A 72,089-nucleotide genomic window follows, 5' to 3' on the forward strand; every position below is an offset into this window, starting at 1 on the left:
CCAACATTGCGACCAGTCAAGCAGCGGAGAAAAATACCAAATAAGAAATTCCAAATACTTGGAAGTCCAGACTTCTTGAAATCACTGATCTTGGTGAGTGGGGGTTGATGACCCATCTCATTGAACATATATATGACTTGAGCAAACGAAAGATCAGTGTACGGTGAAGAATTAGGAATTTCAAGAATCTGACAGAATAACTTCTTGGATAATCGAACCTTCTTATCGTTTACCAGATTAAACGTAACGACATCCAGAGCTTTGATTTATGATGCAGTAGATCCTGCTATGGATAGCCAGGATAGAGGAAGAGCAAACGAGTTGAACATGGTAGTAGAAAGAACAAAGCTTTTCAATGCGACAATCAACATCTTCAACTCTTCTGGATACAGTGAAACATCCCCCCCGACTTGATAATTAGTGCTTTGAATCTTCATAATTAGTTGGGAAGTGATATTTTCAGTTGTTTGGGATGCAGAATCAACACCAGCAGGACAACCATGATTAGGGTTTTGAAGCGTTGAAGAACAGAGACAATTTGGGAATTTTTCCTTTTGTGAGCGTAAACTGATAAAGAAGCCTTGAATCCCATTTTATATGTAACCCTAGAATTTGAATTTAACGCGGGATAAACATTAAATGAGATCTGACGTGGCACCTTGAAACTCGCACTACTCTGCCGATAAAGTAGCCATGCGTCAAAAAGTAACTGTCACATCACCTTGAAACCCGGACGGAATACACAACGTCTTGTCAAACAGTCTGTTTGTTTCTCCCAATAGAAGAATAACCGTCGAAAACCTTCGGATGGAGGTAAAGCTCTTTTGTCTTTGGGTTTAGAAATGAATTCATTTGCTAGACTGTCGAAATCATCAGCCTGAGTTGGTAGTACTCAGAACCTCAAGGATTTCGTGAGTGCAGTATGCCAAAGATAAAATAAGAAACAAATTAACGAAAATTTTGGAACTGTGATGTCGAAAAACAAATTTTCGACACAAAAGCAGATAAACCCCGGGCAAAGGTTGCTTCGTTAATTATCAAGAGAGATAATCAACTGCTTGTGTATGTTCTCGTGAATTTCAATCGAACACTTATAGAGAAGTATCGAAGGGCTTCTTTTGCGAGGCTTCGTGGATGGTTTAAAATTTTGTTACATATCAACCTAAACATAAGGTGAGTAATTGTAACCGAAATTACCTGTTTGACCAGTGTAGTCAGTGACAAGTATGCTTTGAATTATTTTGTATGTGACTTAGAAAGCAAATGAAACTCACACAGAAATCACATTCAAGAAAATAAAATTTGTGTGCTGGATCTTGTTGTGTAACAAATATCGTGGGATTCGAATATTTGATCAAGAGCACTCAAATGAATTGAATATGATTTGGAGTTTCGAAAATTGGTACAGAAACCACTGTTTCATTAAAACTGGAACATAGTTCCCCGTCAATTCTTGAAATGAGTTTGTAAGGTTGGGTTTCACTTTCATCACGGTCTCATGATGTTAGATCATTAACACAGAAGTTGTATATGCCTAAATCATGATTGGTTTGATCAATGACCTCTCGGACATATGTCATTGTGTGTGAAATGTGTTAGAATTTTGAGATGAAAAAGATTGGTTCACGAAATCAATTGTACCTCAGGAGACTAATGTGAATGCAAGCCTGATTGGGAAGAAATTTTCGTACGAAAAATTTCATTAAGGCTTCGAAATCACACATTCAGTCAATAGAGGCTTGGGTCGACATGCTGCATCATGCTTCTAGGGACAGTCTAACTAGTACAAAGTTGTCGAAATTTTTACCTTCCCATAGAAATGCAAGCATGACCTTTGTAAACCTTTCGTGAAAGTTGTACAAAGGAAAGACAAATAACAAAATAACAAAAATCTTTTTGATATTTTTGATTTTTCGAAAAGAAAGAAAATATTTTTGTGTTTTTGTATGTTTTTCGAAAAAGAAAACAATTAACAAAAGAAAATCTTCTTGGAATTTTTGATTTTTCGAAAATAAAATGACAAAACAAAAATAAAATCTTTTTGAAGTTTTTGATTTTTCGAAAAAAAAAACTATTTTACTAACTAACGAAAATTTTTACAAACTAACGAAAATTTGGAAAACAAACGAAAATTTGAAAAACTAACGAAAATATTTTTGGTTTTTCCAAATTTTCAAAATTAACGAAAATTTAAGAAAAATGTCCAAACTAACGAAAATTTTAAAATTGACGAAAAGGTAAGAAAGCATAACCAAACTAACTAAATTTGACTTCCCCAATTGTCAAAAACGAAGCGTGTCGAAACGTTGACTATAAATAGTAACCTCTGAATGGTTAATATTGTCAGCCTCTGAATGAAACATTATTGCCTCTGAATCGACACATTTGTATAACACTTCTTTGTTTACATTCGAAATCATCCCTGGAACTGAACTTGCTTCGATCATTCCCAATCCTGTCAAAATTCGAACAAATGATTTTTCATCTAAAGCTTTTGTAAAAATATCAGCAGGCTGATCAGTTGCTTTTTACAAAATGAACTTCAATGTTGCCATCTTCCACATGATCTTTGATAAAATGATAACGATGAGCAATATGTTCTGTTTTCGAATGTTGTACTGGATTATGACAAATGCGTATAGCACTTTGTGAATCAGAATCTTTTTCATATTAATGGCATAATCTCGCAACTGACTCTGAATCCAAATAATTTGTGAAGTACAAGCAGTGGCTGCAACATATTCAACTTCAGCAGTAGAAATCGAAACACAAGTTTGCTTCTTCGACTGCTAACTAACCAACTTTCCATCCAGAAATTGACATCCACCACTTGTGCTTTTTCGATCCAAAGTACATCCTCCTAGATCTGCTCTGAAAATGCCTGAATAAAAAATCCTGATTTCGAAGGATACCACAATCCTGACGAAATTGTTCCCTTGAGATAACGAAAGATATTTTTCACAGCAGTTAAGTGTGGTTCTCATGGATTTGCTTGATACCATGCTCTTGGTGCTTGTTTTAAACCATAAACTGCTTTATCTAAAATATACACATGATCTGGATATTCTTCGTTAATGAAACCTGGAGGTTGTTCAACGTAAACTGTTTCTTTGAGTTCACCATTGAGAAAAGCACATTTCACATCCATTTGATAAACATCGAAATCTTTGTGAGCTACATAAGCCAAAAATATTCGAACAACCTCGAGTCTTGCGACAAGGGCAAAGGTTTCTTCATAATCGATACCTTCTTGTTGTGAATATCCTTTTACAAATAATCGTGCTTTATTTCGTACAATATTTCCCTCTTTGTCGGTTTTGTTTTTGAAAATCCATTTTAATCCGACAATCGAAACATTTTCAGGCTTAGGAATTAATCTCCAAACCTTGTTTCTATCAAACTCAGCTAGTTCGGATTGCATTGCAACAACCCAGTCTGAGTGTTCCATTGCAACCTTAACTGTCTTTGGTTCAATTTTTGAGATGAAAACATTAAACATGCAAAATTGTTGATGAGTATTTAATACCTCATTCTTTGCATGAATTTAAGCTCTTGTCAAAACTCCATCTTGTGGATTTCCAATGACTTGCTCTTTCGGATGATTGCTTGTCCACTTTTCCAGTGGTGGATATGCTGGATCAAAGTATAAAGGTGCATCTTCGTACATCTCTCCATTTTCTGATCCTGCAACAGAAATATTATCATTTAGATCATGAAATTCATCATTTTGATCAAGATTTATTGTTTCAGTCTCATCATGCTTCCCCTCGAAATGATTGTTATTATGATGCTCCCCCTCGACAACATCATTCAAACTGCTCTTCTCCCCCTCGAAAGGATGCTCCCCCTCAACATTTGAAGAAATATTCAAGTGCTCCCCCTCCACTTGAGCATCTAGCATACTTTCGCCATCAGCAGTTGTATCGGTTGTTATTGTCGAATCATCAGTATGTTTCGAAGATTCAGGAGTTTGATTATCAGTAGCATTTACTTCAGCATCAGCTGCCCTGTCTGGAACACCAAAAATTAAATCATAATCAAAATATGATGAATTAGAACTTTTAGACTCATCATTCGATTCAGTAAGAATTGGTTTTTGTTCAAATTGTTTTGCAACTTGTTTCACGAAGTAATCATCAAAAGTCAGATTAAACGTTTCCTCTACTTTACGAGTTCGTTTATTTAACACTCTGTATGCAACCAAATTTGTTGAATATCCCAAAAATATTCCTTCATCAGCCTTAGCTTAAAAGTTCGAAAGATTATCTTTGAGATTTATGATAAAACACCTGCAACCAAAAACATGAAAGAATTTGACATTAGGTTTTCGGTTATTGATGATTACATACGGAGTGATATTAAATCGACGATGAATAAAAGATCGATTCTGAGTAAAACATGTTGTCGAAACTGCTTCTGCCCAAAGATATTGAGGTAGGTTCGCATATGTCAACATAGTTCTTGCTGTTTCGCAAAGTGACCTATTCCTCCTTTCAACCACACCATTTTTTTGTGGTGTATATGGCGATGAGAAATTATGCGAGATTCCTTTCAGTTAAGAACGAATCAAGCATATTATTTTTAAACTCCGAACCATTATCACTTTTGATTTTTCGAACGTTCTTCTTTAGACTCAACTCAATTTTCTTTATAAATTCGATCATTGTTTGAGCGAATTCAGATTTTAACCTGAGAAAATACACCCATGTGAATCGTGAAAAATCATCAACTATAACCAAAATGTACCGTTTCTTGTTGAGGGTTTCAACAGTTGATGGTCCACAAAGGTCAATATGAAGAAGTTCCAATGGTTCAACAATTTTCGAATCTATGACAATTGGATGACCTTTGCGATGCTGTTTTCCTTGTGTCAGAAGCTGCACACAAAGTATCATTATCAAATTTTAGTACTGGTAAACCTCGAACAAGATCATCAACGACCAATTTATTTAAATTTCGAAAGTTTAAATGTGATAAACGTTGATGCCATAACCAGCTGACATCTGAGGAGGCTTTCGAAAGTAAACACACTGAGGTTTTACTTATGATTGGTTTTATATCAAGAGTAAACATGTCACCATGTCGTTTGGACTTGAGCAAAACTTTGTTAGTTTCAACATTCGAAATGATGCTGCCTGCTTCGTTAAACACCATTTGATTGCCAGTGCCCACAACAAGTTGTGAAACACTTATCAAGTTATGTTGAAGACCTTCTACATAGGCAACTCGATTAACAGTGAACATCCCATTTGTGACTTTGCCATATCCTTTCACTTGACATTTGTGATTGTTCCCGAACTTCACAACTCCAGCATTTTCCAAACTTCGATAATCTCTTAAATTTTCCTTTCGTCCAGTCATGTGATGAGAGCAACCACTGTCAATGTACCATTTCTCATCATATTGCTCGTCACATAAAACCTGCAATTAATGAAAGAATTTAGGTACCCAAGGTTGTTTGGGTCCTTGGTTATTAGCTTTGAAAACCGAATGAAATGAAGAACCTAAAACCCAATTACAATCTTTTGATTTGAAAGTATCAGTTAAGTCAACATCATTGGGTAAAGGAGCAAAAATATAAGTTTTCGAAGGTTTAGATTTGTCACTGACATTCGCCTTTTTGTTCTCAGTTTGATTTGCAACTGGTTTATCTTTCGAAACTGGTTTCCATGTTTTCACAAGAATATTTGAATCTTTGGAAGAGGAACTTCTGTTTGACGAATCATTCAAATATTGCTCATATGCATCGTGAATCTATTGTTGGGAATACTGACGAGATTGAAACATCTTCCCTTGGCCTTCAAGCCAATGATCAATATTCTTCACACTTGACGAACCCTTTGTGTATGACACTTTCGTATTCTGCTTCCCAGACGGATTTGGAAAATTCGGTTTTTGTGGAATGAAATCAACATTTGACTTAGGACGAAATGCCATAGCATATTGACTTCCAACATTATTTCTAACGCTTGTATTTTGAGAAAATCGATTGTGAAATTTTCGTTTTTGAGAAAATCTTTGTTGTTGATTAGAAGAAAATTGTTTTGTTGAGGGTTGATTTTGAAATCTCTTTGATGTGTTTTTGAAATTTGTGGAAAACATTGTATTTTGAACTTTCAAAGAATTTGTTTTTGAATAAAATTCAGATTTTGTGTTGTTTGATTGAGTGAGATTTTTCTTTTGGTCTGAATAAGATGCTGAATTTGAAGACTTGTTCATAACAGATTTAGTCTTTATGTTTTCAGACGTTTTCAATGTCAAACCGTTTTGTTTCTTTCGAGACTCAACAGTTTTCCAGAAATTTTTCTTTCGTGCTTGTCTTTTTGAAATTTCATTTTCTTTTGAAAACTTTTCTATTTGTTCTTTAAATTCTTTTGAATTTAATTTGAAAACACTTTCATTTTCCACAACAACTTGTTTTGAAACTTCTTTCTCAGCTTTTTGTTTTTCAACCCATTTTCGTTGAGGTTTTTGTCTTTGAAAAACATACGAATTCTTTGTTAGATTATTTTCGACAGTGCTTTGATTTGAAAAGAATCCTTCGTCTGTTGTTTTCTTGTTGTCATTTTCGACCATTTTGTTGAATTCTGGTTTAATGTTTTCAACATTTCCAGTAATGACAAACACTTGATTTGGAAAAACAACATCATCTGTACACTTGAAATTTGGATACACCACTTGATTTGTTTCGAAATAATTGGCTCCTTTTTCAGACAGAATTTGTCGAAATTTTCAGTGTCCCCAAACACTTGATCAACAACAACATGTGGAATGGTTGGTTCGTTTGAAACAGGTTTGTCAGGCTTAGATTCATTCAAAACTTGAGCTTCATCCTCATCATCACTACTATCTGTTTGACTATCTCTAACACTCACATTGTTGAAATCACAAACTTTCGAAGTTGAGGGTTTGTCATTGTCATTCTTAACCAACAAATCATTACATTTTTCTTTTCCTTTAGACGTAGATGTGACATTAATGACAGACAACTGTGAACAATCGACACTTTCCTCTTCCTCAATTTCACTGATTTCGCTGAAACTATCAGAATTATCATCGACATCAGCGAAATTGGATTGAGAGTCAAGTTTCGAATTCTCAGTTCTTTTCAAAATTTTGATTTTTTCATTCTTGGTTAAGGTATCATTCACAATTTCAACAAGTTCATCAACATTCAAATATCCATCTATCTTAACAATACCATAAGCAAATCGATTATCAGGCACTTTATCGAATTCTGCTATGGTTTTCTGACAATCATAAGACATGCTATCAATTTTCTCTCTTTCGAAAGCAAGAAAAGGTAATAGCTTCCTATGTTGTTCTTTGCTAATATCAGACGAATAATGTAAAGCATTCAATTTCGCATACAAACGCTTTGCAGAATTACATTATATATTTCTTTGAGCTAATAACATTTTAACATCACTACTTAAAGAATCCCTATCACACATGATGTTTGTAATTTGCAATTCTAAACTCTCAATTCTTATTTTCTTGGCATCTAACTGCTTCTGTACTTCTATCAACTAAGAAGTTGATTTCTTAGCCTCATTGGTAGCAGAGATAACCAAAGCATCGAAATAAGCAACAATATCATCAAAAGCAATTAATTCAAAATCATATGCACTTAAAGGGATATTGAAAGACTTAAGAATAGTACGTACCTTGGTAGTCATTGGAGATTTATCAGCACTTTTGGTCATGAAGCAATGACCAATCACCTCTTCGTCAGAATCTTCCTCCAGCTTCGCGTACATGGCTCCATGCGTTGGATTACGCATCTCTTCATCATCGGATCCGGAAGACCAGATCTCATATGTGCCCTCTTCCTCCTATTCACCTCTAGCCACCAATGATCAATTTTTCTCCTTCGAACGCACCTCTTCCAATCTCTCCACATAATACGCTTCATCCTTTATCCTATTCTTTTTCTCCTCCTTCTTACGAAGCATGCAATCATTTGCTAAATGATTTGCTCCATTGCAATAATGACAGTCAACACCCGAATCTCCTTTCAGTTTCTTCTTATTCTTAACCTCGGTCACCTTCTCAACATTCTTTTCAAACTTCTTCTTCTCTTCTCCTGCAGACTTGTTCACAAAACTTCCTTTTCCCTCACTCTGCTTCATCTTCGGATTAAACGGTTTCTTGAAAAACTTTTTAACTCTGTTTTTTGAGTAAAAAGCTACTGCCTCATCATCCGAATTCATTAAAAATCCCTCTTCATCAGAATTCTCTTCTTCAACCTGTTCCTTTTCTGAAACTTTCGAAACTAAAGCCAATGGTCCACCCAAGCTTAATTTCGATTCTTCAGCCAGTTCATTTACCTCGCCTTCGTGAATCTTTAGCAGATTATACAAATCATTCAATGATGATGTGTCGAAACTCTGTTGTGTTTTCACCATTAAAGTAACATTCCTCCATTCCTTTCGTAGACCCATGATGAATGCAAATTGAATTCCATTGTTTTCCTTGTAATGCCATGACGATGACATTTATAGATCAACTCATTTAGCCTATCATAGTAAACTTCAATTGACTCACCATCTTTTTGCTTGAAATCTTTTAATTCAATCAAACAGTGCTTAACTGAATTAATTTTCGTCATCTCGCTTTCTTGAAACTTTTCTTTGAGATTATTCTAGATTTTTTTTGCAGTTGTACAACTTCTGACATAGTTATACACAACTGGAGGCAATGCACCGCGTAACTCCCTTATGCATCGTTTTTAAAGTTTCTTCATACGATCAGATTGAGTATCAACACTCGTAGTACCAGATGAAGATCCAATTGGTTGAATATTTGTAGGAGTAATACTCCCTGAGATGCATGACCAAAGCTCTTCATCGATTCCATTCAAGTAGTCTTGCATACGATCAGACCACTGATCATAGTATTCCAGAATGAGCATAGGAATCTTAGTTGAAGATCCTAGCAGATGAGAGTATGAAGTCATTGAGTTTAAGTTGAAGTTCGCCATTGATGTACGAATTGAATTTTTATAATAAATCAAAGAGAATTTGAATGCAATTGCTGAATTGAACTGAAAAAACAAGTAGAACACTCGATTCAACAAATCAGTTGCAGAATCAAATCACAACTGGAGATCTAGAACACTTTTCATTTCAAAAGGTGCGGAAACTTTTTGAATCAGAATTTGATTCAAAAACCTTTTGAACCAGAGTGAAAATCAGATCGCAGATTATGATTCCTACTCTGATACCAATTGATGAAGTGATGAATCGAGTATGAATCAAATCAAAGTAAATCAAATGTAATTTAAACACGAGAAGTAAATATAATCTGGTTTCAGCTCTATTACTTCCGATGAACACAAGTATAGAACGATAGTAAAAAGGGTGAACTTATTACAATCACTCTCTGACTTTTACTATCTACTTAATGCTCAGCTCCTATTTATAGGAAACAGGAAGTACAAAAAATACTAAGGCTTAGACGTTAAGCTTCGTACAAAAGACACCTTAGTAAATACATAACAAAATATACGAAGTGAACAAAACATACGAAGAGTACAAATAAACAGACTTCGACTGTTTACAATATATTTCGACCCTACAAACCCTAGAATCAGCGGTCTTGGACCGCTTTGGCACCGGCTGTAACTGCACCGGGGCCTGCCTCTGCTCTCACAACTGTAAGTCAATCTCCAGCTCACACCGCCTAGCGGCCTCCTGTAAATCCAGCAACGTATCACATCACTTGGTAGCAACGAACTGCCTAATGTCAGTCTTGAGCATGTTCAGATATTGTGTCATCTGAGCCTCCTCGGAAGCAAACTCCAGGCAAAACATCGCCCTCTCAGTGAACAAACGGGTGATTTCTGTTACCGACTTCGAATCCTGCTTCAACTCCAATAATTCCTGAGCTAGCGGCTCACGCTCGACCCGTGGAATGTAGCGGGAGCGGAACATCTCACTAAACTAATCCCAAGAAACTGCAGCTCTCTGCTCATCTGAATAAGACCCTGTCATCAACCTCCACCAGTCCTTCGCCCCGGACCTCAACATGTTCGGAGCACACCTGACCTTCTGGTCAGTCGGGCAGGAACACGTGAAAAAGCATCCCTCGATGTCCGATAGCCACCTCATGGCTATGATAGGGTCCTAGATCCCATCGAAAGTCGGGGGCTTCGTATTGTTGAAGTCCCGATACTGGAAGCCCCGACCGGCTCCTCCCCCTGCCACTGTTGCAGCCGTTTCAGCTAGGGCTGCGTATCTATCATCAAAATACTCTATCATAGCGGTCTTGATAGACCCAAACAGCTCTGGAATCTTACTAGTGACTCCGGAAAATCCCGACCACCTCCTCGCGGATAATCTCACTGACTCGATCCTCTGCCAATGCTGGTCCATCCTGACTGATGACCTCGGGTGCTGCCGGGGTACCCTGATCGCGATGTCCTGATCCTGATCCGGATCCAGTCACGAATCGTCGTGTAACTACCATGCTGAAAACAAGCCGAAAGGATATCAGATACTCCTCATAACAATCCGGGAACCAACTCTCAATCAAAAACCCTAGGGGTTGTGACTTCCTTGATACGCGTATGGGTCCTATGCTTTCAGTAGTACGAGCCCATTCTACCTTCCACACCTACCCATATTTGTCTCAAGTATCACCACAACACCCTACAATATACATATACACAGCGAGCGCTAAATCCTCACTCCTAGAGGAATGCTAAATATCTCATAACTGGCCTCCCAGCCTCTCACTACCCACACATCCACCAACTGCCACACGACCCTCCATTGGTGCCAGTTAACTATTGCATGAATAGAATCACATACCGCGCGGCTTAAACAATCTTAGACTAAAATATTTAATCCCATAACGGTTGGACTCAGACAAGATCACTAACACAGCAACCATCCTATAACCAGGATACCGACCTAACCGGTCACTAACATAACGTCATCCTATATACCAGGATACCGACCTAAACCAGGTCACTAGCATAATACCATCCTAACTACCAGGATGCAGATCTAACAGATCAATAAACATATCAAGCAAATACCCGGATACAAATCCGATAAAGGGCCGGCCTTGGTGCCTTAGACCCTGTTGATATAGTAAGGATAACTCACCTCCCAAATGTCGCACTGAAGTGATAGGCTCAACTCTCGAATCACCAACACGAACTCCACCACCAATAGTTACCATAAAATCATTTTTCATAAATTTCCAAATTACCAAAATACCCCCAGAAGTCAAATGGTCAACCCTTGGTCAAAGCTAAAGCCAACAGTCAAGGTCAACTGTCCATGTTAACCCGACTCGTCGAGTGCAGTTTACCGACTCGTCAAGTCCTTCCTGAACTCGAGATGTCGTGAAATCCTTGGTTGACTCGTCGAGTTTCCCTGCAACTCGTCAAGTTCACGCGTATCCAAGGGTTAGGGAAAAACCCTAGCCGACTCGCCGAGTCATACGACTGACTCGCCGAGCCCAAGACAATCTTCATCGGACTCGCCGAGTTGTTCATCCAACTCGTCGAATACATGACTATCTTCATATGACTCGCCGAGTCGACCTTGCGAATCGCCGAGTCCCTTCAATCCTTCAACCACACTGATGATTTTTAAGTCATGCAAAGGCTCCATATTGCAGATCTAAGCTCCTAGGGCATGATTTGTTGGATTAATGTCTAAGTCCATAACTATATTTGGTATGTACTTGACCCGACCCGGCATGGTCCATTTGGGTTGCACTTCACCGGCACAATTTATATGGATAGTCTTTTGAGAATAGTATATTTATGATTTATATTAATATATTATAAGTTCTAATATATTAATATGGAATCATATTATTTAATTAGTATTGATCAAGAATTAATTTAGAATTAATTAAGTGATAAAAAAAACTAATTAAATATGGACTCTTATATATATGGAATGGGCCAAGTTCATTTAGGTTGGGCTAAGCTTTCATGGATGGTCCATGGAGCTTTTAACCCATGGATCCTATGTAAATGAAAGGTCATGGGTATTAGGGTTTACGTGGATGTAACCCTAATCCTCCATAATATATAAAGGGGTCATTGGCTCACAAAATTGGCACAAGTGTGTGAAAATAAGAGTGGGCCGATTTTAGTGTGCATACATATTCTCTCAAGTTCTTCCAAGGTGTTTTGGTGATTTGTGATTCCATTTGAGGCTTCCACACTATTGGGGCTAAGCTCTTAAAGCTTGAAGACATCAAGCTACATCAAAAGGTATGTCATCTAACTAGAACTTTGTAGTATAGGTGCTTCATAATATGCTAGTTAGGATGAAACCTTGGAATAGTTAATATTTCCATGTATAATAGAGAAAACATAGATCCAAGGTTTATAGGGCTGCATGTACACCATAGGAGTGTTAGAATGCTCAAAACCCAACAGTGGTATCAGAGCCATGGGTTGTTTTCTGTTATATTGATGCAAATGTTTTATTTTTCAAGTTGAAAAAAAAGGAAAAAAAAACATGACGTTTGTCAAATTTTAAGATAATTACTTGTTTTGTGAAAAACGAATTATTTGTAAAATTTGAATCATTTGTTATATGAGTTGAATTAGGTCAAATTTAGTAAAAGATAAAATGATATGATTATTTTATTAGTTTTAAAAGTTTGATCTAAATGTTTTAAGGAGTTACATATTTTGTCATAAAATTTAGGAGCTCAAAAGTTTTTTTTAAAGTTGTGATCTTAAGGGTTTTTGAAACTTCCATAAGTTATGGATATGAAAGTTTTTTTTTTTTAAAAAAAAAAATTTGATTCAAAGTTTTTATGGAGTTACAAAATTTGGTGTTAATGTTTTAAAAAATTCCATAACTTTTTCTTAAGTTATGGAACATGGAAAGTTTCATCATAAAACACCATTAATTCCATAAGTTATGGAATCCAAAGGTTTTCAAGAATTACAAAACTTGCCCTCAAGTTTTGGAATTTGAGAAAAGTTTTTTTATGGAAAAAAGAATTGAATTCTAAAACTCTTGGGTTCATAACTTAAACAATTAATTAAATGGTTTTAATTTTGAGTTTAATAATTGAAATTATGATGTTTTGTTGAATAGTTCAAATTAACTCTTATGGACTTTATTAATAGTTAATTAAAGCGTTTAATTAAAAGAGTATTATTAAATCCATAAATATATGGTTTGAGTTTAATTAAATTAAAAGTCTAGTTTAATTAATAGATTAAACCACCAAGTATTTTAAATGTCTAAAATACACCCTTATACTATTATAATATTAATTATGTATAAGATCAAGTCATCTTACCATTAGTAGGCCTCATTCACGAAGCCGGTCTATAAGGGGGTATAAGGTTACTGCCTATAAAATGGCAGTTTAATGGGTGTCCACTCTCACTCACCGCTTCCTTGACCGGTGGAGGGTCGTTAGTCGAACAGGTAGGACAAGGACTATAATTCTCCCTTCATTATAAGTATAATGATAAATACTAAGTAACTAAACACTTATAAATTCCCAATCTTAGTTACTTAGGAAAATGTGAATAAGGTGCTAATCCATGAAATTACACTTTGCACTTTGTTTAAGCTGTTAGTGGAGCGTGTGTGGTTAACCGGCAAACTAACCTGGACTTAACAAGGTAGGCAAAGGGTAACTTAATGTTTATCATAGTATCGTTGGTGCGTGTGTGGTTAACCGGCACATCGATTGAGGGGTAAATATTAAGGGTACCAAGTATATTTGCATGGTTACTTCACACCTTGTTTTGGGATCCTCGGCATCCCAGTCACAAAACCTGAAGGGCACACTCGAGATTGAAACATGCCATTGAAAAGTTCAATGAATCTCAAAAGAATCTAGGAGTTTCAAAACCAATTAAAACCTAATAATACATTTCGTTTATCTTGGTGGAAATTGGTGAATCGTCATTCACCTACCTTCAAATATTTTATAGCTTGGATTACGGCATCCCTCTTCCAAGTTATAAAATAGTTTGTTGGGTCCTAGCCTTAATATATCATATTGGGTGTTATATTAAGGACTTAAATCAACTTTACGTGAATTTCTCCCATTGTTGATGTCTGGTTTAGACAACAATGATCTTCCCAAACCAAGCTTTCCTAATGAATATGACTTCCCGAGTTTGGCTCATCGAAGTCATACTTCTCTTCCTCCACCTCCTCCAATTATTCTCCCTAACCCATAAGTTCAAGGTCACTCAAGCCCTAATGGCAAGCAAGGTCTATGTGTGATCACATCTTAGAGATGAAGTCACATATTGACAAGCCGGGAGAGTTGGGTGTCAAAGTCTTGAGAAAGTTGGATGTTCAATCACTTTCTAAGTCACATAGTGAGTTCCTTTGGGACTACTATGAAACAGACTATGACATGAACCTTAATGATCATATCTATTTGCTTGGTGCTGCTGAATCAGCAATGATTTGGAACGATAGTAAAGCAAATTTGATTAGAAGATCAACTTCCCAAAAACTTTATGGACAGTGACAATGGTGACACTGGAAATCCAGAAAAAGCATTCTCTTCCCAATGGAAAGGGATTGGCCATAGTCAACCCGGTTGACCAAATGGTAAAGAGAAAGGCTAAGTCTGAGATAGTCCCATTACCAAAGGGTCCATATGTTTATTTTGCCAAAGGAAGGGGCGTTGATTGCAAAGCTTCCAACTTTACCTAAGGATGTTAAAGTCAATAAGTTTGACTCTACATCAGGTAGAGCCCATTATTTAACTCTGTTAAGTTCTATTCTGAGATCCTCATTACATGATGTGACTGGGTCACATGTTGATGTTTTAAGAATCAAAGAATAGAGAGAAATCTTAAAGGAAGTATATGTTGATTCTGATCGCGAAGGTGGATTTCGATCGCAACAGAATTTTGAGTAGTTGCTTAAGAAGTTATAATATATTGCTAAGGAATAGATAACAACAATTTTCCATGTGGATTGTAAGGATAAGTTTTTCCGCAAAGTTTTAAAATAAAAAGAAAATTGTTTAATTTTATTTATTTGAAGTATCCTTACAATGGCATTTGTGGAAAATTGTTGCTTATATGATTCCACTGACAGCAATATTGGAAAATGGATTTGATTCTTTCATTTGTGGTAGTTTCTAAATTTACCAAATCAGGAAAGTTCCTCATCGCCCAAGTTTCAATTGGACCGAAACTTGGAATCATGCAATTTGAATAGTATGATGAATGAGAACTTTCAAGCATTGGAAAATCAAGACTAATTACTTGTTCACATGGATGTGTGAGTCAAGTGAAGGACTAAAGGGATCGAGTACACATTCTTGTGCACTGGTCATGTCCACCACAAAGCTCGTTAAGACTATTTGATTTACTAAAGTTTAGTAAATATGGTTATAGTTACAAGTTTAAGTATAATTCTGAAACATTGGAAAAGTCTCAATGTATGGCAAAACGAATGGGAAGAATCAAATTAGGCAGAAAGATAAAAGTTTCTCAAATCTGAAAAGATGGGAGAGTACTTTAGTATCATGTTTGTGATCATGTTAATGATTTAGAAATCATATCACAATTAGTCCTCTAAAGGTCATCTTAGTGCATTCTTATGACTAAGAAGAGGAGTCATGAATTGTTGAAATGGTTAGATCAGGAAGATGAGTCATACTTCGTTCCAAAACAATTCTTAGAGTCATACTCCAAGATTGTAACTTGAGTGACATATCTTAAAGAAAGGTTTAAAACACTTGTCAAATGTAAGAGTAAAAGTGTCCTACTCTTGTACATTTGAAATTGGTAAGTTGTGATGTTTTGGATAAAACAAAGACCAACTAAGGCCAATTGTGTGAAGTGTTTGTCTTGATAAAGAATCCGCACTATCTCTTGAATATTTGGCAAGATAGTCTTATATGTCAAGAGGATAGTGGGAGTCTTAAAGATCCTAAAAAGAATTTCAAGAACTAATCAAGAATAAAACCTGAGGTTCTTCACTAGCACACGACTTGAGGTTTATAACCTATCATGTTGACATATTCTGTGCCCATTCCAGTTAAAGTTGGCTTTGCATAGGAGTTCTGAAAGTTCTCAATTGGTTGCATAACAACTTGGAAGCAATGCCAGGCCTTATACTGCCAGGTGGCAAGAAGTTAAGATTGCATAAGTTCAGTCCATATGAGTTTGGATTTGTCATTATCCTTGTCTTGTGACTATGGTTTTGACGATTCACATGGATAAGAACACATACACCATAAAATCTAAGGGTCATAAGGTTTCTCTCCGATTCACGAAAATGATGGTGAGGAAACACTTCCACCAAGTAGATTTGAAGCAGATGGCAAAAGGTCTAAACAATTGAGACTATGATTACGGCATCCCTTTTCATAGTTCTGAAATTGTTTAGACTCACATGCATGCTATCTAAGGAAAGGTGTATGATTTTGATAAAGTTTTATCAATGCATCTCGTATCAGAAATCTGAACTTTGGTAAGAAAGTAAATAAAGTATTGATTTCTAGAAGTCCAGCTGATTTCTGAGTACATGTCAAAGCTAGTGGGAGCATAAGTGTTATGCTAATAATCATCATGTTAGTGGGAGCATGATAATTATTGTTAGTGTTGCAAGTTAGCAATGTTAATTATAGAAAACAAAAGTTTCAATTCATGAGGCTGCAGGGATTGAAAAAGTTGTTTTGCTATAATTAAGGGAGAGGATATACTTCATTTCAGTTCTAAAGGCTTAGATTGAGACCTTAATCATCTTTAGTCAAGAATATATATATGAATTTCATGTTGGATTGGTTCAACTTAAGGAAATTCTATATATTGCGTTCTCAAAATTCGATTATGATTTCGGCATCCCTCTTCATAGTCAAATTTTGAAAAACATGCCAAATAAAAATATTGTAGCAAAAGACTGGTCTATAATCATGTCTTTATGAATCGTGTACCATTTGCTTTGGGTACAGGATCCATTGCATGTGCTATAATATTTGTCATTTCTAAATTTTTCCAAATGCCCAGAGGCATTAAGAAGGGAAAAGGTCTAGAATTGGATATGACTAAAATGATTAAGCAATTGTCGAGGACAATCTGAGGTTTACCAAAGATTGGTTGCTCAGGGACAGTTGGAAGTATAGTGATAATTTTGGAAGGACCATATTGACATATTCTGAAAAGAGGCATCTCTTATTCAGAAGTGATAGTCAAAATGAGAATATAGAGTTGTCTCCATAGGTGGAAGTTATCTGTGTAAGATTAGAAAACTTAATGCAAGAAGCATGTCCAAAGCAATGTACTTTGAATATGAGACTTAGTTTCCATGGAGTTGATCTCCATTGGAATACCTTATAATGACTGTTGACAAGTCTTTGTGACTTTGTACATATTCATTACAGGAGGGTCAGTGCATATAAGTTTAAAATCTAAACAGATTTCGATAAATGATAGGAATTTGAAATTCTCACATTTTTCGATAAGGATTTGGGAGTGTGAAATTAGAATCATTGAAATTATGTTCAATTGGTTTATTTCACAAAGTAAGGATCATAGACAAACATAGAGTGCATACTTGGTGTATGGCAAAGCTATTGTTTAAGAAAAACATAGTGTACATGCTTGGAGCATGGGACAACTAGTGTTTTTAATTCAAGTATAAAGTTGATAAAACCGAAACAATTAATAATGAGTAATCAGTATGGTGATAAATAAAAGTGTTTATTTATATTCATAGGGTTTGATACCATATTTGATTCATTTATTCTTGTGTTTCACTTTGCATGTTTTGACTTCCAGAATAACTAAGTCGCTCTTCCTGAATGATTAAGTTATTCAAACCATCCACAGTCGGTCATATGTTGGAAGTAGATATGAATCAAGACTGTCATGGGTTGGTTTGTAGAGGTCCAAGTTGGTGGACAAAGTGGTGCTACAACACTCATGAGTGCTCATAAGTTCTGAGTATTGGATTCAACCCGCGCTCATTTGAATCACTTCATGGATTTTATCACGAGTGATCATGAGACGATAATATCTTATATTCTTCAAACCTAGAGATATGAGTTGTTACTATGAGTTGGTTATACATTGATTGCACGAAAACGCATTTGGTAACTCGATGTTATAAAACGTGCCTTTGTGTATGATTCAACAAGTAGTTGAACAAGCCATATGAGTCGAAGTTTATCCATTCCTTTTAACTTCAGGATAAAAGCGATATTTATGGGCCCCTCGATGATTTACCGATGACACATGTGAGTGCTTGGCCAAGCCAGGACTGATTTGATTTGTTCAATCAGTCAGTCATCATAAATCGAAAATCGGGAAACAACAAATGGACAGAGAGAATGATTATAATCCATGTCTCAGTCCATATGATATCTAAAATGGAGGAATATATGATCCCTTATCTAATGGACAAGTCATTGACAAGGTCAGAGTTCGACAGCGGCTTTAAGAGCTACGATTGCCAGTTAGGTTTTGAAGTCATACTCAATAATAGTTTTAGACTTATCCAAGTGGGAGACTGTTGGATTAATGTCTAAGTCCATAACTATATTTGGTATGTACTTGACCCGACCCGGCATGGTCCATTTGGGTTGCACTTCACCGGCACAATTTATATGGATAGTCTTTTGAGAATAGTATATTTATGATTTATATTAATATATTATAAGTTCTAATATATTAATATGGAATCATATTATTTAATTAGTGGGCCCATTGGTTCTACCTTCTTTTCTTTGTCGGCGACAAGGGATCTCTCAGCTTTATATAAAATAAGCTAGTTACAATTTATATAAAAGATAGTTTTATATAAAATAAGATATTTATATATGACTAGTTATATAAATATATATGTTGGGAATTCTTTATAAAAATGATTGGTTTTTATAAAGATAACATGTATGTGTATATAAACTAGCCATGAGACAAATTTTGTCTTCTTTTGTGCCTAGCTTTTTCGAAAATGAAGGGGAGACCAAGCATGGTCTTCTTTTGAATTGTTTAATCAATTCATGCCATGCTTGGAACAAAGTTGTCCATACTTTTTCTTTATTGTCTCCCTTTCACTTTTTGGTCATTATATAAGAAAGGGCATGGAAGGCACTTGAAATAAGTTCTTGCATAAGTTTTCTCTCTTATTTTGAAGGAAAAACTATGAGCATGAGGGGCTCCAAGGGGTTGCCAAATTTTGGAATTTGAAGGCTCTTCTTCTCCTCCCTTCTCTTTCATTTTGATGCTAGACAAAGTCCATTTGTTGCTTCACCTTTGAACATATATTTGGTATATATTTCAAAGGTTTATGAACAACAAATCGCAAGTGCATACTAGCATATTTTAATGGTTCTACTCTTGCTTGGTGGATACTTCTAGAGAACTCTTGTTTTAGAGTTTCATGTCACACTTCATCAACTTCCAACCTCCCATGAGGATCAAAGTCTTCAAAGGTTTTTATGCTTTCCCTTCTATGGTTGTTTTAATCTTTCTAACTCTTGCAAAATGATCGTTGGTGGGTAAAATAGTTTTAGTTTTATTCAACATTTTTAAAGCTTCCGTTGTCATTTTTATCGGTTGTGAAACTAGATTTTTGAATAAAAACCCAACAATTTTCGCTTAAATCTCGGTAACTTATATTTGTGTAACTTATATTTTTGAATAAAGCTTCCGTTGTCATTTAAAGCTTTCGTTGTCATTTTTCCCATTTTCAGTGTAACTTATATTTGTAGTCATACGTCGTTGTTATGGACCTATAAATAAGATCAATCAGTAATTCGAAGTCAAAATGTTGATTAATCTACTTACGGGAGAGGTTTCTAGAATGGTCACGTTGGCTTGGTTGTTGGATTTCAAAAAAGCTATATGCCGAAATGATCCTGCCTCCCAACTGTCCTGCCTGACTGACCCCATCTGATAGAACTATGAATATTCATTGGGATTAGTGATATATCTAGCCTTCTTTACCAGACTCCCTTAAAATCTAATAAGTTACGGTACTATAGATTAATACTTAATAGGTTTGTTTCCTGTTAGTAGGATCGTTCGGTTAGCTATCGATCTTCAAATTAACTGTCCAAATGAGTTCTACTCACTATATTGTATACTTCTGTATGTATCCTCTTTATGTTAGGATGTAAGTACCTTGTAGTATGCACTTAGGCAAATACACTAGGATAGTTAGTTGCCTGTTATATCGAATGTTGCTATATGTATGTTGATATGTGTGTGGAGTTGAGGGCGGACCAGCCCTGTGTTGAAGGCTAATAGACTCAGGCGGACTAACTTTATGCTAAAGGTAATAAGAAAGCGGACCAGCCACGTGCTGAAGGCTATATAGGGCAAACCAACTATATGTTGAAGGCCAAGGGTGGACCAGCTATAAGTTGAAGGCCACTATGTGTATGCATTGAATATGTGTTGAGGTGTGGAATATTTTGAGGGAATTCAGTAAGCTTCGTCTTACAGTTTTTGAATAACTGCTTTGCATGTTGTTCATCTCATCGTGGGAATGCTCACGCATGACTGTATTCGCATCAAAGCATCAATAAAGTTTTATAGACTTCCGCTGAGTCATTTTTATAACAATCTCAGTAATAACCAGATATAATGTTTTGTAAGACATTTATTTTAAATAAATAAAAATGAAAAAAAATTGCTTTGAAAAATTGGGACGTTACATTGTAACATCCCAAATTTTCCAATAAATTTGAACTTTTTAAATAACATAAATCATTCATTTAACATCTTTTATTAAGGATAAATTTAAAAACAAAACCCAATATCAATTTAATTACCAAAACCATTATCAGTTCTGATTCTATAATTTATGAAAAACACATTTATTCCAATATCAAAAATCCAACATGCCGCCTCGAGCCAATGTGTACAATCATGCTCGGCCATCTTGTGTACCTGAAATAGAGTTTTGAAGGGAAAAACGGGTAAGCACAAAGCTTAATGAATTCCACACATACACATTATCATATCATATACTCCTTATCGTTATACATAGATACAAAGAGTATCAAACACGTAACCATGTGTAACAGCCCAAAAACCAGGAGAAAAATTATTCATTTTTAATTAAGGTTTACAATCATAAGTTTGATTCCAAAATCCATTACATAATCATCATATCAAATCATCAGAGTGACAATATCAATAAATGCGGAAAATGGTGGGGAGTGAATGTTGCGCCATCAAGTCGGACCCTTCCCCTTAGTACCGAAAGTACCTATAACCACAATACAAACTGTAAGCAAAAGCTTAGTGAGTTTTCCCAAAGTACCACATACCAAACATACAACTGGGCCAAGCCTTAGGGTATATTCCAACCCAATAAGCAAGTATGGGCCCTGCCCTGGGGTATATTTCAACCTGATCATACGATAGTGGGCCCCGCCCTGGGGTATATTTCAACCCAACATGCCATATTGGGCCCCACCCTGGGATATATTTCGACCCAATCATGCAAACACAATATATATCACACAACAGCTAACATACTACATAACCGAATAATGGGTCGGCCTTGGTGCCTTCGACCCATGGATACAAGGAGGAGACTCACCTCAGTCTGCTGGTAAATACTAATTGCTTGGCTACTGATCAGGGAAATCCACACTGAACATACACAAATTACCTAATTAGGAATGGTTTAACCATCATGACTATGAGCCTAAATTCCAATCCAACTCCTAAGGTCAACCCCCACCCCCCCCCCCCTCTTTCACCTTACCCTTAATGGATTTAATCATTCCTGACCCAAAACACAATAATGGGCCCTAAGGCCCAAAGGCCCAACTCATAACACTTAAGGCCCACAACAAAAAATTGAGGCCCACCTACCCTAAACATGCAAAATCCCAAAAACTAGCTAAGGCCCAAAATCCACAAAAGTCCAATAATTGTCTAATGGCCCACTGGGGCGTACGCGCAACGTAATACCAGTATGCTTGTCGCACTCGAATCTGAAGCAGTACGCCCAGCGTACTAAGCTGTTAAGCACTTTCAGCCATTAAGTGCTTAATCCATGTAGTCTCTCACACCAACTTCCAGATCTCGGTCATTTAAGAAGTCCTAGGGCATAAAGTTGGCAACTTTATGCCTTTTCATGTTTTATGGGAGCCCAACATCCAATTTTGTCCATCAAGACTCACTTCTAGATCAATGCATGGTGTCATAACAACCATCAAGATAGCATTTTCATGCCTCTAACACACCAAAGGAACTAAGATCTAGCATTACAAGCTTTTGGAGTTACCCAAACTCACAAAAGAGAATCCATGGACCCAAAAGAACTCATAAGCAAACCCTAACTCTATCAAAGGAGACAACAAGGTATGAGCTTTTTACCTTCAAAAGCTTCCTAAAAATTTTAATTTGGCTAAAAATATGTTCATTTTTGTTAAAATTTTGAAGACCATGATTATTTTTCTGGTTAACTTCAATAAATTTGGTAATTTTAATGATTAACTTTATAATTTACTAATATTTGGTTATAGACAATATAACACAAATTATTATATAAAATTTACTAAATTGTTTTAAAATTATTTGAAATTACGTAGGATATACTCCAATTATTTATAATATTCTTCAAATATTTTTAAAATAATAAACATGTTGAAAAAATATTAAAACAAATCTAAGTTGAATAATATAACGTAAAGTAAGTGAGAAGTGGTTTGAAGATGACGATCTAGTGTTGCGATACGTAGCACACGCACAACAGTTTTTAAGTTAGAAGTCTTCCAAAAAACAAACAGCTGCGAGAGGTCAAGTGTTGCGCGTGTGCTGCGCGGTGTAGTAATAAGTAGTCAAAAGTGGTTTTCTAGAAAAACAAACAACACCTAAATCCTGAGGTTTTACTCTGTTTCTTATAGCCCTAGAAACAAAGTAAAAACCTTTAAGGACAGGAGTTCAATCCGTGCAGTTTTCTTCAATCAAGATCAACTTCAAACATGTCAGTTTTAATTATTGTTTCGTCTTTAATTTCGTCCAACAACATAGCAATCTGCTTTTACTCATTTCTTATAATTAGATCTAATCGAGAAGGATCATTCTGATTTCTGGATGAATCTTGGTAATAATATTAATAATAATTGGAGTTATTATCTTGCGACATATCATCGTTTAATCATCTATATTAATTGTTGGTTGTTTGTGAAAACATTTAGATATTTAATCATAAATATTATTTGTTCATTCGTTTGTTTGTCTATTCTAAATAATTCATGATTAGTTCATAATACTAATTATTGGATTGTTTAATATCAAGTATGAAAATCGACATGTTGATGAGATGCTCATGTTCAATAAAAGTTGCCCCTATCTTTTTCCAACCGAAAATTCATTTAGTATGTTTTTAGTCAATCCGACCTATCTCGTTTTGACGCATACAAAAGATAAATTGACATGAGTTCATTGCACAACATGTTGAACCATTTGTGATCTCAGTAACACGACGACACGTTAGGTAGGGTGTGCATAACTTAACCGGTCCAATTTAAACTGACCGATTGGATTGAATATTCAGTTACAATTGGATCTGATCAGTTACGAAATTTCAAAATCCAATTGGATTGGATTGGTTATTGGATCACTTTGAAAATCTAATGGATAACTCAATCAAACCCAATATTAATCAAATATTATTATCCAATTAATATTATAAAAGATTACAAATATAACCAATTCTCTTAATGATTTTGCATGTTTGAACCTTAGTCGGTGAAGTTGAAGATTTGAAGTGTCGTTTGTTAGTCTTATTTAGCGTAATTATGTGCGATTTAATTTTAATTATTATAATTATAGTTAGTTGTTATTGGATAGAAAATAGATAAGAATTTGTTGGACAATACATAACTCATCAAATATATTCAATGGATAAAACCAATCCAATACAATATTCAATTAGGTTGGTTTGGTTCAATTGCATATAACAAGTTGGATTAGATCTGTTGACAAAATCCAACATCCAATGGTTGGTTGGATTGAATCGGTTCCATCAAAATTCATTGGATTTAAACCGATGGACACTTCTAACGTTAGGTAGAGAGATTTAGTTAAAATGTTTTATTAGATTATATGTTATTTTTTAATTTGTAGTGGTGAATATAAGATTCAAAATTGTGGGTGTCCAATTAAAATACGGTTACAAAATCAAAAGATCGAAAAAAGTTTATTATCATTTTGTTATTTTATATTTAAATTTTAAAATAGTTATTTATAATTATATTAATTTTTAATTTATCATTAAGTAATTATTACTTTTTAATATTTAAAATATAGTTTAAAAAATATAAAGTAATTGTTGATGTATGAAGTCTGAAATGATGAGTTACATTGCATTGCATTGATGTAGTAATTATTGTAAAAGTTAACGTGTAATGCTTGAAAGATAAGTAACAATTCATTAATGTGAATGGCCTATAAAGCAGTCCTAAAAAACTCAAAAACATACATTTTTAAAGAGTCAATAACATGTCACAAATCTTATCATCTCAAACAAAGACTTACCATATAAAAACAAAAAAAACAAAAAAAACAAAAAAAAAAAAAAAAAAAAAAAAAATTGGTTCATGACTTCGGTTATGGTGTACCAAAGACTTGATCTAGTAGTCAAATAAATGTTTCATGACATCGGGAAAAAAAAAATTGTTCCATTTCATTTTTATCTTTTCCAAGGGACCAAACTGCACGTGATCTCAAAGTGAAGGGACAAAATTTGTAATTTACCCAAACAAAAACACACGACCTTAAACAAAAGAATATGTTGTTTTGAATCATTTCAACGCCTTCCAGCAGGGAATGAAGCGGGGAGGGTTGATTCGCATGCTCGTCACCTTCAGTTCGTTCTTCAAAGAGAATTTAATTACCAATGCCTTTTCGGTGATCAGATATTCCGATATCCGTGAACCACGAGGAATCTATACCTACAGATATTCATCATATCATTACTAGAAATCTAGAAATCAAATTAATGTACGTAAGATCTCTCTCTCATTGATAAGTTTTATACCGGATTCTTGTTTTCCCTCAATTGCATGCTTATATACTGCCATTCATCTCGTTTTCTTATGAATTTGAAGCAATTCTGAATCGGCAATATCACTTTTTATTTAAAAAATCGAGTTAGATCAACAAACGAATTCAAATTTGCATGATGGATCACGATTCACGGGTTATATATTATCCAACGTACCTGAATTCATTGTGTGAGGTTGATGGCATCCAATCGGTGGATTATGTTCGATAATCAAAAACATCAATTAATGCCTCGCTCCAGGACCTGGATTTGAAATCCATGATCATCGTGTTTGCTAAATATATACGTCAGAACATTCTAGAAGCAAGTTAGGTGATCTTTTCGGCATTAAGCCATAATTAATTAATGGTGTAGGGGGGGAGAAAGTCTTTTTAACTTAGATTCTCACTCTAAAAAAAAATCTATTTGCTGTTCCTTCTCACTAATGAAAACTGCTAGGAATTCCATTTTGTGATGTTTGATCATATTTGCAACATTTCCTTTTGACAAATTTTAAACTAAACGTTATACCTTAATTTGTTAAACACTTCAATCCAATTCCTTGATAAGCCATCGTGTTGATTTTACATGCCTTTATATGTAGCATGTCTGAACATCCTTAATGAATCTTAATAACATAACATTTTTCTTGTACGCTTGGCTTCTTTAGGTGCACATAGATTTTATTCCAGCCTCCAAAATGAATCTTAGAATAATGGAGAGAGATCTTCAAAGCCCTAGATCAGCCTCAAATGCCCGAGCTCGGAATAGGAGAAAATCAACTGAGGTTGGTGGGATGTCCAAGTCTAGTACCTCAATTCTTATAAAGATCCAAATTTGGTTACAAACTTTTACCTTATTTACTAACCCGGATGCAATGATAGAATGTTTCCGTATTTTTATAGGCTTTTCCAGATGTCATGAAGGTAAATGGAAGTGATTTGCTCGTGAATGACCAAAACAAATACAGATCAATGTGGATCCGAACATATTCTTCGGTCTGGATGCTTGTGGGCTTCATATTGGTTGTGTATTTAGGTCATCTTTATCTCTGGGGCATGATTGTTGTCATACAAATCTTAATGGCAAGTGAGCTCTTCAATTTACTTAGAAGAGCTCATGAAGATAGGCGTCTTCCAGGCTTCAGACTTCTCAATTGGTAAGAACCCGGCAGTTTGGTTTGTTTACAACTAATCTCCTTAATTATATTGTTGCAATATTGATGATAACATATATATGTATATTTTGAGTAATGAGTAAATGGAAACATGGTTTTACAGGCATTTCTTCTTCACTGCAATGTTGTTCGTGTATGGTCGCATTCTCAGCCAACAGATAATGCATGCTGTAACTCCTGAAAAATTCTTCTACAAGCTTGCAACCAGTTTTATGAAGTATCAGATGGTTATCTGTTATTTCTTGTACATCACAGGTGCAAATTATGTCTTTTTTTAACACCTTTTTTTTATATTGTTTTTGATAACATATATGAGAATTATTCTTGGAAGCTTTTTCTTACAAACTAACACCATAGGTCCTATTTGATACAGGGTTCATGTGGTTCATTCTTACACTAAAGGCGAAGATGTACAAATATCAATTTAGTCAGTATGCATGGACACACATGATATTGATAGTAGTATTCACACAATCGTCCTTCACCGCTGCAAATATCTTTGAAGGGATATTCTGGTAGTCCCAGTTCCCCAAATCATTCTCATTCATTTATTATGATTGTAGTATTATATATTGTTCAAGAGGCAATGATTTATCATCTCTTGAATTCATCAATTTTATTAAATGTTGAAGGTTTCTCCTCCCAGCATCACTTATTGCAATTAATGATGTCGCCGCATATTTCTTTGGTTTTTTCTTTGGGAAGACGCCCCTTATCAAGCTTTCTCCAAAGAAGACATGGGAAGGCTTTTTAGGAGCATCAGTCACAACAGTTATTTCAGCATTTATGGTTAGATTATTTTCAAAGCTAAAAGAATATTTCCCGGTTTATTTTTGTTTTATCACTAGCTAATTAAGAAGTGCACTTCAAGGGTTACTCTATTCTTCTAATTAAATATAGTATTAACTAATCTTTTATATATGTAGCTTGCAAGCGTTTTGGGTCGCTTCCAGTGGTTTACATGCCCAAGAAGGGTATGTTCAAATACCTCATCTGTCCACAATTAAGCAGAAAATGTAATTTTACTACAAGTTGTTCTTTTACAAATTAAGAGACTTCTATGCAGGATTTATCCACAAGTTGGCTGCAATGTGATCCTGGTCCTATCTTTACACCAGAAATATTTGAGTTACCGAGTGGGGTAAGTCAATTTTTAGCATGCACCTGAAAGTATAAGGGTTCTTTTTTTCATTAAGTCGTTGGAATGAGTAATGATGTTTCTACGGATAGAGTGTCGCATACATAAGGTCTGTTTCTTTCCTAGACTGAATGAATACTAAATGACCGTTTTACCCTTACTTTTCAAAAAAACAAACTTCATGTTATCAATAATATTCATCAAATTTAGTGTAAGAGGAGTTGGGAGGAAAAAAGAAAAAAGGAAAATAGGTAAACGATTAGTGTCTTAATACATCCAGTCAGTTTTTTTGCTTAAAAGTTAAAACCCATTAATTAAGTCATTCTGTCTTAGATTATGTCAAAAAGAAACAGCCATGTATAGCTAGCTAGCTAGCTGTCCAGATTAAGTTGTTAACTCATTAGGCCCATTAAGAGCAAGAAACAACACCTAATTAACTTGTCGTAAAACATTGCACGCACGCAGTTGCCATGGAAAGAGATATCAGTTTTACCAGTGCAGTGGCACGCTTTATGCCTTGGTTTGTTTGCATCGGTTATTGCACCATTTGGAGGGTTTTTCGCAAGTGGGTTTAAGAGGGCCTTTAATATCAAGGTGTGTCATGATTGTTATGCTTAAAACCACAACTTTTGCATCTATTAATTATTAATTACATGTTTTCAACTTTCCAGGATTTCGGTGGCAGTATTCCAGGACATGGTGGCTTTACTGATAGAATGGATTGTCAGGTAATTCGCATTTCTCGATTGATGTCCTTCAATATGTTTTGAAACATACAAGCTAATCAAATCATAAATTTATCATCAAATGTTTTTCTTGTGTGTGTGTGTGTGTTTTGTAATGGTTGCAGATGGTTATGGCTGTTTTTGCTTACATCTACCATCAGTCTTTTGTTATCCCACAATATTATCCAGTCGAGATCCTATTGGAACAGGTAGGTATATGAGATAATCTATCATAAATGTGGATTTCTATTATCCTTAATATAATCTCTTATCATCTTCTTCTTTTTTTCTTTCTGGAATAGATATTAGGAAGCCTTAATTTTGAGGAGCAGGTGTTACTACTCACGAAACTGAAGGAAATAATAGACGCGAGACAAATCCAGAATTGATTTGATTTGCTTTGTTCTTCATTTACACACCACAGAAAGTGATATTGGTGGCACTGAATACGTCCATACATACTTGTTAGTATTATATTCATTCATTCTTTAGAGATTTTTTATTCTGTTTTGATTGTGTACGTACCTCCTGAATCACGATGTAATTTAGGATGAAAACAACTGTAATTGCTGTTAGATGCCAACTTGATTCATGTTCTATATATCTCAAACAACTGCATTAGCTGATACTTTGATTGTTCTGGAATTAATTATTTTGTTTTTGTTATATATAAGTTAACCACTAACCAAAATTAGATTTAACTGAAAAATAAAGTTTAAAATCCACATTACATTTAAAAAAAGATTGGGGGTTTTCTTGAATTTTTAAAACCAACACCGAAACACAAACACCCCAATAAGACATAAGTTAGGTATGTTCCAAAAAATGTTTATGCCCTAAATGATCTCCATCCTTATTTCAATATGAAAGTAACACACCTTGTTAATAGCAAGTCTTGAACCAAGATCATTGGTTTAACAATTCCATACATGGTAGGAATGTGATCTACACACATAGATACAAATTTAAGATGCAAGGAAATAACGAAATACAAGAATTTACATTGTGCACGTGCTACATCATCCACAACTGAACTACAGTGATTTCTTATTGGTTTTATAATACAGTTTAGAAGTATGTAGAGAGAAATCGGGCCTAAAATAGCATTCAAAAATCATCAAATGCCACAACACAACAATCTTCTACCGAAGAACATCTGATCACCAAACCTGCCTGGTAAAGCATGTAACTCTTGTAAACCTACTACCTCTAGTCTGATGCCTATTCATCAATCATGATCTAAAGGCCTATCAAAAGGTTTAACTTCTCTATTGTCATCACTTAGTAAACAAATCTGGGGGATTCTTGTACAAAGGATATTTATGAGTTGACTATCTACCATCACTTATCATTAAGCTGATGAAATGATATCTCATCCGAATGTGTTTCGTCCTACTATGATACATTGAACTCTTTCAAAGATAAACTTCATTTTGGTTATTTTTTTACTTCATTCCAAACTCTCATAAGAAGTTTTTCAACCATATTATAAGCTCTTTATTTACATATGCAATAGCCATGTGTTTTGCTTTTGTGGTTGAGTTTTTTTTTTTTTTTTTCCAGAAGTCTAGGCATCCAACTAGCGGTAGTTTCCTCTGAGTGTGAACATATAGCCTTGTAGTGCTAATACCCGAATCTAAACATTTACCCAAATTTGCATCTACAAAGCCTTTTAGAATAACTCACTTCCAAACCTATGACAACATCATAGGTCATGTCCCTTGGCAATCATCAGATTCCACAACACACCACAAATGTTAGACCAAATCCAGTGATAATGTTGGACTATGTTCCAAAAATAAACGTTGGTAAACTTGTATGATTTTAGTCAATTTGCATGAAATTTGGTTTAGTCTCAAGGTGGAGTATGTTAATGATACTGTTTTCATGCACTTTCCAGACTATTGTTGCATTTGAGCTGCACAGTTTTTGCATTACTTTCCTTTTATATGCAACTTTTATTCCATAGTTGTTGCATGTTTTATTGATGGTATAAATTCCGAGTTTATATTTAAATAATGCTTTATTAGTAGATAATTAGGACTCTCATTTGTTTGGGAGAGTTTTCTATTTAAGAGGTTTAAGTGTTATTAGGAAACTTTGTATGACTATTATATAAAGCCCATTAGTCTCTTGGTTTTAGATTATTCATGAATATTTTCTATTATATAAAACCCATTAGTCTCTTGGTTTTAGATTATTCATGAATATTTTCTTCTTCTTTCACGCAACAGAAGCTTCTTGTACCTTCCTTGTATTGAAGGTTTATAGTAGCAATAAGGCTGGAGGGTGTGGTGTCACCGAAACCGCACTCCCTCCCCCGCCACATAAGCGTCATGTCATTTTTTACCACTCAAGTGTGGTTTCTTGCCACACCAAGGGGAATGGTGCCACACATTCTTTTTTTTTTTTTTTTTTTTTTAACTATTTTAATTTAATAAAACTTCTTTTTTTTTAACTATTTTAATTTAATAAAACTTCTATTTTAATAAAAAAACATAATTTTTCATTACTTGAAAATTAAAAAAAAAAAACATTACATTGTATTACCAAAAAAAAATAAAAAAAAAACACGAAAACCACACACATGACATTTAAATAATCCTAGAAACTTAAAAAACACAAATAAAATAACTATATCTTCGTGTTCTCCGTTGAGAACTTGCAGCTGCGTTGTTACATACAACGTTGTATGTTTGTTTCGCCATTTGAACACATGCAATAGCGGTATTAAAAATAGTCTGAAATTCTGCAGAAGATGAAGAAGATGACATTTTTAAGAGAGTGTTGATTTTTTTAAAAAAGTTTTTTGAGAGAAAGAAGAGATTGTGTTGTGAAAAAAAAAATGAAGTTAGATATGCATATATAAGAAAGAAAAAGCAAAAAAAAAAAAAAAAAAAAAAAAAAAAAAAAGAAAAAAGAAAAAATTAAATACCCAACTCAATCCTCCCATTTTCCCATCCACCAATCAGCAAACGCGGCACTTAAGGACCGCACTGCGGCCAAGACCGCACCAGACCGCGGTCTGGGGGCGGTGTTCTTGGTTGACGTGGCATAAACTGCGGTCTGGGACCGCGCCCACACCCTTCAGCCTAAGAAGTATCGTTTGTGGTTTTCCTGTTTCGGGTTTCAAGTCATAGGTTTGGTGTTTTGTGGTTGTTCACACAGTTGATATGAGATGTCGTTAGATGTTTCACTTAACTAACATGGCGTCGTGATCACCAAATGAAGATGGTTTGAGGTGTTTAAGTATCGTCTTTTACTCAAATTTCACCATTAGATGTAAAAAAAGAACATTTTCAACAGGTGGTTGCTGACCCTTGTTTAAAAAAAATAAAAAAAAAAATAAAAAAGATCAAGACATAACTTTTCTAAATAGCAGGGTGTACAAGTGTAACTCAGGCTCAAGAGTTGTAAGCAAACTACAAGAACTCCTATCGGTGATAAAACTATAAGCTTAGCTTACTTGAGATTTTTGGGTGTCAGTTTCAAGTTTGGGTTTCTTCATTTGCATCTTTTTTGTCCATAGCTATGGTCACACCAACTTCAGCTGGTCGTAGAATTCGATCATGCAACATGTATCCTGCCTGCAAAACCAACCACAATATTACATCACCAATGCTGATGCAACTGTTTAATAACATAAAAATGCTAGTTTAATTTTGGCATAAAAATTAATGTTAGCCTGTTAACTGTTAAGTGAAGTGACATGCATACCTTGAGCACAACTGCAACTTGATCAGGTGGGTTGGTTGGATCAGGTACTTGGAATACAGCATTATGCCTGTTGGGGTCAAATTCTTCATTTGTGGGATCATATTTTTCCACTCCGAATTTTTTGAAAACCTGAAACCACCAAATTCATTACCTATGTTGGAAGAAAGTATAGTCCCTTCGAAAATATTTTCTTAACAATTTAAAACTTGTGGGACCATATCTATGACGTCCCTCATCTCACATAACAAGTACCCTGAATTGAAATTAAAACCGAAAAGCACAAGAACATTCATAAAAAGGAAGGATTATAAAAAGAGTTATTTGGGTCACTTGGTAACAAAGATTTTGAATATTTGGTCACCAAGTGCTCAAGTGGGTATTTATTAACATTAAAACTGTAAATATACTAATATAGTGAGTGACCTCTTTAACATAAAAGTGCTAGTTCAGTAACTTAATTGAAACACTAAACATAAATATTCAACATGTCCATGCTGACTGCACAGATTTCACATTATACCAGCGCCAATTCATAACTAATTGGGTAATGATTCAACACCAAAGAAATGTAAGTACATATAGTGACATATTTAACACAAAAATCTCATCATACATTACAGTACAAGGAGTCAATAACAGATCACAAATCTCATCATCACAGACAAAGACTTACCACATAAAAAATAAAAATAAAAAAGTGGTTTTGATCATGACTTTGGTTATGGTGTACCAAAGACTTGATCTAGTAGTCAAATAAATGTTTCATGACATCAGAAAAATAACTAAACCAATTCAAAGATTCGAGCAATCAATAGTTCAATACCCTCCCTCCTTATGCTAAAACCATTGTTCCATTTTTTTTCCAAGGGACCAAAACTGTATGTGATCTCAAAGTCAAGGGACAAAATTTAAAATTTACCACAACAAAAACAAAAACTTAAAACAAAAGAATTTATTACCTCTGCTAGTTGTTTTTCAGTCATCTCAACGCCTTCCAGCAGGGTTTTTAAAAGTGGCACAGCTCCAGTAGTGTCTTGAGACGTATCGATCTTAGTAAAACTCTCTTTTACCACTGAAGAAGCTCTACCCAAATTATCTGCAACATCCAGTAAGCTCTTGGCAAAATTCTGCAGCTTTAAACATGTTAAACTACTAGTAACATGACAACATAAAATACATTCAGTTAGGATACTTTTAAACCACTAACATAAAACCTGTATTGCAAACTTCTTTGAGTTCTCTGCTTCTCTTTTTGTCCTCTCCATTACATTTTCCATTTCGGCATATGTTCGAAGAATTTTATCTTTCATTTCCTCAATCTCTTTATGCTTTGTCTTCAGAAGTCTCTCTTTCTCAACCACAAGTTTGACCAGATCCTCCACTGACAGCTCTTCCTCATCTGAATCCGACTCTGAAAGAAAGAACTAATTCAGTAAGTAACCTTCCTGGTAAAGACTAAAGAGATTGGATGTATTTAATCTGGTTTCCAATTACAAACCTTCTTCTTTCTGATCAGAGGCGTCTGTTTTACTAGGATTTTCTGCATCTGTACTTTCTTTAGCATCATTGGGAATACCTGTAGTGTCTCCCTCATTTTGGGAAGTTCCGTTTTCTTTGGATTGTAGAGATGCAGATGATGATATTCCAAATCTTTGAATGAAGTGTAAATTAAGAACAGGATTGTACAATTCCGTTTGACCTGTTACGACCTGTAGAACACAAACAAGCCTTAGATGCGGGCAATGATTATACACTTGGATAAATTCCATAAAGACGCCTTAGGTGTGTAATTTTCAAATAACAAAGCACCAACTTCAATAAAACCAAGAGTTCCCTGTGATTATAGGGAACTTGAAGAGCGTAAAAGACATTGTAAAGACATTTTACTTCACGGTTTTAGATAATTCAAGATAGCCGATTTTGGCCTTCATTTCACACAAAATACATCGAATTGCCTGTAAGATCTTACTTGTAAACTTCTCTTGAATAATCTAGGAATATCAATGCCACACGGTGAGCAAGACAAGATCGTGACAATATACAGACATACAGTATCATGAATACAGTCTTATGCTTGCTAAAACCCTGAAGAAATCTAAACGGTGAAAACAGAAACAATAAACACAAAATTGTCGAATACAATCAACTACCTGTAAAACCCTAGTTAAACCCTAGGCTATAAAAAAAATTAGAAATGAACAATTGTAGAAATCAAATCAAATCAAATAGCGATTACCTTGTCTTGGGAAGATTGGAGCGAGTGGAAAGCATTCCGGATGACTGGAATGAACTTCTGATTATCATGCGCTGCATGGAAGATTAAGGAGCCTCGACACCGAGTCACCACACTCCTTGAAATCTGGGAAATGATGCCGCCGGCCACCATCTCTCATGCGATAAACAAATGATCGGTAGCAGATGTACTGCAATCAATGAAAGATTCGTAGATGAAGAAAAAACAATCAGGATTTTAGGAATTTTGCTTCCAAAATATGGAAGAAAGAAATGGGCGGGGAAAAGTACCTTCGAGAATGCCATCCCTCTAAAGAAAATGACGCATTTACCCTTCTTTGATTATTTTAGGGCAAATTCTCGTTAAAAATAGGGATCATTCATTTAACCAAGTGGAATCCAACCGGACCGAAAAATGGAATTGAAACCACGGTATTCAGTTCGATTTTTGGTTACCTATTTCCCATTAAACTAAACTAGTTCTGTTTTTTTGGTTCTCCGTCGAATATGAAACCAACATATCCCTAAAGAACAAATTTCTTAACCGAACTGAACCAAATCAAAACCGAAACTGAACCGGAAGGTCTCTACAGTTTGTTTTTGTTGCGCATTTGGTCTCTGTCTTACCTAAAAAGACTATTTTACCCTTAATTTTTTAATTTATTTAAATAATGTGGGGAAGGTAAGGTGAGGTGGAAGTGAGGTTTGGGTGTGTTTATTTAAATAAATTAAAAAATCAAAGGCAAAATAGTCTTTTTAGGTAAGACAGAGACCAAGCACGCAACAAAAACAATCAGTAGGGATCTTCCGTGTTAAAAAAAATAAGTTACGGACCAAACATGCAAATTACCCCAAACCATAGGGACCATTCGTGTAATTTACTCTATAAGTTTCAAAAATATAATTTTTGTCAAAATCCTATCTTATTAATATTTTAAACATTTTTATAATCATTTATTATATACAAAATTTCTCGAAGGACTAATTTTGGTAGATTCACGCCCACCCAATACAACTCGACAATTGTTCGTGATGCATCTTTTTTCTTGCAAGAATCAAAACGTTTGTCACTCACTAATTATTATTACATTACATTAAAAAATACTTAGTAGGGATTAAAATGTTACATTACATTACCTAAATAAAGTGAGACTTGAACTCATCACCTCTCAATTGAGAGTGTCACTTCTTACCTCTAAGTCGAATGCAGTTGGTTTTAAGCCTTTTATTTTAAATACTAAGAATGTCTCTTCCGATGGGATCATCTATATAAATATGATTAGATGGGTGTGTGTTTTTAAGCTTGTCGTTATTAGGTGTTTTGGATATGTGTTATTCTTTGAGGGTTCAAGTCACATAGTGTACAAAATCTATAAATATAGGAATATGGTTAGATGGGTGTGTGTCTGTATGTTAGCTGCTTTAAAAAAATACTCACAATGCCTAAAATACTCATTGGCATTATGAATGAGTGTTGTGATGTTATTTCTATAGATGATCTCATATGAAGCGAACAAAACATCATCATCGAACAATTCATGTTCCTCCATAAGTCATTCTTGCTTATTTTAGGATTTTTTTTTTAAGTTGTTTTTTTGTCTTCTCAAGACCGCTGAATAATAAATAATGCAAAACAAACATATTAAGAATTTGATATATTCATATATAATTGGAGTATCATTATCATTGTTGGCTATTTATAGTGTCATATTCGAGAAACCAAAGATACTAGAGTATTATATCCCAAAAATGTTTACATGCGAGTTTGTATATCATAAAATTAACATAACAATAAATTAGCAATAATAGTTAGCGGGAAACCCTATCGAGATTCTACATAAAGTAGCATCGTGAATTTAAAGAATCTCGCTATTTGGAGCGAGTAGATTTACATGGTAAACAATCCTTACATGCTCGCTTGCATATGTTTATATGTAGATTATTGGTTAAGACTCATATATTATATCTAGCATGTGTAATAAAGCATATCAAATACATTCATTTATTGAGTTTATTGATGAACATATCGTTACAAATAAATGAATAATCAATGATAAGTACAATGATAGTCTAAATATCGTCGATATATCATAATAAGTTGTTTGAAGAATCGATGTTTTACATTATGAGAAGGCAAACAAGCTATTTAAAAATATATCAAATGGGGTAGGTTGAACATGTGTAGATATTTGAAGGGTTTAATTAATCATTATTTTTGCATGAGAAGACAAACAAACACTTTATTATGTTAATATATTTATTTTTAATCATTGCATGATACAACATCTATGAATTACATGGTGCTCGAAACACAATGATTACATAAAATCTTCAATGGCCATTATATTCTATCTTTCGATTCGATGGGATCATCTACACAAAATAAGATCACAACACATATCTAGAACGCCAATTCACATTTCAAGAACTTGCGAGTGTTAGTTATATCGGTTACACTTTTAAAAATCATATAGTAGTCGGCGGGAGGCTCAAAGGTTTGTGTTTATACTTTCATTGAAAGTTGTAACATCCATAAAAATTCATAAAATTTTAAACTTTTCAAACAATTTCACAACCATCATTGTTTACAAAAATAGTTTCCAAAACATGTTTATTATCAGAGTTTTTTCCAAAATCATAAATCAAACACGAGGAGGTGTACGATCACGCTTTTTCCTTCCAGTGATCATCTGAGGTACCTGAAACGTAAACCAAAACTGTAAGACCAAAGCCTAGTGAGTTCCCCCAAAACACAAACCCAACATAAATACAATAAGCAGCATGCATACAGTGCCTTCAGTCTAACTGGAACGCCCCACCGATCTGCAGTCTACCTAGTATGCTCACAAAACCTACAGCATGACTGGCACGCCTCACCGAGCATTCATCCTATCTGGAACGTTCTCTGGGCCTTCGGCCTGACTGGTACGCCCCACTAGCCTTCAGTCTATCCGGAACGCCTTGGGTCTGTTGGCCTTCAGCACAAAGTAGGACCGCCTCAACCCAACCACACACACACACTGTAACGCCTCAAAATTCAAGACAAATTTTTCATTTTTAATTCTCAAAATATACTCATGAATTCAATTCATCACATAAATTGTAAGTTATTATCAAAACAATATCAGAGTATCCCAAAATCCTCCAATCTCCATAAGCCGACGGATGTGTACAATCGTGCCTTCGCCTTCTCGGAATCTACAGAAGTACCTGAAACACATTTAACTCAACACGGTAAGCACGAAGCTTAGTGAGTTCCCTAAAATACCACACACAAATAATTAGCCTCTCATGGCTATATCTCACTAAGGACCCTCTGGTCATGTGTCTCGGTGAAGACCCTTCGGTCTCACGGCTCGGGTTGGACCCTTCAGTCCTGTATATCAGTGAAGACCCTCCGGTCTCACATGTAACATCCGGATTCCCAGGTATATTATTTTAATTATTTATTTTTGAGGTTCATTGATCTACTCGACGAGTTGGTGCTATAACTCGCCGAGTAGAAGCGGGTGTGGCCACGTGAGTTTAATGATCTACTCGACGAGCCCGAGAGTAGACTCGTCGAGTGGGCGTTGTGAGTGGAAACCCTAGATCCCCGGGTTTGGGGCCTATTTAAAGGCACTTATAGCCTCATTTGCGGCCACACCTCACTGAGAAGAAACCCTAATCTCCCCCTTGAGCTTTTGAGAGAATTTTGAGCCTTACTTGAGATTTGTGGGTGCATTTTGGTAGAGGAAAGGAGAATTCCAAGCAAGGATTGTGAAGAGGCTGTTAGATCTGCTGCTTATACGTCCAAGAGCTTCTGTTAGAGGTATCAAGTTCGAACCTTTCTCTTTTGTTTAAGTAGATCTCTCATTTTGAAGATTAGGGTTTCTTTTCCTTATATTTTGGGACTTTGAGGATTTGGGGTTCCTGAGGAGGCTTGAACTCCAGATTTGGACCTTAGGAGGTCCCTAACATCTAAAGGTTCCTGCTTTATTCAGCCTTGATGGAAATTTATGAGTGAAAACCCCATTTAGATCGCATTCTTGGCATTTCATGCCCAAAATGCCATATATGGACGTAAAGCCTATGACTTTACGTGATAAATGAGCCCTGAGAGTATGGATCTGGAGTTTGGGAAAGTGTCCTGCCTTAAAGTCGTCTGAATGCAAGTTAAATCTGAATGGACTCGCCGAGTTGATGAGCCGACTCGGTGAGTAGATTAGGGTTGTACCGATTAGCTGGATCAGGCGAAAGCTCGGCGAGTTAGGGGTTAACTCGACGGGCTGGACCTTCATGAGATTGTCGAGAATCGATGGGACTCGACGAGTCGCACGAGTGCACTCGACGAGTCTGGTCAATTTGGGGCTGTTGACTGGAATTGACTTCTGTTGACTTTAGGGTTGGTCAAATGAGTGATGGAGGTCAGGAAGGGGTAAAATGGTCTTTTACCCATTTCTAAGGCTAGAGTGTAAGAGAGATCGACGTTTAGTGCATTTGAGTGTGAGGAGAGTATTAATTAGATATATTATCCTTGTGATAGGCAGAGGCTAGATCGAGGATTCCGAGCACGAGACTTTTGCTTGCTAGCTTACGAGGTGAGTCTTCTCACTATACTTTACCTAGAGTGGTATCTAGGTGTGACCAGAGGGTCTTATGTGTTTATTTGAGTACTGTGATATTATTGCATTATATCTATATGATTTATGCTATGTGTTATTCAGAGTTTACAGAGTTAGGACCGGAGGGTCCACAAAGTTAGGACCAGAGGGTCTATCAGAGTTGTAGGACTGGAGGGTCCCACTGAGACACATTGACCGGAGGGTCTTACAGAGTTATAGCCTCGAGTGGCTAATGTGTTGTATGTGGTATTTTGGGGAACTCACTAAGCTTCATGATTATTGTGTTATGTGTTATGTGTTTCAGGTACTTCTGATGATCACGGGAAGGCCCCGGCTTGATTGTACACACACTTGCTTTGGAGATATAGTTTGGAGGATCCTGGTTTATGTGATAAACAACTTTTGATAAATAACTTGTATTAATGTTGACACTTGAGATTTTTGGGAAATATGACATCTGATTTTTATGTTTGAAATGAAAATTTTGGTTTGAAAAAAAAAATTACGTTGTTACAAGTTGGTATCAGAGCCTTGGTTTGAGGGATTTGGATGCACCTTCGGGTGTGTTTGGACTCAAACTGAGGATTTGAGAAGATTTTTCAAAAGAAATGAATTTTTCTAAAAAGAGAAAGAGTTTTAAGAGAAACCGAGATGGAGCGGTGTGTACAATCAGCCAGAGCCCGAATGGTGATTTCCCAAAATACCCTTACTTAGTGTGTTATGAGATAATTATGAAATGATAATGATGCATGCTAGAGAATGAGCTAGGTATTTCATATCTTAGGGCTAGGGTTACCTGATTTGTGATGCCTTAGCTTAGGAGTCGTTGTTGCTTGTTATGTGCTTTGAGTACGTATTAATGAGAATAGTGAGCAGGAGCACTTAGAGAGAGAATTCTGAGACGAGAGTAGTCTAATATTGAGAGAGATAGAGTACTTGGGAATTAGAATCCTAGGAAGAGGACTTGGGGTGACTACAGGCCGGGTGTGGAAGGTAGTATTGGGCCCGTACTACTGAAAACACCAGATTTGTATGCAACCCAAGTAAGAATCCTTAGGAAGCTAAGGAACAAGTAGGGATGGGTGATCGAGTGTGAGTATGCTCGAGTGAGTCTCTGATGATTTTGTGTTGTGTTTCAGAGGAATCATGGTGGGTACACGCCACAACCCTGGGGGCAGTGGGACTAGTGATGATGAGATTCGGAGGATGATTCATGAGGAGGTGGCCGCAGCCATCCGAACAGAGATTACTGAGATGTTTGGGTCTATCAAGACCACCCTGATTGAGACATTTGATGAGCGATACGTTGCTGTCACTGAGGCTGCTGCTACTGTCGCTGCTGCTAGGCCACAGGGAGGTGACTCGTTGTTGTTCCGGGAGTTCAGCAACACGAAGCCACCAGAGTTTGATGGGACACAGGATCCGATTGCTGCGATGAGATGGATTTCTGATATCGAGGGGTGTTTCTACACTTGTTCATGTCCAGAGCACTTGAGGTTACGGTTCGCGCTGAACCAGCTTCGCTTGGGAGCGAAGGATTAGTGGAAGTTTGTGACAACTCATTTTACTCCTGCAGAGCAAACTGCCGTGACTTGGGAGAGGTTTGCTGCGATGTTCCGAGATGAGTATGTTCCCCCGGTGGAGAGGGAACGGTTGGCCCAGGATTTCCTGTCCCTCAAGCAGAGGACAGAGTCTGTGACAGTGATTACGAGGATGTTTCATGAGAGGGCGCTGTTCTGCCCTGAGCACGTGTCTACCAAGTAGGCACGTATGAGTCGGTATTTGAGCATTCTGAGGAGGGATATTCATGAGTTCGTGGCGAACTCGTCTTATCGGTCATTTGCTGAGCTTCAGGCAAATGCCCGAAAGAGGGAGATTGAGCTGGAGACTCAGGCCAGGGAGAAGGCAGAGTCTCAAGGGAGAGACCGGCGGCCGGCACAGTCTCAGCCGGTAGCCAAGTGGGATAAGCCCGCAGATTCGAGATCAGGAGGCCAAAAGGGCCGCACTTGTGGGAAGTGCGGCAAGGGTCATGAGGGGATATGTCGAGCGGGGTCTTGCTACAAGTGTGGCAATGAGGGGCACATGGCGAAGGATTGCCCCAAGGGATTTGCAGTCTGCTTTCACTACAACCAGACCGGCCATCGAAAGGCCGAGTGCCCCCAGCTGCTTCAGGGATCTGCACCCGCTACTGTACGAGCTACCGAGATTCGGCCCGTGAAGGCCGAGGCGCCGAAGGTTCGTGGGAGAGCCTTCCAGCTGACAGCGGAGGAGGTCCACGCAGCACCTGATGTCGTGGCCGGTATGTATTCCTTTGATTATTCTATTCTGAGTTATTTGTGCTTATATTGTGATATGCGTAGGTACTTTTCTTGTGAGTTATGTACATGCCTTAGTGTTATTTGACTCGGGTGCGAGTCGATCTTTCGTATCATTAGGGTTGCATGGGTTTTCTGGCGTACGTGATGGATACGCGGGTTGCTGCTGGGAGACCGAGTTCTATCTCTGAGGTTCCGATAGTGTGTGAGTTTGCGGATGTTTTCCCCGAGGAGTTGCCGGGAGTGCCTCCCGAGAGGTAGGTGGAGTTCCGGATTGAATTGATTCCGGGTGCGACACCTATTACCAAGGAACCCTATCGCCTTGCGCCACCAGAGATGCAGGAGTTATCCTCGCAGATCTAGGAGCTACTGGGGAAAGGGTTCATTAGACCGATTAGTTCACTGTGGGGAGCTCCGATCCTTTTTGTCGAGAAAAAGGATGGTTCACACCGGAGGTGCATTGATTACCGGGAGTTGAACAAGTTGACGGTCAAAAACCATTATCCACTTCCGAGGATCGACGATTTGTTCGATCAGTTGCAGGGGGCATCTTGGTTTTCCAAGATTGATTTGAGATCAGGGTATCACCAGATGAGAGTACGCGAGGAGGATATTCAGCAGACAGCCTTTAGGACTCGTTATGGGCATTACTAGTTTGTGGTGATGCCTTTTGGGCTCACCAACGCACCGGCAGCGTTCATGGACCTCATGAACCGGGTGTGCAGGCCCATGTTGGATCGATCGGTGATCGTGTTCATCGACGATATTCTGGTGTACTCGATGTCCAGGGAACAACATGAGGAGCATCTTAGAGAGGTTTTGGGAGTTTTGAGATCGGAGAGGCTATATGCCAAATTCTCCAAGTGTTATTTCTGCTTACGAGAGGTCCAGTTCCTAGGGCATCTCGTTAATCAGAATGGGATATGTAACGCCCGCAGATTCGGGCTAGTCAATTTAGAGACGTTAAGCGTCGAAAATGACTTTTTGATAGAATATTATTTAGAAGGATTAATCTTAACTAATCTGTAGTATATGTTACAAGGATTTCGTACATATAAAGAACGCTGAAATCCGAGTTATAACGAAGAAGTTATGACCCGTCGAAGTTTCGCGACAGAACCGGCACGACACAGCGCGACGTAAATAGTGAATTTACAAGAGAGCGACATTTGGCCTTAGCGATCTAAACGAAAGTCGTAGAATACGTTAAACCGAGAGCGTGCATAAAAAGAACGCCTAAATCTGACTTCGTATGAGGAAGTTATGATTTTTCGAAGTTTCGGCTCAGTATGCAGCCCGAAATTCGAATAATAGATCGAGCGGTTTTTAGCCGACACAACCTAAACGAGAATCGAAGATCTCGTTAATAGTAGCGTAACGATAAAAAGACAGACGAAAACGGACATCGGATGAAGAAGTTATGAAATTTTAACGGACTTTTCCTGTCCCGGCCCGTTAAAAATATAATATTAATATAATATTAAAAATAAAGTCAAAATTAGCCGATGGAGTGTAAAAGAAAGTTGTATAGCATAATTTCACCTATGCGTGGATATAAAGAACGTAAAAAACGGAGTTCGTATGCGAAAGATATGAATTTCTGAAGTTTGGAGCACAAACTTCGAGAATTTGACTGCATTCACGACGTGAACATAGTGTTCACGACGTGAACTCAGTGAACGAAACGTTTTGAGCCTAGAAGACACACGGCAAGCCTAGAGGGTGACCAGGATCGAAGTCACGACGTGAACATACATGGTTCACGTCGTGAATCTCAAAATTTCACCCTATAAATAGAAAACGAAGCCTTCGGGATTTGTTTGCTAATTCTGATATCTCTCACTCTCTAAACCTTATTTAGCCCACTTTTAACCCCCCCCCCCCCCCCCCGAAGCCCCGTTATCATCCTCGACACCCGAAGCAAGTCCCGACGCCCTGAAGATCCCGAGAAAAAGAGTTTTCGAGTCGAAACTCTGCCCGCGTGAAGCCCGGTTTTTTAGGAAACATCCCGGTTTCATCGAAGAATATTGTTTTAAGGGACGAAGCATTGTCCAATCGTCGTCTTATCAAGTGAGTGTATAGTCACTTTCACCTCACACATAGATATGAAGTATTTTATATAAAATACATGCTATGTGTATATATGTTGTTTGTTTATTTGAGATAGATGTTGAATGATTGTTTTATATAGGTTTTAAACTGTATATGTATTTTATATCTACAAATATGTTGGGTAAAACATGGGTAGATGAAATAAGTTGATGTGTGATAAAATGATGAGATAAATGATGAGCGATGAAATATTAGCGATGATATATTAGTGGTAAAATATGGTGAGAAGCGATGACCCAAGCGATGACCCAAGTGATGGCCCCGTCATTCAGCAGAGTATGGATGACAACCATGGACTATTCTAGATGGTCCATGGAACACTAGCAGGCTCACAACCTGTAGGTGTGTGAACGATATGTTCATCAGATGTACTCTAAAAACTCTGGCAGCTATGGACTTAGTGCTTGTTGTATAAACCCTGGTGACGATGTGACTTCGTGCCTATCCCTTAGGAGGAATCCTTAGGAATGAGTGATAGATGATTCATAGGGTAAATCCTTAAGAAATAAAGAAGATAATGGGGTTGGGTAACTGGGTTGATTGTTTGATGTTTAAACATAATAAATTTATTTATTGTGGGTTGAAAACCCTATATAATCACCAGGCTCCCAAGCCTGACCCACTCAGTTTATTTGTATCACAGGTATCGATACGAAGTTGTTTTACACTGAGAGATTAAAAGAGAAGTAGATCACTAGTGTAAATGAATGTAAGTTTTGTTTATGTTTATGTTTTTGTATTGACAATGACATCCCAATGGTTTAAATGAATAAAATACATTTCTTCGGAAATGATTTGATAACATATTTATCATGTTTTTCTGGGAACAAATTCCGCAACACTTTTAATCAAATGATTACTCTGATTTTATTTTAAAAAGCATAAACGAAATCAGTCTTTTCTGGCCATGAAATTGGGGATGTCACAGGATATTGGTCGACCCGGCCAAGATTGAGGCAGTAATGCGATGGGAGGTGACGAGATCCCCATCCGAGATCAGGAGTTTTCTGGGATTGGCCGGCTACCATCAGAGATTTATCAGAGATTTCTCCAAGATTGTCGTCCCCCTCACCAGGTTGACCCAGAAGGGTGTTACTTTTATTTGGGGTCCCGAGCAGCAGACCTCATTTGAGACCCTTCGCCAGAGATTATGTGAACCCCCAGTGTTAGCCCTTCCCGAGGGAGTGGAGGACTTTGTGGTTTTCTGTGATGCATCCATATCCGGGTTGGGTGCGGTGCTAATGCAGAAAGGGCATGTGATAGCATACGCATCGAGGCAGTTGAAGCCTCATGAGACGAGGTATCCCACCCATGATCTGGAGTTAGGGGCGGTGGTGTTCGCCCTCAAGATCTGGCACCGCTATTTGTACGGGGTTCGATGTATCATATACACGGACCACAATAGCCTGAAGTATCTCATGGATCAGCCCAACTTAAACATGAGACAGAGGAGATGGTTGGATGTGGTGAAAGACTATGACTGCGAGATCCTGTATCATCCGGGCAAGGCTAATGTGGTAGCCGGCGCCCTAAGACGCAAAGCAAGGAGTGCTCCGATCCGAGATGTGTGTATGAGGATGACGGTGATGACTCCACTCTTAGATACCATCTGAGAGGCCCAAGCGGAGGCCGTGAGACCGGAGAACCACAAGAGGGAGCAGGTGATTGGGCAGGTGTCCGAGTTTGTGACGGATAGCCGAGGGCTTATAACTTTCCAAGGGCGGATTTGGGTGCCTATACGGGCGGAGCTCGGCATATACCGATGGAGGAGGCGCATAGATCGAGATTCTCGATCCATCGCGGGGCCACTAAGATGTATTTAGACCTGAAGAGGGATTACCGGTGGCCCTGTATGAAGAGGGATGTGGCTTGGGTAGTTGAGAGGTGCTTGACCTGCCGTCGGGTCAAGGCAGAGCACTAACGACCACATGGTCCATTGCAGCCTTTAGAGATTCCCCAGTGGAAGTGGGAGCAGATCTCGATGGACTTTATCACCAATTTACCGAGGACTGCACGTGGAGTTGACGCGATTTGGGTGATTGTGGATCGACTGACGAAGAGTTCTCACTTCCTTGCTATTAGTGAGAGCTCTTCTGCGGAGAGATTGGCCGAGATTTATGTGAGGGAGGTGGTAGCTCGGCATGGAGTGTCGACCTTAATAGTGTCAGATCGAGACGTGCGCTTTACTTCCAGATTCTGGAAGAAGTTTCATGAGGAGTTGGGTACCCGGTTACACTTCAGTACCGCGTACCATCCGCAGACAGACGGGCAGAGCGAGCGAACGATTCAGACGCTGGAGGACATGCTGCGTGCATGTGTTATGGATTTCGGAGGAAGTTGGAACACTTACTTACCCTTGGCTGAGTTTTCTTACAACAACAGTCACCATTCCAGCATTGGTATGCCTCCTTTCGAGCTCCTTTATGGGAGAAGGTGTCGGACTCCTATCTGTTGGGGAGAGGTGGGACAGCGAGTGATGGGTAGCACTGAGATAGTGCTCAAGACGACCGAGCAGATTCAACAGGTCAGGCAGAGGTTACTGACGGCCCAGAGTCGCCAGAAGAGTTATGCAGACAGGCGACGATCCGAGCTTAAGTTTCAGGTCGGAGATTTTGTCCTTCTGAAGGTATCCCCTTGGAAAGGGGTGATCCGATTCAGGAAACGGGGCAAGCTTGGGCCCCGATACATCGGTCCTTTCAGGGTGAATGCCAGAGTGGGTAGGGTAGCGTACCATTTGGAGCTACCCGCGGAGTTGAGTCAGATCCATAACACCTTCCACGTGTCTCAGTTGAGGAAGTGTGTAGCCGACGACACGACAGTGGTACCACTAGAGGAAATTCAGGTAGATGCGAGTCTGAATTATATTGAGAGGGCAGCCGCGATCTTGGATCGAAAGGTGAAGGTTCTAAGGAACAAGGAAGTGCCCTTGGTTCAGGTCCAGTGGCAGCATCGGAGAAGGTCCGATTTGACTTGGGAGCCGGAGTCAGAGATGCGGGAGCAGCATCCAGAGTTATTTGCGGAGCATGACTTCGAGGGCGAAGTCTAATTCTAGTGGGGGAGAATTGTAACATCCGGATTCCCAGGCATATTATTTTAATTATTTATTTTTGAGGTTCATTGATCTACTCGACGAGTTGGTGCTATAACTCGCCGAGTAGAAGCGGGTGTGGCCATGTGAGTTTAATGATCTACTCGACGAGTCCGAGAGTAGACTAGCCGAGTGGGCGCTGTGAGTGGAAACCCTAGATCCCCGGGTTTGGGGCCTATTTAAAGGCACTTATAGCCTCATTTGCGGCCACACCTCACTGAGAAGAAACCCTAATTGCCCCTTTGAGCTTTTGAGAGAATTTTGAGCCTTACTTGAGATTTGTGGGTGCATTTTGGTAGAGGAAAGGAGGATTCCAAGCAAGGATTGTGAAGAGGCTGTTAGATCTGCTGCTTATACGTCCAAGAGCTTCTGTTAGAGGTATCAAGTTCGAACCTTTCTCTTTTGTTTGAGTAGATCTCTCATTTTGAAGATTCGAGCTTCTTTTCCTTATATTTTGGGACTTTGAGGATTTGGGGTTCCTGAGGAGGCTTGAACTCCAGATCTGGACCTTAGGAGGTCCCTAGCATCTAAAGGTTCCTGCTTTATTCAGCCTTTATGGAAATTTATGAGTGAAAAACCCATTTAGATCGTGTTCTTGGCATTCCATGCCCAAAATGCCATGCATGGACGTAAAGTCTATGACTTTACGTGATAAATGAGCCCTGAGAGTATGGATCTGGAATTCGGGAAAGTATCCTGCCTTAAAGTCATCTGAATGCCAGTTAAATCTGAATGGACTCGCCGAGTTGATGAGCCAACTCGCCGAGTTGATGAGCCGACTCGGCGAGTAGATTAGGGTTGTCCCGATTAGCTGGATCAGGCGAAAGCTCGGCGAGTTAGGGGTTAACCGACGGGCTGGACCTTCATGAGATTGTCGAGAATCGATGGGACTCGACGAGTCGCACGAGTTCACTCGGCGAGTCTGGTCAATTTGGGGTTGTTGACTGGAATTGACTTCTGTTGACTTTAGGGTTGGTCAAATGAGTGATGGAGGTCAGGAAGGGGTAAAATGGTCTTTTACCTATTTCTAAGGCTAGAGTGTAAGAGAGATCGATGTTTGGTGCATTTGAGTGTGAGGAGAGTATTAATTAGAGATATTATCCTTGTGATAGGCAGAGGCTAGATCGAGGATTCCGAGCACGAGACTTTTGCTTGCTAGCTTACGAGGTGAGTCTTCTCACTATACTTTACCTAGAGTGGCATCTAGGTATGACCAGAGGATCTTATGTGTTTATTTGAGTGCTGTGATATTACTGCATTATGTATGTGTGATTTAGGTTATGTGTTATTCAGAGTTTACAGAGTTAGGACCGGAGGGTCCATCAGAGTTGTGGGACTGGAGGGTCCCACTGAGATACATTGACCGGAGGGTCTTACAGAGTTATATCCTCTAGTGGCTAATGTGTTGTATGTGGTATTTTGGGGAACTCACTAAGCTTCATGTTTACCGTGTTATGTGTTATGTGTTTCAGGTACTTCCGATGATCGCGGGAAGGCCCCGACTTGATTGTACACACACTTGCTTTGGAGATATATTTTGGAGGATCCTGGTTTATGTGATAAACAATTTTTGATAAATAATTTGTATTAATGTTGACACTTGAGATTTTTGGGAAATATGACATCTGATTTTTATGTTTGAAATGAAAATTTTGGTTTGAAAAAAAAAATATGTTGTTACATCACAACTCGGTTTGGACCCTCTAGTCCTATCTGTAACGCCCGTGTTTCTAGGCTAGGCATTAATGATGATGTAATAGTCTAGGCCAACATTTGTAACTTGTTTTGAAATAATAAAATGTATTATTTGATTATTATGTGTTTTATGCTTAATTATTATAATTTAATGAATTAAGGATAAAAATAAGCGTCGAAAATTAATGTTAGATAAACCCGATATCTATGAAGAAAGTTGTAGCGATTGAAACAAGGATTCCGGAGATATTAAGAATATCGAAATTCGAGTTATAACGAATAAGTTATGACCTGTCGAAGTTTCGCGACAAAACCGACACGACGTTGTATGACGTAAAAAGTGAATTTACGATAAAGTGATTTTTAGCCTTAGCAGTCTAAATGAAAGTCGCAGTGTTCATTAAACCGAGAGTGTGCATAGAAAGAACGCCCAAATCTGACTTCGTATGAGGAAGTTATGATTTTTCTAAGTTTCGACTTAACAATATGCAGCCCGAAGTTCGAATATGAGATCGAACGATTTTTAGTCGACACAACCTAAACAAGAATCGAAGATCTCATTAATAGTAGTTCAACGGTAAAAAGACAGACAAAAATGGACGTCGGATGAAGAAGTTATGAATTTTTAACAGACTTTTCCTGTCCCGGCCTGTTAAAAATACAACTTTAAAAATAAAGTCAAAGTTAGCCGACGGAGTCTAAACGAAAGTTGTAGATTATAATCTTACCTACGCATGGATATAAAGAACGTCAAAAACGGAGCTCGTATGCAAAAATTATGAATTTTTGAAGTTTTGGACACAAACTTCAAAGCTTATTGAAAGGGGAACGCCCCGCGTTCGCATACAGTGGACACGTATCTCGCGTCTTGACACGTCCGAAGCCACGCACCCACCGGAACGCGCTGCGTTCCTCCGAGGAACGTGCTGCGTAGACCAGACCAGCCTCCACTATAAATAGTGAACGAAGCCAGCCGAATTGATGTTAGAAATTTTCATTCTCTCACCCTTTACTTTCTTTTATGTTACACTAAATACCCCTAACCCTAAAATACTATCCTAGCATCGTAAGCAAGCCCCGGAGAACCCGAAGATCCCGAGAAAAGAGTTTTTCGAGTCGAAAATCTGCCCTCGTGAAGCCCGGTTTTTGAGAAAACATCCCGGTTTCATCGAAGAATATTGTTTTAAGGGACGCAGTGTTGTCCAATCGTTGTCTTATCATGTGAGTGTATAGTCACTTTCATCTTACACATAGATATGAAGTATTTTCTATAAGATACGTGATATGTGTAATTATATTGTTTGTTTATTTGAGATGGGTGTTGAATAGATGTTTTATACAAGTTTTAAATTGTATATGCATTTTTATCTACAAATATGTTGGGTAAAACATGGGTAGATGAAATAGTTGATGTGTGTTAAAATGATGAGAGGCCTCGATATTGTTATTGTTTCAGTCATCTAGAGGAGTATAGATGACGACCACGAACCTTTCTAGATAGTCCAGTGGAACGCTAGCAGACTCGCAACTTGTAGGTGTTTGTGAACTTAGTGTTCAATGGTATACTCCATCCCCCTCATGGTTGCCTTATTTGACATAAATTGCTGAGGAATCCCCTAAAGCAGCGTTGTCACCCCGATGAAAATCCTTAGGCTAGGTCCCTTATGAAAGGTGTTTAGGGACGTAAAGTGAGGATAACGGGAACGGGTAATCAAGGTTATTGTTGTTTGATGAAATTAGTAAATTTTATTTATTGTGGGTTGAAAACCCTATATGCTCACCAGGATCCCAAGCCTGACCCACTCAGCTTTTTATATTACATGTAGTGAACCCAGAGCATAATTTGGATGGTGACGAGGGATTTTTGGATTATAGGCCAGTAGTTGTAAATAACTGTTGTAAGGCTTATAATATACTGTTTATGCTTTTGGTCTGTATCGGAACATGACATCCCGAGGTTTTGTTATATAATGAAAATATATTTCTGTAAGAAATTTTTTGATAGATTTTTATTATATTTTGTTTTGGGAACAAATTCTGAAACATCTTTTGGAAGACTACTCTGATTTTATTTTAAAAAGCATAAACTAAATCGGCCTTTTCTGGCCGAGAAATTTGGGGATGTCACACTATCTCAATAAATGCACATAATAATATACAACATAAATCACAAAGATAGAATGTATAATATTACATATCTCAGTATAAGCACATAAGACCCCCCCGGTCAATAACACAGATAAGACCCTCCGATCGTACAGTAATTACCACTCAGGTAAGTATAGTGAGTAGACTCACCTCGCAGGGTAAAGCAAGTATATCTCGTACTCGAACTGCTGGTCTAGACTCCGCCTAACATATATCACATATATCTCTAATTAAAATCAAATATCAACATCGTCAAAATGTTGGCTAAGTCTCTCTAATAACCTCAGAAAATGGGAAAAGACTATTTTATCCCTCCATGGCCTCCAAAGTCCACAACTAGACCAGAACCCTAACGTCAATGAAAGTCAACAGTCAACTCGTCGAGTGCAGCTCATAGACTCGTCGAGTTCCTTCTGAACTCAGTAAATCGCGAAAACTCGTGTCAACTCGCCGAGTTGTTGGCCAACTCATCGAGTCCATGCAGTGTCCAGAAGATTGGGGAAAAACCCTAACCACTTGTCGAGTTGTCCCACCAACTCATCGAGTTCGCTCTAAATCCAAAAACGGAAAACCCGACTCAATTCGTCGAGTTGGATGCCCAACTCCTCAATTTCTTCATCAATTACACATTAAGCTCATTATAGTCGATTCCAATGCTCCAAACTTCAGATCCAACCTCCTAGGATGAAGTTATCACTTAAAGTTGCTAACTTTACGTGCATGCAAGGCCTCACAAGGCTAAAACACCCAAAACTAAGCTCAAGAAGGGGTTTAGGGCATGGAAAAGGGCCAAAGCTTGATAAAGTTGATGACTTTATGACTATAGGAGCCTAGAGGAGTCCAGATCTGAAACCATGTCCTTGTGACAAGCTCAAACCCAAGAATAACTCCATAATGTCCCAAAAATGGCCATAAACATTCCCAATAGAAGATCTAAGTATAAAGAAGTCAAGGTATTAACTTTATACCTCAGTTTGATCGCCAATACACAGGAGGTGATGGATCTACATCCTTCTTCTTGATCCAAGCTTCTCAATCTTCAAGTCTCCTTCCAAAACTCCTCAAAAGTCACATTTTAAGCTCTCAAACACACCCAAGAGGGTACCAAGCTCGATCTAGGATTTTCTCTGGTTGAAATGACGATGAGGGAGGCTACAATGGATTATAAGTTCTTTAAATAGGGTGCAAAACCCGGAAATTAGGGTTTTCACTAAACAGCCTCAACTCATCGAGTTGGCCCCTCGAACTCGTCGAGTTTGCTTCAAAAATCCACGAGGGTTGATCTCTCCTACATGACGAGTTGGAGCAACCAACTCGTCGAGTAGGTCCTATAATATGCATGAAACCCTCGAATTTCACACCTGGGAAATTGGGGTGTTACACACACCGTGTCGACACAAATATATAACAGATAATCATACAATTAACCAGCCAATAACAAGCAGACAGATCTTACAGATCACTAAGCATATCATCATCCTATCTACCAGGATACATATCTAACATATCACGACAGTACTCAATCATACGATAACCAGGATAACAATCCAAAGGGTCGGCCTTAGTAACCTGCCAGAACCAAGAAACTCCTGATATTCGAGGGAGATTTCGGAACCTCCCACTGCATCACAACCTCGATCTTGGTCGGATCGACCAATATCCCATCCTGTTTAATGAGGTTTCCAAGGAACTGAACCCCTCGTAGCCAAAACTCGCACTTCGAGAACTTAGCATAATGTCATTCTCGCCTCAAAACCCCTAGAAGCTCGCGAATATGCTCCTCATACTGCTCTCTGGTCTTGGAATAACATTGACTTTGACCAGGGGTAAAATGGTCATTTTACCCTAAGAAGGATTATCAGTTTTTGACTAAGTGTTATTGAGATAATGATACCCGGGGAGTCATTGGAGCAGCCGTCAGAGATTTCTCACACGAGATTTCACGGTTAGCTTACGAGGTGAGTTTTCCTCCAGTAGGAACGGGTCGAAGGCACCAAGGTCGGCCCGTTTATGTATGTTAGTATGTTCCAGATTAAGGTCCGATGTTGGGAGGGGACCGACGTAGGTTTGTATGTTTTTCCGGGTTTCGATCCGATGTCGGGGCGGTACCCGAAGAATGTTAGTATGCTTGATGTCTTTGTGATTCTTGCATGTGTTGTTATTTGTATGTTTCCGGACTTCAGTCCGATGCCGGGGTGGTTCCCGAGGAATGCTTGTATGCTTCCGAATTTCGGTCCGATGTCGGGCGGGCCCCGAGGAATGTTTATATGTCTATGATTAGGTGGTTATGCTCATGTTATCTGTATTAGTATGTCACACCCTCGAACCAGAACGGCGGAAACGTCCGGGGGTTGGGTGACTTCATCTTGTAATATCATCACAGTGTAAATAATTGAATCAAGACAACATCATCATCACACATACAATAATACAACCATCATTTTTTTCATATATGTGTTGGATTACAAATTACATTACAAAATAATAAGTGTATGATGATAACAAAAATACAACAAAGTCCATGTGTTCTTGATGACCAACCCGCTTAACGATTTTCTGAGAATACAAGTTATTTTGAAAACGTCAACATATATAATGTTGGTGAGTTCATAAACATGTTTGTATGAAAAGTTTTGTATCACTTTGTAAACACCAGAAAATCCGATATTTTCTGTAAAAATGGTTTGAAAGTTTTGTATCAAATCTTGTATTAACGCATGTGTGTTTCTGTTTTGAAAATGTATAAAGAGAGTATTCCAGAAATCATATATTTTCTGTTGTAATTAGAAGGTAATGTATAATGTAAGTTTCCCAGAAAATCCGATATTTTCTGTTTGTAAATGAGTTGTATTATTTAAACCATAAGACCCGAGTGTTGTAGAATAGAATAACTTGTATGTGTTTCAAAAGTATAGTATATGTAATCCGTTAATTTGTACACTGTTTGTTAATTTCTATGTGAGTCGTTATAACCATGATTGATATGACTGATCTGCCTATCGTGACGTTTTTCAGGTGTCGACTTGTTTAAGGTAAGACATTTGTCACCCTAGACTGGCCTAGTCTAGCTGTAGTGAACAGCTCAGGTGCGGGGATGTCTACCCCGTATAGATCTATACACAAACTCTCGCTCTCCCTCAAGGAGAATCTGGTTATAACTACAGGACTGAAGGTTGTACACTAGGTAGGTATAAATGAAAGAATGTCTCACAAGAACCTTAACTAAATTTACGCGACAATGTATCTCATTGTTTATCGTTTTAAAATAATGTTTCGAGTATGCATTTGATTACAAAACATTGGTGATGAAAATACCATTTGTTTTTATCAAAGTGTCGAGTATTGTTTATCATTGGCCCAAATTAACATAAAATGTGTCGTGAGGCCGAATAATAAAATCAATCGGCCTATCAGGCCCAGATAACATGAAATGAGTGTACATGGCCCAATAAGCATATAAATTGGTCATTAAGGCCCAATAAGCATGAAATGTGTATACAAGGCCTAATTAGCATGTAAATTGGTCACTAAGGCCCAATAAACATGAAAAGAGTATACAAGGCCCAATAAGAGTGAAAATGATGTAATTAGCCCGTTTGTTATTGTAATGCATTGTTTTAGCTCAATTTTTACTAAAATGGTATAAAAGGCCCAATTTTAACGGAAATGACATTTTTGGCCCAAATATAATGGAAATAACAATTTCAGCCCAAATTTAATAAAAATGATATTTTCGGCCTAAATTTAATGGAAATGACATTTTAAGTCCATAAAGGCCAAAATTAACATTTTAGACCCATGAAAACCGTGATTTTCTAATTAAGGTCCATTTTTATGAAAATTGACTATTTTAGCCCATTAAAACTGTGAAGGCCCAAATAGAAGCCCATTTTGTGAAAATTAACACTTTTGGCCCCTTTAAAACCATGAATATCATAAAGATCCATTTTTATCTAAAAATGACTCTTTTGGCCCTCTCAAAACCGTGAGTGTCATAAAGGCTTCATCTTTTGTTTATTTGTCAAATATGGCCCCTTTATACGGTTTTATTTAGTTTTCAAACATCCTTAGCATGTTTAATCCTTTCAACTTCATAGTAAGTCACATAAGATGGTTTAGTTTACAAACATCACCAAGTTTAGTGGGTATTTCGAGTTTGGTGAAGATTTAACATGTTTTCATAACATAATCACAACATATAACATGAAAACACACATATACATGCATAAATACATAGATCTAACACAAAAGCAACTTGTATCCTCCCCCAAAATATAGTAAAAACCGAAAACAATGGGGTATGAACTCACCTTGATGATGGATTCGGTTTTAAAGAAGAGAAGGGGATGTTTTCGGTCTAGCAAGCTCCTTTGATGAGATTTTCGGTTCCTAGAGAGTTCTAGGAGCAAGAAGAACGAAATGGAGTGTGTATGAGTGATAGGGTTAACATAAAAATGAAGTTAAACTTCTTGAATGGAAGTAACTTACCAAGAATGATGAACTTTGATGAAGTATCTTTGAACACACACACACAAGCACTCACGAAATTTGAAGAGGAAGGATGATATTTTTCTTGGAGTTATAGAGAGAATTTTTGGTGTAGTTGTAATGGAAAGAAAATGAGAGTGATGGTGGGATACTCTCGGCCGAAAATAAGAAGAGAGAAGAGAGAGGATTAATATGGTAATACATATAGGTTTAATCCTAGAGATATGGGGGTTATTTGCTTGGAATACCATTAAACAATAATGAGGTGTCAAGTTATTTAGATAATCTCATTTTCTCTTTTTTATATATATGAGCCGAGAATGGAGAGGGAATGGAAAGAAATTTAGATGTTGGGCTCATATTGAATATTAACCGAATTTATAAGGTCCTATAAGGAAGTTTTCAGCTCATTGGGCCCATATTTGTGTTCACGGACCAATATGATAAAAGGAATGGGCTTCTGGGCCATTATAATCAAAGGAGATGGTTTTCGGCCCAATAAGGCCCATGATGAGTCTTATGGCCCAGAATCAATTACTTAGCGAATGTGAGTCCAATTAGGGCCCAAATGAGGTATCTTAACCCAAAATAATCAAGTTGTGGGTTTATTGGCCCATTAGGCCCAATAAATGATTCCTGGCTCAATAAGGGTTTGAACCGGGAAATTAGGGTTACAAGCCCTAAGTTTGGTGAATATAGCGCATTAAATTAGGTTTAGGGCTTCACGAGTGAGTTTTGATTCGAATATTTATTTTTGAATGAGTAATATGTATAACATCAAACTTGGAGTTACAAGATACCACAAGAATTGATTACATCTGAACAAAATTTCCTAGCCCAAAATGCTAGTTGTAACATAGTAGTTATGCTCATATGTATGTTGAGTCTTGCTCGATGCCGGGCGGGGCCTGATCCCGGACAAGGCCGATGCCGGGCAGTGCCCGATGTAGCCGGGCGGGGCCCAATGTATATTATATGTGTTTATGTGTATGGTATGTGGTAGTTTGGGAGACTCGCTAAGCTTCGTGCTTACAGTTTTCAGTTTTGGTTTCAGGTACTTCTGCTATTAAGAGGAAGAGCTCGGGATGACTGCATTGCACACACCATAACTTTTTGCCTGGGAGGATTTACTCTGATATTTTACATGTGATTTTGATACAGCATTATGATATGATCTTTTGAAATACTATTACTTATGTTCTATGAGATGTTTTCGGGTTACTATGGTATTATTTTATAAATGGAAAATGAAATTTTTGGACAATATTTTTTGGATGTTTCACGTGGTCTTCTCCACGTCCTCCTCTCTCACCTTGACCTGATGATATCCGGACCTCAGATCTATCTTGGAGAACCAAGATGCACTCTGCAACTGATCAAAGAGGTCATCAATCCACGGAAGGGGATAATGGTTCTTTTTAACACCCGAAAACCAGAAGGCCAATTAAGGAAATAAAAACCCAAATCAAGAAGGCAACTCGTCAAGTTCAAGGAGAAGAACTCGACGAGTAGGAACAAATTTGGGACGCGGGTTGGAAAACCTACTCGACGAGTTAGAGGGACCAACTCGACGAGTTGGTCTGGGTTTGCGAAACCCTAAATCCGGGGTTTTGCACCCTATTTAAGCATCTTAACATCGACCTATCAGCCTCATTTGCAGCCCCCATTACCCCAAACCCTAGCCACGAAACCCTAATATGTCTTTGAGTGTTTTGAGCCATTCTTGGTACTTCCTTGAGGTTTTGAAGAATTTGCGACAAGAAATGAATACTAATTTTCGGATGACCGATCCTTTTAATCCAATCCATATAATGTCTTTTTCGGGAACCAAAGGAAATGCATCTCAGGTACATCAATTAGTAGGTATGAGTGGATTATTCAATATAATTATAAATATAAATAGAATCTAATTAATTTTTAAGAAACTTTTTGCTTAGTATATGAAATTCGAAGACAAGAGCAAAAAATGAAGAAAATAATATCTCATCCATATCCTTTCAAATATTTCATGTGGAAAGATCAAAAACTTAGGAGACTTGAGGAAAGAGCAAGGAAGTGAAGGAGAAATGTAGATCCGGAAGTAGAGCTTCATTTCTGGTTCACCTGGGGTATAAAGCTCTTACCTTGCTTATTGAGTGTTTAAATCTAGTTTTAGGGCTTTTTCTTCATGTTTTGTTTCAATAATGGTGGCCTTTGGGATTTGGACGTCCCCTGTGGAAAAAACCTTCAGATCTAGAGCTGTTGAGGGACTCCATGGCATAAAGGTGCCAACTTTATGGCCATGGGAGTCCCATGCAACTTGTGAACCACTTTTAGGGCCTTTTGAGCTAAATAAACCATTCATAGACGTAAAGTTAGTAACTTTACGTGATATATCAACCCTACGGGACCAGGTCTATGGTTTGGAAGAATTGAACCCGACTGAAAACGGCTAAATGGATTTGGACTATGGGGGACTCGACGAGTTGGGTCGTGGTTTCCCCAACCTTTTCTGTTACGGACAAACTCGTCGAGCCTAGGAGATGACTCGACGAGTTGGACATGGTTCTTGGAGTTTCAAAGCTTGAAGAACTCGATGAGTTCAAGGAAGAAATCGATGAGTAGTGAGCGAAAAGTCCCAACTCTATATGAGGAGGAAATCGACGAGTTCATGAAAGAACTTGACGAGTTGGATCGAGATTTCCAGGATTTTATGGATCATGGAACTCGACGAGTTGATGGACCAACTCGGTGAGTCGAGTCAACCAGAATGTTGACTTTGACCATGATGTTGACTTTGACTTTGAATTTGACCAAGGTTGACCCTGGAGGGTTATGAAGTAAAGAATGGGTTCGAAAGGGTTGAGTAGAGTCCATATCTGGACAAGTGTATGTGAGGGGTAGAATGGTCTTTTACCCTAGTGAGGACTTATGGTTAAATTATGAGAATCCCAAACTTAATTAGTTTATATAATGACTAGTAGCTCCGGGAGCTGAAGGATCAGCAGTTCGGGGAGTGTTAGCTAGCGACCAGAGGATTATCCGCATGACTTCAGCAGTGCGAGGTGAGTCTCCTTACTGTGTGTATGGGTCTAAGGCACCAATGCCGACCCATTTAGCTTATGTATGGTAGGAAGACCCGGGGGTTAGCCCTAGGCATTATGCATGAAAGACGAGGGGCGGTTCCTGGCACACGGTATGCTATTTGTATGGTAGGAAGACTCGGGGGTTAGCCCTAGGCAATAGGTTTGAAAGACCAGGAGGTAGCTCCAACACACTGTACACTAAGTAGCTAAGTAGAGTAGTATGTATGCTAGTTGTCTTTGTGATTGCTTGAATGGAAGACCAGGAGGTAGCTCCTGGCAGTTGTCTGTAAGACCCATGGGGTGGCCCCCGACTTGTCAAGAAAGACCACGTGGCGGCCCGTGGCATAACGGCAAGACTATGTGCGGCACATAGCATCTTATTTGATTATGGACATGTTTGATATGTATGGCTCAATATATATGTATGGTATGTGGTATTTGGGAAACTCACTAAGCTTCGTGCTTACAGTTTACAGTTTTGGTTTCAGGTATCTCCGGTTTTCAAGTGAAGGAGCTCGGGACGATCGCAACGCATCACACTATGTTTTCCGCACATGAGATCTTTGGGAATTATACTCTGATATTGTTTATGATGACATGTTTTGATATACTGGTTTTGACATTGAATGATATTATGAATGTTTTTATACTATTGGTCTTTATAACAAATTATTTAAAAATAAATTTTTTTGTCTTAAATTTTGGGATGTTACATCTTCACTGTTAGCTTGTTCAACTCCCAGTAATCAATACATATTCGGTGTGAACCATCATTCTTCTTGACGAAAAAAATCGGTGCTCCCCACGAAGAACTACTCGGTCTAATGAACTGCTTGCCTAGTAGCTCCTGCAACTGAGATGACAACTCCTGCATCTCAGGCGGTGCTAAGCGGTACAACGCCTTGGCAATCGGGGCCGCACCTGGCACAAGGTCAATCCTGAACTCGACCTGCTTCACAGGAGGCACACCGGGTAACTCCTCCGGAAATACATCGACAAACTCCCTGACAATCGGGACCTCTGAAACTGAAACTTGATCCCCCAACACGTGTATCCACCACATAAGCCAAATAACTCGCACATCCGTGCAGAACATATCGTCGAGCTCTGGCTGCATAACAAAACCCCGAACCCATCCTGGTGCCCTCTCCATAGATAACCAGTTCTCCCCCACTTAGGGTTCTAACTACCACGTGTTGGCCCTCATAATCAATCATAGCACCAAAAAGACTCATCTAGTCCATACATACAATCACACAGACGTCCCCCATGGGGATAGAGATCAAATCGATCGGATAAGGTACCCTGAAGATCTCCATAATACAACCCTAGTATATTGATGATGCAGAAACCATGTGTTCGTTGGCGATAGAAACTCGTAACGGACACTATAAATCTCCAATGGGCATATCAAACTCTATAGTGAACGATCGAGACACAAAAGACTGACTCGCACCTGAGTGAAACAACACTAGAGTAGGCAAAGAGTTCACTAGGGATGTACCTAACAGAGGTACATAGATAAACACAACATAAAACATAATCAACATAACAATGGATAGAAACATACCAGTCACAACATCTGAAGCTGCTATGGCCTCCTCGATGGTGAGCTGGAAAGCGGCAAAGAGTTCACTAGGGATGTACCTAACAGAGGTACATAGATAAACACAACATAAAACATAATCAACATAACAATGGATAGAAACATACCAGTCACAACATCTGAAGCTGCTATGGCCTCCTCGATGGTGAGCTGGAAAGCTCCACCCTGCACTGACTCCCATCAGTGATCCTCAAAGTAGCCGACGTTGGAGCCTGCATCGGCCTAGCTGCAAGCGAGGGACGGTTGACCTTCACATGGCCAACCTAGTCGCAATGATAACAAATATCGGAATTGAGTGTTGGGACCTGCTGGTGGCAATCCCTTGCTATATGACCCTGCCGACCATAATTGTGGCACTTAGAACACGATCGAAAAGCACCCTCATGCACCTTTCCGCACTTCCCACAAGTGCGGCCCTTCCGGCCCCCAGATCTGACATCAACTGTAACGACCCAAAAATCAAGGGTAAAAATTTCATTTTTAATATAGCTAAAACATTGATACCATTTACTTCAAACATTTCAAATCATCGATAACTAAATCATTTATCAGAGTTCATCCCAAAATCATTCATTGCAGAAATCATAGGTGTGTGCACTGCGATCAATCCGAGCTCTTCTTTTCCAAATCGATGATACCTGAAACCAAAACTATAAACCGTAAGCACAAAGCTTAATGAGTCCCCCAGAGCATACCTCACACACAATCCACATAACACATATAATATTAGCTATAGAAGTTATCTCTACCGCATACCACATATCATATTAGCCATAAAGCTATCTATACCATATAACATTAGCTATAAAAGCTATCTCTACCACATATCACATAACATATTAGCCATAAAGCTATCTCTACCATATAACATTAACTATAAAAGCTATCTCCACCACATATCACTGCATAAGGACGCCATTGGCTCCCCCACATGGTCTTACACCTAAGTGTCATGGGCTCCCCCCATGGTCTTTCCCTGCCGGGCAGCCATGGGCTCCCCCACATGGTCTTAGTGTTGGATTAGTGTCTAAGCCCATAACTATTTTGGTATGTACTTGACCCGATTGCGAGCATGGTCCTTTTGGGTTGCCTTCACCAAAGCAACTTGATAGGATGATTTATGGAAAAAGAGAATAATTATGATTTATTAATATATTATATGAATAATATATTAAGAGAGAAATCATATTATTTAATTAATAATAGTCAAGAATTAATCAGAATTAATTTTGTGGCTGAAAGACATTAATTAAATAAAGGGGACTAGAACTGTCAGTTGTGTGATAGTTGGATATTGGGGTAATGGACTCCATAGAGGACGGAGTGGACGAAATCTATGGGGAAACCCATTAGAATTCGTCCAAGGCCTCTAAAGGATGAGTCCATGGGCTGCTTAGGGCCTAAGCAGTCAGATTAGGGTTTCCTAGTTCAAAACCCTAATAGCCTCACATATTTAAAGACCCCTAGGGGACCAAAAACGTGGTTAAGCATTCCTTAGGGTTTCTTGGATGTTTTTTTGGTGCCTCCTTCTCTTCTCCTAAGTCATCCTCTTGCTCTTGGTGTTTGTGAGCCATTAGAGGAGTGACACTTGTGACTCTAAGCTTTTAGAAGCCAATTACTGGAAGGAATAGATTGTTATTGCTACATAACAATCAAGGTAAGATCTAAACCCTATTCTTATGTTAATATTGATTATCACATGCTAGATCTAGGGTTTATGGCTTTGGATGACTATTGCATGTTCATTAGACAAACTAGATCCAAAGCTTTAGGGTTTGCATGTACACCATAGGAATGATGTAGTGCTCAAAACCCATCACTTACATCCAAGTGTCATGGGCTTCCCCATGGTCTTTCCTTGCCAATATCATATATAATCAAATAGCATATCATGTATCACAGAAGTATCTACACATAACACATACATAAGCCTGTAAGGATATCGTGGGCTCCCCCAAGGTCTTATACCATTGTGCCATGGGCTACCCCACATGGTCTTCCATGCAAGTATCACGAAGATAACTAGCATACCACATATCATATAATCACTAGCATACCACTTAGCATAAAGTTAACTATCATACCACATATCTCTACTACAGCTAGTGTACCACATAACATAAAATGGGTCGTCCTTGGTGCCTTAGACCCATTGGTATGGTGAGAAGACTAACCTCGCACTGCAGAAGCTTCCCGCATGAATTCCTTAGCTGCTGCCCCACCAGCTTCCCGAGTTGTCACTACCAATCAATATACCCAATTATCAATTGGGTCCCCTACCATAATCCTTAATCCATGCATGGGGTAAAATAACCATTCTACCCCTGGCCTAGTCTAATCCAAAACTAAGGCCCAAACCCAAAACAAAAGCCCAACACTATAATGTCCATAAATCCATCAATGGCCCAATTTCCAAATTGGGTCCAAACCCAATCTATGGCCCAATTTCCAATTTGGGCTCAAAACCATAATGGGCCTCTATAAATAAATGTCAACCCCAAAACCTGATGGCCCAACAGGACCCAAAACACAAAGTGCAAAACTATAAGATCCATAAAGGCCCATGAATGGCCCAAACCCGAAGCCCAAAGTTCTAAAACCCAACCTGGCTAAGTACGCAGGGCGTACTCAGCAGTACGCTGCGCGTACTGGCTTGTACGCCCAACATACTACCCTCTAGCCTCACTTCTGCCATTAAGCACTTAATGCTTTAATTCATAAGTCCAAACCACATATCCGAGTCCCACATAATGTCTAGACCCATAAAGTCACTGACTTGGTGACTTTGCATGCCCCTAATAAAACCAAATAGCATTCTACTTTCATGGAAATGGCTCAAACTCCGACATAGATGGTCTTAAACTCTAAAGGTGTCAACTTTATGGACCTTGAACCTCATAAACACTAAGAGGGGAAACTCAAAGCTCCTGGAATGAAATCAAGACCACTAGATCTCATACTTGGGACCAAAATGAACAAAAACTCACAAATGGTATATCTAAGAGATGAATGATGAAGTTCAATGCTTTATACCTTCATCAAGCTGAGAATGAGTCCCAAAAGCCAGATCCATAAGCTCCTCTTGATTCCCATCTTTGCAACAAGCACCATCTTCTTGAATGTAACATCCCAAAAAATTCAAGGCCAAAAATTTTATTTTTAATTAACATGTAAAATCATTTGTCAAAACATTGATAATATTATATTAATTCATAAAACCATCATGACGTGTCTCGAAATCATATTGTCGGATAATAATAAAATCAGATTACAATCCCATAGATCTCAAAATGCGGAATCCTGATGTGCGTGTGATGTGCCGCTACCGTGTCGGCTCCTTCCCCTTCGCTAAAGAGGTACCTAAAACAAAACTGAAAACTGTAAGAACGAAGCTTAGTGGGTTCCCCCATCATACCACACACCATACAATAACATATTGTCAGAAAATTCTGGGGTGCCTGACTTACCCAGGTCAATCCATTCTGGGGTGCTTGACTTACCCAAGTCAAGCCATTCTGGGGTGCTTGACTTACCCGTCGGTCTATTTCACCCGACTACCGGGTACTATTTCACCCCTACCACTACCACGCAATAATATAACACACATATACTGCCAGGCAATTCTGGGGCGCCTGACCTACCCAGGCCAAACCATTCTGGGGTGCTTGACTTACCCGTCGGTCTATTTCACCCGACTACCAGGGACTATTTCACCCCCTACTATCACTATCACATATAACATATCATGCTAGCACATAAACATATCAGGTAGTAGCAAACCTAGATGAATATCACAAAGACAATCATCTAACATACAACTCCTACTGGTGGGCCGGCATTGTGGCCGTAGACCCACCGCTACTGGAAGGTAACTCACCTCGATGTCGCGTAGTGTCTGCACAATCCTCGGTACGGAAGTCCTCTCATCTCAACTCCTCAATCCCTACACAACAACCCTCCTTGATTACTAATTCGTACCCTCAACCCTCTTTAACAAGGGTCAAGTCAAGTCCGGGTCAAAGTCAAAATCAAAGTCAGCTTTGGTCAAAGTCAACCTCCAGTTGACTTGACTCGTCGAGTTGGTCCACCAACTCGTCGAGTCCCTATTCTTTCAAAATGATACAACCCCCGACTCTACTCATCGAGTCTAGCAAGAACTCGACGAGTTCTCCTTCAACCATAATATCGGACCACCTTCAACCGACTCGCCGAGTTCATCCTTGAACTCAGCGTGTTCATCTTCATCATATGATTGTGTCCAGTCTATGACTCGCCGAGTTGTATGAACAACTCGTTGAGTCCGTCTTCATGAGTTGGTAGATTGCCTTGGACTCGTCGAGTTTGCTCATACACCCGCCGAGTCACATGATTTCCAGATCCATAATTACGTCCATCTTGTTGAGTCCCCTTCTAGACTCAACCAGATCCCTCAGAAACAGAAAAGGTTGGGGAACCAATACCCGACTCGCCGAGTCCCATGGACGACTCGTCGAGTCCTCCCAAAGTCCATGTCTATAAACTCGATTTCTGTTGAGCTCATCTCATCCAGAGGGTAGATCTGACCTCCTAGGGTCGATATAACACGTAAAGTCACGAACTTTACGTCCTTGCATGGGTCTTTAAGCTCAAAAGAACCAAAAATGAGGTCTATAAGATGCATGGGGCTCTCATGGCCATAAAGTTGGCACCTTTATGCCATGAGAACCCTCCAAGGTTCAAGATCTGAAGCCCTTTCTATATATTACACTCTAAGACCCGAAAATGGCTTAGAAATGCCCAAAGATGTCAAGATTCAAGCCCTAAAGTAGATATAACAAGTAAGAAGTCAAGGTAGGAGCTTTTTACCTCAAACAAGCTGGAAATTCAACAAAACCTCTGGATCTACTGACTTCCTCTTGAATCTCCAAGTCTTTCCTTCCTTCTTCAAACTTCAAATCACAAAGAATGGCACAAAATAGCTCAACAACACTCAAAGGTTTATTAGGGTTTCATGAACAGGGTTTGGAGGTGATGGAGGCTGGGGTGGAGGCCTCATAAAGTGTTTAAATAGGGTGCAAACCCTCAAATTTAGGGTTTCACTCAGATAGCTCCTACTCGCCGAGTCGGTCTCCCGACTCGTCGAGTAGGTCACTTAACCTCCCCTGATCCGCAGCCGATCCTACTCGAAAAGTTGGGCCTCCAACTCGCCGAGTCCCAGTGTAAAATATGAAGTTTTGCTTGAATTTAAATATGTACCTGAAGCCGGGTGTTACATTGAAAATGGGCCAAACACTCCAAAAATGGACTCCATAAGGTCAAAATGCCACCATGAATGGTATATGATGATTTTTAGGGTTTTAGAGTGTGGAGGCTGAAGATATTAGGGTTAGGTTATGAGATAAGGAGCTTAAATAGGGTCCAAGACCCTAAAATAGGGTTCTAATCTGACTGGCGTACGCCCATCGTAATTCTGGTACGCCCAACGTACTCCGAAGAACATTCGCGACCATCCTGGTCAGTACGCCCAATGTACTCCAATGTACGCCCAGCGTACTTCCTTCTTCACTAGTACGCCTCGCGTACTCTTTGTGTACGCCCCGTGTATTCGGCTAAGCCTGAAAACCACGAAACTTCCGAAGGCCATAACTTCTTCGTTATAAGCCTGATTCTGACGATCTTTATATCCACGGAAAGGTGACGAAAAGCCCTACACTTCTATAAACTCATACCTTCCTTAAGACCTTCCGAACAAAATTCCATTTTCGACAAAAGCCCAAACTGCCACTTTACCGAAATACCCCTAGACTCCAAAACACGAACCAAACACCCGGATCACTTCTAATACATCACCCGCACCCAAATGGGCCTAGATCTTACCTTTTAAAAAGTCCTAATCCTTATGATGACCGATCTTCGGGCCACATCCTCAGACTAAAAATTGATTCGGAATAGGATGTTACATCAGCGGTCTTAAACCGCTTTGGTGCAGGTTGCGACTGCGTCGCGGCCGGCCTCTGCTCCCCAGTCTGCAAATCAATCTCAATCTTACGCCGCCTGGTGGCCTCCTGCATCTCCAACAAAGTACCATATCGTTGGCTGGAAACAAACTGTCTGATCTCAGTCTTGAGCATGCTCAAGTAACGGGTCATCTGAGTCTACTCAGATGCAGCAAACTCAAGGCAAAACATAGCCCTCTCCGTGAACATATTGGTGATCTCCATCACCATCTGAAAACCATGCCTCAAATCCAGTTACTCCTGGGATAACCTCTCACGCTCCACCAACGACACATATTGAGAACGGAGAATCTCAGAGAACTGCTCCCAAGACACAGCAGCTCTGTGGTCAGCAAAATATGAACTAGTAGCAAGCCTCCACTAATCCTTTGCTCCGGTCCTGAGGAGGTTCAGAGCGCACCTGACCTTTTGGTCAGCTGTACAAGAACAAGTGAAGAAACACCCCTCCAAATCAAATAGCCACCTTATGGCGATGAGGTCCTGCACCCCATCGAAAGTCAGGGGCTTCGTATTGTCGAAGTCCCGATACTAAAAAAAATCCGACCTGATTAAACCTCTGCAGCCGCAAACCAACTTGTAACATCCACAAAATTTCATAAAAATTTAAACTTTTTCAAACCAACCAAAAATCATAATTGTTTACATTGTAGTTTTCAAAACATGTTTAACATCAGAGTTTTCATAAAATCACAAAACACAACATGAGGAGGTGCACGATCAAGCCTTTGCCTTCCCATGACCATCTGAGGTACCTGAAACATAACCCAAAACTGTAAGCCCAAAGCTTAGTGAGTTCCCCCAAAATACCAATAAACAAACAAATAACACAAATATAATAACAACATGTAATGGGTCCACAACTAACAAATCAGATTACCCTTGAGCCCACCACATAAGTCTAGTTTTCCCCTGGGGCCCACAGCTTATGTCTGGCTTGCTCCCCGGCCTGATCAATCCTCGGACTGAATATTACTAAGCCCTCAGTACGAGTCTGCCATGCCTTTCCCGACCCTCAGCTCGTATCAGGAATGCTCATGAGCCCTTAGTATGAGTCTGGCATGCCCTCCTGGCCCTCAGCTCATATATGGCTTGCTCTAGGGTTTGTTGGCTACCGCATGGAGCAGTACAACATCAACCCAACCCGCACAATATGTCGACATATAACAGATACTATCATATACAGATAAACAAACAATATCACAGGTAGTCCTACAGATCTACCCTACTAGCTTAGAAAATATAGCATGCACATATATTCCATACTCAGCATATCAACAAATATCAGATTATCAACCAATGGGTCGGCCTTGGTACCTTTGATCCGAAAGTACAGTGAGGAAAACTCACCTCGCAAACTGAGTAGAACTGATGAGGCCATACTCCTAATTCCATTAAATGGCCAATTTACATCAGAATACGAAATACCCTCAAGGTCAAACTTGGTCAAAGTCAAAGTCGACGGTCACGGTCAACAATCCATGTTGACCCAACACGCCGTGTTTACTAGCACACGTCGTGTTCCGTTAGCATTCAGACGGTCGGGAAAACCCCAGCCAACATGCCGTGTTGGCTTGCAAACATGTCGTGTTTGCCCGAGTTCCAATAACTGAATACATTCAGCTGTATTCTTCGATTCCAGGGACTCCAAGGCTCATATCTAGACCCAAATGTTATCAAGAAGGATAAATTTTCCAACTTTATCCATTGAAACTACTTTAAGGGTCCAAAAACCCAACCACTAGGCTTGAAGATTCAAGGGCTTAACCAATAAGCACCAAATCCTTTAAATCTGCAACGCAACCTTTCCAAAAGAGATTCTAGCACCAAAACCATCCCAAAGGTCGGTGCTTTATAGACATGCATGCCCAATGCATGTCTTGAACCCAAAATATGTCAAAATGGGGATTTATGACCTACTCTCCATGCATGGCATCAAAACTCGACTATAGGCCAGATCCAAGACTCTACAAGGTCACCTAAACCTGGAGATTCATAAAGTTGTTAACTTTATGAGATCCAACCATTCCCTCACTCAAGAACAACAATTAAAAGGGACAAAAATCAAGATCTAGCAACATAGAATCGGATCTTGGACACTTACAAAGGTCCAGAAGAGTGTCAAACTGAAAGATGAGGGCTTGCTTGCTGGATCCGTGCCTCCTTCTTCCAACTTCTTACTTATTTGGCTCCAAAAACACCACAGTAGCTCACAAATGAGAAGGGAAGATGATTAGGGTTCTCAAGGGTCGATATGTGGAATTGGAGGCTGATAAAAGACCAGCCCTAGGGATTTAAGGAGATTATATAGGGTGCAAAACCCTAAAATTTAAGGTTTTCTCAACCAGCCGCCAACACGCTGTGTTTGACCATCAACACGCCGTGTTGGTCCATAAAAACACGCGACCCAGAAGTTCCTCAACACGCCGTGGTGAGGCTTCACCACGCCGTGTTCCAAAGGAAAAACATGCATAAATGGAATAAATATCATACCTGGAAATCGGGATGTTACATGGCAACCTATAAATAGGAGGCGTTTTTCCCACACCTCTCCACACCTCTTCACCCATTTCTCTCTCAAACACCCCTAAGCCTCAAGGCCTTTCTCTATCCTTTCTTAGGAGTTAGTAGCGAGTCCCGGAGTGCCAGAAGGCCCAAAGAAGAAGAGCTTTCGACTCAGAAGTTGTGCCTGTGTAGAACCCGGTTCCTCGCTAAAGTGAGTTATGCCTACCATAATTTAAGTATAACTTATGTTTAAGTTCATTATAATTATTATGAACCTATAAACAAGATTTATCAATGATTCCAAGTCGTTATACCAATTGATCTACTTATGGGGATGATGTCTAGGCTGTGATTTAGTGAGGTGTATAAAGTGGGATTTCCAAACAGTATACTTCGTATACCAAATGGAACCTACTTGCGATAGGATCCTACCTGGTTGTTCCTTACTTGATAGATCATGAAAGTAGACTTTGAGTTAATGATAAATCTAGACTAATAATTAGCCGCAATAAATATTAGACTAAAACTTAGTGTTAATAATACTAGGTTACGTCAAAGGAAAAGACAGTTGCTAGGAGCGAAGCGCTGCCCGAATTTCGAGTCGTCACTTTAACAAGTGAGTGCATAGTTACTTTCATCTTACACATAGATATGAAGTATTTAATATTAATACATGCTATATGTGCTTATTATATGTATTCCTCATATTTATGCCAGATGAACGATTTATACATGTTTTACGTGATTTAAACTGTATATGTATTTTTATACCAATAAATATATCGGGCAAAAGATGGGTAGGCGAATGATGAGAGATGACATGTGATATAGATGATGAGAGGTGAAAGATGATGAGAAACCTTGACTTTAACGTTGATCCAGTCATCTACCATAATATAGTTGACGACCACAGACTATTCTAGACAATTCAGTGGAACGTTAGCAGGCTCGCAACCTGTAGGTGTTTTTGAACTACGTGTTCACCAGATGTACTCTAAAAATCATGGCAGTTGTGCCTAAAGGATAATATTGGCAGTTGTGCCTAATAGGTAACAAAGGCAGTTGTGCCTAATATATAACATTGGCAGCTATGGACTTAGTGTCTGTTGGATAAACCCTGGTAGCGATAGAATTCGTGCCTATTCCTTAGGACAATCCTTAGGAATGAATGAATGAAGAATAAATGATTCTTAGGGAAGATTCTTAAGAATAAGGAAGATAATGGATGGGGAATTGAGTTAATTGTTTGATGATTAAAACATAATAATTATATTATTATGGGTTGAAAACCCTATGTACTCACCAGGTTTCCCAACCTGACTCACTCGATTTATTGTATCACAGGTGGCTATACAAAAGATACATCCCGCTGAGAGATTCAAAGAGTATTAGGCCACTAGTTTAATCACTGTAAGGCTTGTAATATTTCGTGATGCTTATGTTTTCGTATCGACGATGACATCCCAATGTTTTAATATAAATAAAAATACATTTTTTCGAAAATGCTTTGATAACATATTTATCATATTTTTGGGACAAATTCTGCAATAATATTCTTCAAAAAGGATACTCTGATTTTAAAATAAGCATATTTTTTTTAAATGACCGTGAATTCGGGGATATCACATCGTATAATGGCTGGAAAACAATATTTTTGGTCTCTTCTCGCATGAATGCAAATATGCCAAATCAAAATTAATCAAAGAACCGTTCTCTAAAAATGTGTTGAACCTCTAACACGTTGTGGGAAAGCAACATCACGACGTAGTGAAGAGCTGGCAATTATAATGGTCGAGCAAAATAAGATTGTCACGACGTGGTCTAAGGACGCCACGTCGTGGTGCAGTCGGATGCAAAAGTGGTAAACTGAATTGCCACGACGTGGTGTGAATGGCCATGTCATGGTGCCTTCTCATAAAACCTTATAAGATCAAAGTAATGCACCGACTATTCATAATGGTTAAGACCATTCATAATCTTTTCTTTCGGTAAATATTCTTCAAAATGTTATTCTCTTCATTTTGTGGGATCCCCACACTTATCCAAGAATATGGTCTTCAATTATAATCTTCAAAAATCGGAGGACTTTTTTCTCTCGTGACAAATCAACATTCGACCCCAATTGTTGAAATATTTGAAAGCATTCGAAGGCCAGCAAAAAATTCTACAAAGATTTAAAACATCAAGAGCATTTTTAGGCGTGTCAAACCCAACAAATAAAGGGGTACGATATACTCCAAAAGAATCCCACTATATTGCACTAAAAGGTAGTACAAGGCAAGTATGGTCGATCCACAGAGACACGGGATAATCAGTCTATACCTCTTTGCACAAGGTACTATGGTCACCAACAGTAAAGAGGGGGAGTTTGAATGCAGTGATTAAATAAACAAATTAAAAAAACAAGTAATTAGCTAAATGAGTGAATTAAATTCAGATTGTGTAAGGACTCCAACTTCATGTATGACAACTTAGCAATGTGATTCAAATATGACACAATATTTGTTCAGTTCTATCTAAGTTGGTACTTGAAAGTGTTAACAAGCTCTAACACTTCCCATTCACCACATTAATTAACCAAAACAAGCTCTTTGATTAACCCTAACCTTACTAACCTAATCTAAACAAGCTCTTAGAATTCGATTAAAAGATTGCATTAAGCTTGATGTGAATGTGCCCAACAACACCCAATACTCCTCACAAGCTCGGGAGTGTAAAAGTGTGTGAAATGATTTACACTAAATTTATTCAAAAGAATTCAATTTAGTGTTTGTTACTTGTTCAATTTCACAAAACAATTACAGATTTTGCAAAATAGATAACTTGAATGACCTAACCCTAATTCAAATGGCCAATAAGAATCACAATAAGAATCGAACATTCGATTAAAGCAAAATCAAATTCACTAGATAGAAATTGAAAACAAACATCATGTCATATGATTGAAATCACTACCAAGAAGTCAAAACATGAAATTGGAGAAACTAGGGTTCTAGCCACACATGGCTAGAACAAGATCACAAGTTAAAAGATGGAAATAATGTGCAATTACAACTTACAAATAAGAGAAATAATGTTTCCAAATGATAAATGATCAAATCCTTGCAAAAACCTTCGAAATCCCTTCTCAAAATGTGTTCTGATATGTTGTGTGTTTGTAAAAATGACCCAATTCTCGTGATATGAAAAGTAGGAAAGACTGACAAAAGACAGTTTTTGGGTCGCTCACGGCCCGTGTCAAAATAGGCTAAACTGACACGGGTCGTGTTCAGCAGTCAACACGGCCCGTGTTGATTTGCACTAAACTGACACGGCCCGTGTTCAGTATGGTCAACAGCTTTTTCTTGGTCAAACACGACCCGTGCTCACTTTTCAGTGTAAATCCAACACGACCCGTGTACCCCTCTAACTCCGAATCCAAACTTGATTTTTCCAATTTTTCCGTTCTTCGTTCGATCATCCCGAAATCTTCACCAATGCTTCCCGGCACCTCCCAAAGCCCGTTCTAAGCTCCGGTTTACCTGAAAAGAACATGAAAGTGTGCAAATAAGGTTGTTCTAGAGACAAACATGAATATGATGAAATGCAATAAAAATGAAGAATAACTATGCTAAATAGATGCATAAAAAGGGACTAAAAGGTGTGAAAAAAAGGTGCACAAAATGCACCTAACAAATCTTCCCAAGCTTAGACATTTCTTGTCCTCAAGAAAGAACAAGAACCGGACAAACATGGCGATTTATAGATGGCAAAAAGAAATATAGAACAAACGGGGACAGAAAGATCCTAAAAGCTAAGAATGAATGCATGCAATGAAAACTATGAAAAAGAAACATATGTACAAAAGATACTTAAGAAACAAAATAAACCAAAGAAATAAAATTTAAGAAGACAAGTAATTTATTTATTTTTTATAAATATATATAAATATGATCAAACTTTACATCAATGGGGCTCCAATCATTAATACCTAGGCGACCATCCTGCTACCTTCCACATATCACAGACTCTCAAAGTGAGGAAGACCACGAAACTGTGTAACCCAATAATCCAACCATAGTTTTATTTAAACTTTATACCATAATTAGCTTTATGGGCGAAAATAACACGGTCCGGGATCTCATGTACTTAATACTAGATGACCAAGAATCAGAATCGACGCATCCTTAAGAACCCGTCACGGCGAATCAGCTTTCGCTGAAACAGTGAGCCCACCCGAAGGGGCCCAGCTCCTATGCTTTCACTTTTTCGAGAGCCACAAGTATCATATCACATAGTTCTTCATTCGTCATATTTGACTTTGAGATCGCTTTTGATTTTGATTGAACTTGGATTTGTATCTTCATTTTGAGCTTTGAATTCTTCAATCAACTTTTGAATTTCTGATAATTTCTTCGTTTGCGTTCTTGAAATTCTGATTTGGGTGCTTGATGTGACAGTTGCACCCGTTCTTCTTTCTTGACCGTGTGGATCTGATACTTAAGCTCTCTGT

At 38.3% G+C, this 72,089-nt stretch overlaps 2 protein-coding genes across 3 annotated transcripts; one reads left to right on the plus strand and one right to left on the minus strand.

Moving 5' to 3' along the window:
* Positions 1 to 24,752: 24,752 nt before the first annotated feature.
* Positions 24,753 to 28,657, plus strand: LOC145115577 (phosphatidate cytidylyltransferase 1-like). The gene is made up of 12 exons (XM_079051886.1): positions 24,753 to 24,946; positions 25,660 to 25,776; positions 25,895 to 26,148; positions 26,270 to 26,421; positions 26,540 to 26,681; positions 26,799 to 26,955; positions 27,093 to 27,140; positions 27,233 to 27,307; positions 27,770 to 27,898; positions 27,976 to 28,032; positions 28,155 to 28,238; positions 28,332 to 28,657. Exons 2-12 carry the CDS (start codon positions 25,690 to 25,692, stop codon positions 28,416 to 28,418), a joined length of 1,272 nt encoding a protein of 423 aa, XP_078908012.1. The 5' UTR covers positions 24,753 to 24,946; positions 25,660 to 25,689; the 3' UTR covers positions 28,419 to 28,657.
* Positions 28,658 to 30,569: 1,912 nt separating this feature from the next.
* Positions 30,570 to 34,242, minus strand: MGE1 (Co-chaperone GrpE family protein). 2 transcript variants are annotated; one of them, XM_079047155.1, is made up of 7 exons: positions 33,983 to 34,242; positions 33,245 to 33,455; positions 32,961 to 33,157; positions 32,706 to 32,873; positions 31,747 to 31,875; positions 31,496 to 31,616; positions 30,570 to 30,778 (listed from the first exon to the last, which is right to left on the minus strand). In XM_079047155.1, the coding sequence occupies exons 1-6, from the start codon at positions 34,130 to 34,132 to the stop codon at positions 31,518 to 31,520; spliced, it is 954 nt and encodes a 317-aa protein (XP_078903281.1). In that variant the 5' UTR covers positions 34,133 to 34,242; the 3' UTR covers positions 30,570 to 30,778; positions 31,496 to 31,517. The 2 variants fall into 2 exon arrangements, with proteins under 2 accessions (XP_078903281.1, XP_078903280.1); XM_079047154.1 differs by lacking the exon at positions 30,570 to 30,778 and having other exon boundaries at positions 31,272 to 31,616.
* Between the last annotated feature and the right edge of the window lie 37,847 nt (positions 34,243 to 72,089).

Source organism: Lactuca virosa, chromosome 5 (genome assembly GCF_052849685.1).
Source record: "Lactuca virosa cultivar CGN04683 chromosome 5, Lactuca_virosa_CGN04683_v6, whole genome shotgun sequence".
Classification (NCBI taxonomy): Eukaryota; Viridiplantae; Streptophyta; class Magnoliopsida; order Asterales; family Asteraceae; genus Lactuca; species Lactuca virosa.

What these genes read in the sequence shown, in the direction of transcription:
- LOC145115577 (XM_079051886.1), top strand. Translation starts at nt 25,690, where the DNA reads ATGAATCTTAGAATAATGGAGAGAGATCTTCAAAGCCCTAGATCAGCC. An exon ending in TTATTTCTTGTACATCACAG is followed by an intron (nt 26,422 to 26,539) that starts GTGCAAATTATG and finishes TATTTGATACAG; the next exon opens with GGTTCATGTGGTTCATTCTT. An exon ending in CTGATAGAATGGATTGTCAG is followed by an intron (nt 28,033 to 28,154) that starts GTAATTCGCATT and finishes TAATGGTTGCAG; the next exon opens with ATGGTTATGGCTGTTTTTGC.
- MGE1 (XM_079047155.1), bottom strand. Translation starts at nt 34,132, where the DNA reads ATGGTGGCCGGCGGCATCATTTCCCAGATTTCAAGGAGTGTGGTGACT. An exon ending in TCCAATCTTCCCAAGACAAG is followed by an intron (nt 33,456 to 33,982) that starts GTAATCGCTATT and finishes TGTGTTCTACAG; the next exon opens with GTCGTAACAGGTCAAACGGA. An exon ending in CTCTGATCAGAAAGAAGAAG is followed by an intron (nt 33,158 to 33,244) that starts GTTTGTAATTGG and finishes TCTTTCTTTCAG; the next exon opens with AGTCGGATTCAGATGAGGAA.